We start from the raw sequence: 69,058 nt of genomic DNA on the forward strand, positions 1-69,058 counted from the left end.
GATTTCACCTGCCTGGAAAGGCTCTATGAAGGGGGCAAGACTATGGGGGGGGGGGGGGTTGAGGAGACAATGAGAGGGGAGGAAGTGTAGACAGCAAGTGTAGACTCCTCTCCAAAGACATTTGCCAACACATTATCTGAGCGCTCCGAAGCCCGCGGAAGCCAGCGGAGTGGGCGCCGCTTACGTAATAAAGCAGCACGTTGGGCCGCCTGGGTGGCTCAGTCAGTTAAGCATCGGCCTTCCGCAGGAGTCATGATCTGGGTTTCTGGGATCGAGTCCCGCCTCGGGCTCCCTGCTTGACTGGGAGTCTGCTTCTCCCTCTGTCCCTCCCCCTGCAAACTTTTGCACAAGCTCGAGCGCGCTCTCTCTAACAAAAAAATAAAATCTTAAAAAAAAAAAAAAATTAAGTAGCCCGTGGAGGACTTGACAGGCGTTTCTTGCACCGGAAGGCAATACCCAGAGCCTCTCCCGGTGTTCTGGAGCAGCCCGGACTCTGCCTAGCCTCCCGGCCACCCCTCATCCCGGGGGTAACCCCCACCCCCACCCCCCGCAGACCAGAGAGCACTCAATCAGCTTGCTCAGAGGATGCTCAGAGCAAATGGAGAAACTAACGTGAAAGAGTAAAGGAACCCATTCCAAGCTTGGCAAACCTTCACTTCCCAGAAGCTGTGTCTGAGGAGCGGGAGGAAACGTCGGGAGCAGAAACCCAAGTCTGCGGAGAGAGCTTGGCAACGCAGACCTATTTACCAGCAAGGTTTCACGGGGAGCCACTGCGCATGCTCCTCCAGCGCCTCCTCCCCCCCCCCCTTCTCCCCTCCTCTCCCCCAAATAGCCTCTCCCGTGGGCCCTTCTGCTTGACACCCTGGAGAAGAAAATGTCAAACCTCGGAACCTCTTTCTGGGTTTGTTTGGGTATTGGTGGTCTCCCCTGGTTAGGAGCTCAGGCCAACTCTTAAGAAGCCAGACTCTGAGATGATGGATGGCAGGGTGCCAAAGGCCCGGCCGTTTGTAGCTCCATTTATAATAAATAGGAAAAGCACTTGAAAGGAAATCAGATTAGGAAGTTTTACACTATTAGCTCTGTTTTAAATTTAACATTTAAATGACGTGTTATCATTCATTTTATTAACAAATAGTAGTTTCCCCAACACTTCTCTCTGGATAGGATTTCTGAGAGAAACCTCCCCGTCTCTCCCGTGGCTTCAAAATTTCCACCTTGACGTCCCAGTCCCTGCTCTGCTAGGGGAGAACAAGTGGGGGGGGGGCTCTGGGGGGAAGTGGAGTCCGCCTTTTCCTCTTCCTTCGTCCTCTCTGTGAAAGTCAGTCCTCCCTCAGGTGAACCCACCCCACTGAGATGCCCATGGAAACACCTGCCACCCGTACCAGACTTGATGGATATAGCCTAGGGTCAGCGTGATCCCTAAGCAGGGGCAGAAGGAAATGTGTTTCAGTGGAATTTCAGGCTGAAGCCCTGGGGTGATTCTTTTAGGAAGACAGCCCTGATCCTGTGATCCTGTTTATTCGTTCCGCAGTGGAAATCAGGGGCTTGAGAAGCTCAGGCCCCCCTCTTAGCCAGCTCTATCCTGGGTCTCCTCACCGGGAGGACGGAAAGAGGATGGATCGGGAGTCAGAACCTTCCATAGGTTTCAGCCCAGCTCCAGCATGGGTGGAGTGATCTTGGGAAACAAACAACTCTTCACCTCCCGCTGGCTTAATCCTAAAAGGCGGGTTGGATCAGATAACACTTTAAAGAGTCCCCTGGCTGGAAAATTCGGCTGTTTCATTTTGGGTACAGGAGAGGACTGTTTTTGAGAGAGGGCAGAAAAGCACAGCCCCTTTTCCCTCCTTGCCGGGAAGGTGGCAGGGCTGGCTCCCCTCTGTGGGACCTCCCTGGCAGCCTCCAGGTCCCCTGCTCCCAGGAGTGGGCCTCCCAACTGGAGGGCATCTTTGCTTTGGGGGCGCTGTGTTTCTTCCCAGAATGGAAAACAGACTATTGCAGGAACAGTTTGGAGGGCCTCCTGTATCTCAAGCATCTTGCCGGACACTTATTTGCCTGATTGCTTATCCTCACAACAGGCTTCTGAGGGCTGTTCCCTCTACTCTGCAGGTGAACACAGGAGACCTGCCGTCTTAGGAAAGGTTACCTGTGTCCTTCTCCGCCTCCCTCCTCAAACAAAGGTACATTGTCTAAGGTGGCACTTTTCCAAAGAAACAAAAGACAAAGTCACTGAATCTTAGAAAACTATGTCCTGGGTCTGAGCTCTCTGAATTCACAGCTTGTATGACTTCCACACCAGAGGGATTTGGGGGTGGGGGGGCAGGGGGCTGACCAAAGTTTGGAGATCTGGCCAGATGCTTCCCAGTCCTCGTTTTCTGGGATTCTAGGATTTCAATCTGATACGTAATTCCAGAAAGGACTTACTTTCTCTGCTTTATTAAACTTGTCTGCACTTAGGCAAAGTAGGCTGTTTATCCTCTATAGGGTTTTGCTTTAAAGGAGGTGGGAGAGTGAGCATGTGCAGAAATACATCACCTTGCTTTCCAGTTTCCAGGCAACTGTGCAGGATTACAACAAGTCACATGATAGCACTGCTGCCAGGGAGAAGGGGAAAAATGGAAAACTGTGCTATCTTGAGAAAGGGGCTGGGTATAAGCAAAGGGCTTTGGATTCTCTTCCAGAAATATTATCAACAAGTAGTCAAAGACCCGGAGCCTTGAGAGGGCTCCCGGCTTCTCCACACTTGGCTCAGCCTCCTGCTGGATGGGAAATGTGCCACCAGATCTGAAATCAAGGGGGAAGGGGAAAGGGCAGGGGTGAGATGGAGGGGGAGCCGTTGGGTCAAGGTGACCAAGCACGTGTTCTGGAAATCAGTCTCTTAGAGGGGTCATTAATGAGAAGATGCGAACCAAACCAGGCCTTGTGTCTGCGTCTCCATCTCCCTTCCCTTCTTCCCGCTGCTGCAGCCCTGGGATAATGAGGGAGCAGGAGGGTCTTTGGTTCAAGCCAAGCCTGTGATGATTAGGGCTGGCTGGGGGGGGGGGGGCAATGAAGGGTCAGTGGGGACAGCTGGGAGGGAAGGAAAACCACCCATGAAGACCAAGTTTCCACTTCCTTTTTTAAAGCCTCCTCTTTCTGATCATTGTTTATTTGATTTTGGATGTTTTGATTTTTCTATCTCCCCTCCCCCACATTGTGTGTGTGTGTGTGTGTGTGTGTGTGTGTGTGTGTACACACACACAGACATGGACGCTGCTGCTGTTTATATCGTAGACACTTCTGTGGCAATCTATTCCTCCTCAGTATACACTTCTGTTCCTGTAATAACACCCTCTGTGGCCTTTAAAGGAGGGGAGAGAGTGAGCATGTGCAGAAATACATCACAGGGACAGCTTGGCTCCTGGCTCTCGAGGGGTCCCAGAAGGGGGTGGGTGTGTCCTTGGCCATGGGTCCCACATACCAGCATTCCGGAAGGCCAGGCTCTTAGATGGAGCCGACCTGAAGTGGACTGGCTTCCAGTTTCCTCACACCCAGCAGTTGTCCCAAGGCAAAGATGAGTCACCCTGCCACACTCTTGCTCCGGCCCTCCCAATTTGCCCTGAGGTGGCCATATTTCATAGCCTGGACTGTGGGCTTGCAGCCAGCCTGGCTGCCTGGGGAGGTGAGCCCAGAGGGGCAGAACGTGGACACAGACAGGCAGGTATTGGGAAGTGAGATGCCACCCACCTCGCCACTCAGGAGCTCCAAAGTCTGAGCTGGAAGGTACTCACTCCCCTTGTCCCAGCCCCATAGACAAGGGATGTTGGAGCACAGTCCCTGCTGCCTGCCCTTTTCCAGCAGATTGTGGGTGTTGCATGAGCTTTCTCTTTTCGTATGGAATCCTAAATAGACGCATCTCTTGCGTGTTTCCAAGTTCTGAAGGCATCATGACAGGTTAGGGGCACCTCTGCATTGGAAAGCTTTTCATCCACTAAGTTCAACAAGCAAGTAAAAAAAGAAAAAGTGAGTAGAGCCAGATACCCCAAGCCTCACTCATCACCTTCAGTGCTGAGTTCCCCTTTTCTTTTATGGAAACGATCTGATTGACACGTTTACATTTCTCAGGAAGAGGAAAATTTAATAGCTTATCATATGAGGGATCAACCCTATATATAGCCAGAGATAGTCCAGGTCTGTGGCATATTTTCTTGTTACCTTATGTGAGAAGAAAAGGTTATGCCTCATAAACATTACTGGCGGCCTGTGGGGAGGTGACATTCAAAGGAGACAGTGGGTGAAGAGTTTTCAATCCATTAAAACTGCAGATCAAGGAGAAAAAAGACATTCCGTGTCTGTTTAATATGGAACATATGGGAGGCTGGGCGATGCCTGCCATAGCGTGTTGGGAATGCAGTTGTTACAGAAAGATGTTCTGTATGTGCACAAAAAGGGTTCTGGAGGCCAGGTTGGGAATTTGTAGTTAAATCTTCAGGGAACTGAGGCATGCTTCTTAACAAGGCATCAGAGCCCATCCGCAGCCCTCAGGCCTGTCCTGGCAGATTCACACCCCCCAACTTCACACATCCACAAAAGTGCGCGGTGGTTCTAACCCACACTTAGATACACGCGCACAGGGGCACACGCGAGCCTTCTGCGTGCAGGCCTGCGTTGGCCCTCTGACACTTGGCCAGTGAATCCCAGGGCTGGAACTCCCTTCGCAAGATCCTCTCAGCCCAAATTCCCAGGGAAACTTGAATAGAGGTGGAAGAGTGTTTGATGATAGAAAAAAAAAAAAAAATCTGCTTGCTTGCAGTTCTCGCCATGGCCAGAATGCTACAATAAACTGTTGCTTTCCAGCGCCCGGGAGGGCGAGGGCAGGCCGGGGGAGGAAGCCGGAGCAAAGAGGCCGCAGAACTTGAAAGACGGAGTTGGAACTCCGGCCGCGAGCGCGAGCGCCCCCCGGGGCGGCGGGGGCCGGGCAGGGGCGGAGGAGCACCCGGGAAGGGTTAACGCGGGAGGGGAGCGTGCGGCGGAGGCGGGCCTGGCCGGGCCGGGCCGGGCGGGCGCGGGGCGCTGTCCCTTTAAGGCGGGCGGCGCGGGCCGGCCGAGCGCGGCTGTGATTGGCGCGGCGGGATCACTGGCTCCCCGAGCCCGGCCCGGGGGAGTCGGCTGGAGCCGGCTGCGCTTTGATAAGGTCCTGGCAACTCAGTAACAACCCGAGAGCAGGGAAATAAAAATAACCCCGCGCTGCAATGGACTTCGGGGCCGCCCGGCGTCCGAGGCGCCCGTCTCCCCCGCCGAAAGCCTTGCTGTAAAAGGTGGGGGTGGAGGCGCGGCCCCAGCGGAGCCGCTTCAAAGAAAGCCCCCCTCGGACAGGGGGCGAGGTCGCGTCGAGCCGCGTCGCGGGCGCCGGGGGCAGGAGGGGGTCCGGCCGGGCCGAGCCCGGGCCCGGAGGGGCGGTGTGAGCCGGCCGGCCCCGGGGAGGGGCGGCAGGGGCACCGGGGGGGGGGGGCCGGCCCGGGGCGCGGCCGGCGCGTACCTCCCTTTCAGGACCGTGCGCTCGGCTCGCGCCTTTGAAGTGCACAGTTAAATCCACAGCGCAGTTTTTGTTGGAAGCGCCCGGAGGACATTTGGTGCGCGGAGTGACTGCTGGAAACAGGACCTGTGTTGAAAGCCGGGCCGGGCGGGGGCCGGAGGGGCCGGGGGCGGCCGCGGCGGGGGCGGAGGCCCACTCGGGTCTTTTGCATAAAAGGGGCGGCGGAGCGCGCCGCTTCACCCTCCCTCCCGGTGGAGCTCGCTCTAATCCCGGGATTGTTGTTTCCCCGCACCCCCTCCCCTGCCGCGCGACTCCCGATGTTCCCCGACGCCGGGACCGGCCCGGGGGGGCCCGGGGCTGCCGCCGCGAGCCGATCCGGGGGCCGGGGCCGGGGCCCTGCCCGGGGCGCCTGCGAGGTCTCGCCGCGGAGAGCGCCCGCGGATCAATGGTGAGTGCCGAGGCCGCGGCTGCCCGGCGGCCCGCGCGCTTTGATGTGCCGGCGGCCCTTTGAAGTTGGCAGGCCGGCTATTTCGGGGCGCTCTCCGGGCTGGCGCGGAGGGGAGCGGCGGGCCCGGCGCCCGGCGCTCCGGGGGGCTTGGCCGGGCCGCCCCGCGCGCTTTGCGCCCGGGGCCCCCTCCCCAGCGGGGTGGCGGGGGCCCCGGGCGGAGAGACTTCTGCAAGTGGCGGCTGCGGCGGGGGCGGGGAGGGGGCAGATTCCCCCTCCTCCCCACGCCCGGGGGTCGCGTCGCTGTCGTTGTTATGGATGTGAGTCGGGGTGTGAGTGTGCGCGGGAGTGCCTTTGGAAGGTGGGATGAAAGGGTGGCGGCGCCCCCCGCTTGCCCTCCCCCCGCCCCCTCCCACTCCCTCCCTCCGCCCCCTCCTCGCCTCCCGCCTCTCTGCCCCCCTCCCCTCCTCCCCTCCCGGCCGCTGGTCCGCGCTTAGGGGCCCCGAGCACTGGCCCAGGCTCAGTCTGCGCGCAGGAGCGGCCCGAGCCCGGGGCGCCCGCGTCCCCCGCGTCCCTCGCGTCCCTCGCGTCCCTCCTCCCAGCCCGGGCCCCGCGCCCCCGGCCACCCCGGCCCCTTGTGCGGAGAGGCAGAGACTCCGCGCGTCGCCATTTCTGGACTAGGCTGCTGCTTTCCGTGCCTCTTCGCGAGCGGCGGCGCCGGGGACCGACCCGCGCCCGGGCTCCGGGTGCCGCGAGCGCCTCCCGGGGCTCCGGCCCCGCGCTCGGCGGCCCGCTCGCCGGGGCTCTGGACGCGTTCGGTTGGATTTGGGCCGGGGGGGGCGGGCCGGTGGGGCTCGGCGGAGATGAGAGCCCGGCCTTGGGCCGCCTTCGTCTTCCAGGTAACGGGGCCGCCCCACCTTCCCTCTGCCGGGGCAGCGCGGCACTCCCGGAGGCCCCGCCACTCCGCCGGCCGAGCTGCCCAGCCCGGCCCCCCGCGAGGCCTCTCGTTCGGGGTCGCGCCCCATCCCCCCCGGCCCGCCCCTACCCTCCTTAGTTTGATCCTTCCCGTGCTGGGGAAAGCGGCGTGTTTATTGGTTAGATAAGACTTTTCTTTCGGAAAAAAGACAGGATTGAGGTCAGTAGAGTTTGGGATTCTTGGCACAGGCAGTGGTAGCGAGAGACGGTTTCTGATCCGGTTTTGTAGGGTTTGTGGCTCGGGGAGGTGAGCTGGGGGCGGGAGTGGGGGCGAAGGGGGGCGGCGGGTCCTGAGGCTTCTCTGCCTCTCTCGCAAAGTTTGAAGATCAAAGTCTTGTCTGAGTGAGTTGATTTCTGGTTTGGGGGAACGGGGAACCCAGAGGTGTAGACTGAGCCGGATTCTTGGCGGGAGGCGGGGGCGCCGCGCACATTTACATCTGGGTGGAGGGGGGCGTTTTCCAGCTGGGAGCCCATTCCGCCCCTCGCTGGGCGGGCTTCTTTCTCGGTCGCGGATCTTCTGAATTTTTAAGGAGTGGGAAGGGGGAGCGCCGAGGGAAGGGGTGGGTGGGGGGAATGGGAACCAGATGCCGGGGAAGGGCACGTTTGGAGCTCGAGTTATCTGTGCCGAGAGCCGAGTGGGGAAATTTACCGAAATTGGTTTCACCTGCACACAGCCCGGCGGCTCCGTGTGCGCGTCTTTGGAGTTGATGCTATCGGGGGAGGGGGGACGGGGGGACGGGGGGGAGCAGAGGGGAGGGGAAGAAAGCGCAGCGGAGCCCGTGCGGAGCTGAGGCTGCCCTGCGTGCATCCCGGCCCAGGGCCTTTTTGGAAGATTCAGTCTTACACCTTCCAGGCCCCTCCGCCCCCACCTCCCACCCTCCGCGCTCCCAGCGCACCTTCCCCGCCCCTCCCCCCCAATTGTGCAGGGAGCTCAGATTTCGCCTTTGAAAAAGCAGCGTCTGATACTTTAGATGAGCACCTCGCAGATAGCTGGGTTGCTTGATTTGAATTTGAGGAGTTGAAAAGCCTGTTTACTTTCTTGCTTTGATGTTGGGTAGATCTGGTTTTGATTAGATCAATACCCCTTTCTCTCTCCCTACCTCCCCCCTTCCTTTTCTTTCCAGAAAGGAGGCTCAGATGAGCCCCTGCTGACTTGAGAGAGAAAGAGAGACCACGCTGATTGCTGAGAAGAGCTGGGAGAAGAGGACAAACTCGGGAGGAAGTACTCCCTCACCATGAGCAGTGCTGTCCTGGTGACTCGCCTCCCAGACCCCAGCAGCAGCTTCCACGAGGATGCCCCCCGGCCCCCGGTCCCCGGGGAAGAAGGGGAGACCCCGCCGTGCCAGCCCGGGGTAGGAAAGGGCCAGGTCACCAAACCCATGCCTGTCTCCTCCAACGCCAGGCGCAACGAGGATGGGTTGGGGGAGCCCGAGGGACGGGCATCCCCGGATTCCCCTCTGACCAGGTGGACCAAGTCCTTGCACTCCTTGTTGGGCGATCAAGATGGTGCTTATCTCTTCCGCACTTTCCTGGAGAGGGACAAATGCGTGGATACCTTAGACTTCTGGTTTGCCTGCAACGGCTTCAGGCAGATGAACCTGAAGGATACCAAAACCTTACGAGTAGCCAAAGCGATCTACAAGAGGTACATTGAGAACAACAGCATCGTCTCCAAGCAGCTGAAACCGGCCACCAAAACCTACATAAGAGATGGCATCAAGAAGCAACAGATTGATTCCATCATGTTTGACCAGGCGCAGACCGAGATCCAGTCGGTGATGGAGGAAAATGCCTACCAGATGTTTTTGACTTCTGATATATACCTCGAATATGTGAGGAGTGGGGGAGAAAACACGGCTTATATGAGTAACGGGGGACTGGGGAGCCTCAAGGTCGTGTGTGGCTATCTCCCCACCTTGAACGAGGAAGAGGAGTGGGCCTGTGCTGACTTCAAGTGCAAACTGTCACCCACTGTGGTTGGCTTGTCCAGCAAAACCCTGAGGGCCACAGCGAACGTGAGGTCCGCCGAGGTTGTTGAGAATGGATACAGGTAGGACTTTGTCCGGGGAGTGGGGAGGGGTGTCTCTCCAGGGAGGGGGCCGTGGGGGGCTGGCGGCAGCGGGGGGAGTGGCAGGGGCTGGTGTGGGCTTTGCAGATGTTTTGAGTTACGTGGGATGGATGGTGGGATGGATAGGCCGCTGAGGCTGAAGAAGGTCTGTTGAGAGCTAGAACCGCTGGCCACGAACCCTTTGATCTTGGCTTGTCGTTGTTAAAAGTGGGGAGAAGTACCGCACACAGCTGAATCTCAGCCTGCAGTCTTCCAGGACCGACTTCAAACAGTGGCAAGCAGTATTCATTAATGCGGGTTACTTATTATCCTGGACCAGTCTTAGAAGGCTGAGAGAGAGAGATGGGGGGAGAGAGAGAGCGAGAGCAAGAGTGAGAGCGAGAGAGAGAGAGAGAGAGAAGACAGCAGCTTTTGATGCCTCTGAGTCACTGAGTACACTAAGCGCCGGTTTTGGAAGGGGTCACTCACCACTCATCAGTAGTGAGAGGAATGGATGTGGCCAGGGAGGCAGCTGGGTTGTGGAGGCCCAGGGAGCAGCTTGCGCACCCACTGGACGTGGGGGTAAGTGGGGTCTTTCGAACTCTCCGTGCAGACGATAGTCAGCAGTTGGCTTCACAACTGAGGCTGTGGTTCTCTTTGTACATTGGGTATCCACCCGGCAAGAAACCCTCCTAACTAGGGAAGGTCCAATGACTTTCCCGAATAAAGGACTCTTGGCTTTAGAGCGCGCTGGTAGGTGAATCTAGATTTTAAATGCTGGCGGCCTGAGGCTCAGACCTCCGTGGACGGTTGTGTTGCTTAGTGCTGGCGGACAAGAGTCCTGGATGGAGAGGACAGGGCCCTGGGGTACTTTCCCTTTTTGAGGCTTCAAAGATCAGCAGGCCTTTACAGAATGGCCAAGTCTTAAGATTCTTGACCTTTGACAGCAAGTTCAGACCTCCTGTTAGAAAGGAGTTTTTCCGTGTCTCTCCCTCCCTCCCCCTCCAGATACCCCAAATGAGCCTCTCGCTTCTAGATCCGCTGCTTGAGGCATGGCAGCAGAGCATTTGATCCCTCTCTGCCTCCGGTATTCTTCATGTGTTTGGGACCGGGGATGCAGTCTGGTGGCTGCAGTCTGGTGGCTGCCTCTGTGGAGTCTGCCCTATTCCTGGCGGGTCCCTCCTCCGGGGTCCCACAGGAGCACCAGGGGCAGGGGAGCCGAGTCTGAGCCTAGAAGCAGTGATTTAGGGGTGGCCCAGAGAGCTCCCCCCGCCCAATGGGGAGTGACGAGCTCGTTCTCCAGCCACCAGAGGGCGCTCCTACAGTCTCGCGCTGGGGTTCACCCACATTCAGACATCTGGTCTACACCCAGGTGGAACTCTATTGGCTTTTGAAAGGAAGTGGAAGATCACGTGGAAAGGAGTTGTTTCAACATCTTTAAGCTTCTGGTGTCAGGTGGTTTTGCAGAAGATCCTGGGTCCGGCCTCTGGCCAGGCAGTCACCAGGCACCTGCAGCTACGGCCATTAGGGGAACGTTCTGGTAAATGGGTGCTGGTCTCACTGCTGCTGTAGGGGCTTTCCAACCGTGGAGCTTCTGTGTCTCCCAGTGTCAGGACCCCGAGTGGCCCATTTGGGAACAGTGGCCCTTTTGTCAGCAGCACCGTGCGTGGTTTGCGTGTGGTTTGGGATGTCACCGAAGAGAAAGTGCTCCCAGGCAGGACCCTGCTGCGACCCCTCCTCTTTGTGGGTGGGCAGTAGAGAGCCAGCCTGGGTGGGCCCCTCCCCCTTCCAGAGGCCTCCCCTGGGATCAGACCAGGATTAAACTTTCCCCGAGATGACTCTGGTGAACTTTTTGAGATTCTCGGGGCAGGCGTCCGAGATCCTTGGTGGTTCCAAGGTGTGGACTGTGGGCCTTGTTGATCCGTAGATGACACCTTCTCACCCACCCCTGCGGTCATCACACTCTTATTTGTGGGCGCCTTTGCGCCCTGTTGGATTAAAATGCAGTGTTTTTTTCTGTACCACACGGAGCCCGCCACGTCTTGACTGGGCATCCTCACAGACAACCTAGGACCTGTCCGGTTTCACTGGAACCTTCAGGAGCTTCAGGTGGACACAGGGTATATTGGGAGGTGTCCCACATTTTTCCAGGGCCTGGCTTCCAGCCCTGTCCACTCATCACTCCGTGGTTGAAGGCTTCCTAGCCCCACACCTCCTTCTCTATGATGACGGGGCACCCTCCCTCCTGCTTCTGTCAGGCTCGCTCTTAGGATCCAAACACGGGACGAGACAGCCCTGGTTATGGAGGGAAGAGTTCTGAACTCTCGCAAAGCCGTAGAATTCGTATCATTTAAGTGTGATAAGGAGTGGGTGCGGGGAAAGGGGTGGCCCGGTTCGGATGCCTCTTGGCTTCCCGCCGGCGCTCCCTGGAAGCCCACCTTCCTGGGCCTCCGCTTCTCTGCGAGCTGAACTTCAGCCTGGGTCTCCTCAGCCAGCTCCCGGGATGTGGGGCCGACCCCCCCGCCCCCCCGAGTCCCGCCAAGGGGTCCGCTGTCCGCAGCCGCCAGGAGCCGCCTTGGCCGCTGGGGGCCGGGAGCGCCAGCCCAGTTTCCAGGCCCGGTGTGTACCTTGGGCGCTCAGGGGAGGCCGCCTTTTTAATGATTTGTTTGTGTCCTCCCTGGTTTGGTGTCAGGTTGGATATAAATAGTTGGAACCGAAGAGCGAGCATTCTCCTCGGAGGGGAGGACTCTGGTTTGGGAGCGCTGGAGTGGGCTGCCTGGGCTTCTGACCGGCTCCGCAAATAACTCGGAGCCGGAGGGACCCGGTGGTAGGAGCACGTGCCAGAGCCCGGCACGCAGACGCGGGGTGTCGCGCGGGGTGTGTGTGGAGGGGTGGTGGGATGAGGAGCTCGGCCTGGCGTGTATTTTGGGAAGGAGACCGTGCTGGGCTCCCAGAGTGCTCCCTTGTGTCCTCCCCTGTCTGCTCCGGGCCCTGGTGCCCTCCTGTGCCAGGCGGGTCTCCTGAGCCTGCCGTCGGACCTCGCCTCTGGCCTCCCTTCCGATGAGTCGGGCCTAGCAGATGGCCCTCTGCTGGCTCCAAGTGCTTCCTGTTCTCTGAAAGAGCTCGCTCAGGAGGCGGGTTTTTGTGCGAAGCCACTGGAATCAAGCTCGGCCCCTGTTATCAAAGAAGATGATGCCACAGGATAGATAGGCCGGCAGCAGTGGCCCCCAGTGAGAGGCTGGGCTCTCTGAGGGAGGCAGTTTGCCAAAACCCACTTGGGAGAGCTGGCCTGTTTCTAGTGGCTCAGCCGCCCAAGGCCAACTGAGTGTCAGGCCCCTTACTGAATGCGCCCCCGCCCCCGCCGCCATCTTGCCTTAGAAGATGCTTCTTGAAGAGGTGGTTGCCTTTGGGGCAGTGACTTAGGAGTACATTGTCAGAGGGCTTTTGGCAAGCCGGAAACGTGGAAATACTTGTTAAGTTGTACTGTTTTGAGAGAGGAGGCCCCAAACGTCAGGTCTCTGGTGCTCTCTGGGTGGCTTGGCCCTGGCATGTGGGGGAGGGGGCCGGGGCCACAGCCCAGGCATCAAGATAAGAGATAAGAACTAGCTGGGGAAGAAAAAAAAGGAAGAGCCAGGAAACAATTTCCCTTCCCTGAAGGTCCCAGGAACCCCTGCTGCCTGACAGCCCAAAGCCCTTTGCCCATGGGCGTTGTAAACCAACAGGTCCGCCCCCTGCGGAATCGGTACTGTAGGCCTCTGCTCTTTGTAGGAATTTAAAATCTTTACAGCAGGGGTGCCTGGGTGGCTCAGTGGGTTAAGCCTCTGCCTTCAGCTCGGGTCCTGGTCTCAGGGTCCTGGGATCGAGCCCCACATCGGGCTCTCTGCTCAACAGGGAGCCTGTTTCCTCCTCTCTCTCTGTCTGCCTCTCAGCCTACTTGTGATTTTTTCTGTGTCAAATAAATAAATAAAATATTAAAAAAAAAATCCTTGCAGCAACCATGGGAGCATAACAGTCCTGAAGAAATAAAGCATCTGGGTACAATTACTGTAGCATGGTCAAGTTTCTTCCCATTTGGTTTCTCTCTCTCTTTTTTTTTTTTTTTTAAAGATACATGAAAAGGGGCTCTAATCCATTTTCTCAAAACCGTGTGGCGATTCTGACAATGTTCTGGGTTCTTAAAAATTGAGTTTCTATCTCCACGACCCTGCCTCCTTCCTCTGCTCTGCCCGCCCTCCTCTGTTACAATTGTAGGAAAACCCAAATACTTTCTTGCAGTCAAGCGAGCTAATAAGGGCAATATATTCCGTTTTTAAGGATGGTCACGAAGGCAGCCCTCTATTCGGGAAGCGGAGGAGGACGAGTTTATTTTGGGACCCATGTGTTTTGTGATCCACTCCAATGAGTGCAAAGCTGTGAACACACACGGATTTGAGTTCTGTGTCTTTCTGGCTGGGGACGGAGAAGGGATTTGTTCAGAGTCGTTTGCTTCCCAAAGAGGTTGACTTCAGGACGTTGTCTGAGGGAATGCCACAGAGACAGCAGCCAGTGTCTGAAGGCTCTTCAAGGCCCCCTGGGCTCTTTTGATCTCGTACTAATGCCTCTTAGACCAATACACTTTACAGCCACCCATCAGATGGCCCCATGTCTGTTAAGGAACTTGAGCAAAGCCTAGAGCTCCTGCCTCGCCCCACCAGCAGGGGGAGCCGCTGGCACCGGGGACCGACCTGAGCCTTGCCCTCATGGAGCTTCCGGTCTGGCTTCCGGCCCGTCAGGCATCGGAGGCCTAGACACCAGTGCCGCGTGACCATACGTCCTGATAAGTACTGCAGAGGAAGGAGGAGCCAAACCCCCGACAGCTCTGTTTTCCTCAGCATTTGGTTTTTTGGAGGATTACCAACATCTCCCCAAATTACAGTGCCCTCGAGTCTCGGGATTGTAGGAATTTCCTGCCGACGGGCATGTTGGAGGCGGGTGTTTTTTAGGTGGAGAGCCCATGTCCATGGAGCTGGTGACTTGACCGTGGCCACCTGCTGGCCCGGAGCTAAGCCAGCACCAGCGCTCGGCCTCCCCCTACGCCTGGTCCCTGTCGGGAAGGGCTTGGAGCACTTTCCTACCCCTGGGCTTCTGAAAGCTAGAAGGGGACCCAGGAGAACTTTCCTCGTCAGAGCACCCCAGAGAGCAGGGAGCTTTGGGCTTTTTTAAAAGACTTGGGTGACTCCATAATCCTGTCCCCTCCATGGTCCGTTCGGACTGGTAGGAAGTGCTTTCTTCTTTCTGACTTAAAAGCCCATTTCCTCTCTCCTCTTGACCTGCCTTTATTTTGTTTATTTACTTAATTTTTTTAATAAATTTTTTTTTAAGATTTTATTTATTTATTTGACAGACAGAGATCACAAGCAGGCAGAGAGGCAGGCGGGGGGCGGGGGGAGCAGTCTCCCCGCTGAGCAGAGAGCCCAATGCGGGACTTGATCCCAGGACCCTGGGATCACGACCTGAGCCAAAGGCAGAGGCTTTAACCCACTGAGCCACCCAGGCGCCCCGCTTATCCTGCCTTTAGAGGCAGCTCCAGACACGGCCGTCCTCTCCTTCCTTCTGACTTCCTTTATAGGAGCCATTTCTACTCCGTCATCTCTCCTCCTGTCTCCTCTCAAAAAAAGTTCACTGTCCTTCCTCTGCTCCGACCACTCCTCTCTCTCCTGCCTTGCTGTCTGGAGATCCCATATCGAGGGCATGGGACCAGGGCCAAGGCACGGATGGGCCTTACTGTCCTTGGGTAATCATCACAACATATTCTGGGAAGTGGGGAGACTTCTTGCTCTCTACACTGAGGATGGGGCCAGTGTCTCAAGGACACTTTAAGGTCACTTGGTCCAAGGTATTCAGCGGGTTCAAGTGGGACCTTCCTCATTTGCACTTGCTGGTTGATCTGTACCAGCATCTGGCTGTATGTTCCAGTCTGGCTCAGGAGAACGGAATCATGGTCCCTGCTGACGTTGAGCTCCTAGTGGAGCCTAGATCTGGGCTCCCTGTGGCCACGTCTCCAGCCAGGTGGCCTCTGGCAAGGCCTTTGGCCTCCACCTGGGGCTCTGCGCCTCCTGCCACGGTTGTGAGGCTGCAGGGTGACTGTGGAGTAGAACACCTGCTGTGTGCGGGGGTGCACCCGCGCCCAGAACGGAGATCCTGCCTCTCCCGAGTGCCCTGTCTATGGCGACGCTTGACTGTTACTCACTGATCTCTAGCGAGGAGATTGGCTTCATTCTGGCTCTAAACGTTCCTGCTCTGGATATAACATTTCTCTTTTGAGTGCTCACTCTGGCTGGAGTGCAAGCTTTCCTGTCCCAGCTGTCCCCACGGAGGCCCTCACCCCACACTGTGGCTGCGACCCCTGCCCACAGCCGACCCTCCTTGGGTCCGGTCTGCTGGCACGGCCCGGGTCCCATGTGCTGCTGGAACTTCTTGGACCCCTGAGGCTGGTCTCTGTCAGGAGGCAGAAGGAGTTTGGGTGAGGGCCAAAGAAATCTGCGTCTTGCCAGCGACTCCCGGCTCTGCCCTGGGTGGCTGCTGTCCTTGCGGGGCCAGCCCGAGGGGCTGTGATGTGTGTGAACGTGTGCCACTCTCCATGACCTGCACCTCCCCAAGGGTGCCCCTCTGTTACAGAGGCCAGCCCACTGGTACCTAGAGACCAGAGACCCAGACTGGGTCAGGCCAGACCTGACCGTGCTGCACACGGAGGAGATGATAGGCGCTGGACGATGGCATGTCGAGGCTGCTTTGACCTTTCGTGAGTCCCTTTCATCTGCCGCCCCCACGGCCATCTTTAGAAACCTGTGCAGTGGTCTGAGGGAATGGGTTCGTTCTTCTGGGCCTTCCCCTCTCCCCGAGTTGATTTCTTTGCTGTTGGCTTAGACTCGGTGGGCCCAGTGGAGTATGCCAGGGTCTTTGTCAAGGGGGCCATTTGTGACTTCGGGCTTGACAGGCCACTTGCTGGAGCCTGTGACAACAGTGGCCCTAACTCCTCCTCCCTCCTCCCCGCCCACTTAATGTCCTTCTCGCGTGACACAGGACGAGTGCACCCTAGCAGGGGACAGGCACACTGGTGGTCCTGGGAGGCAGTCAGGAGGGCAGAATGGACAGGCAGAGGCCACTGAATCAAAGGGCAGGAGACCCCAGAGGAGGGGCCTGGACCTTCCTCTGAAACAGCTGTGCTGCTCGTTCGAATCCTGCCCGTCTTGATCGTAGCCCAGTTGCCTGGGAAAGGCAGGCCTGGTGGGGGGAGTGGGGCAGGGCCCAGCGGAGGCCCAGCTCCAGGTGGGGTGCAAGTTCTGAACCTTGTCTGGAGCTTTTCTGTCCCATCTGTCCAGTGTCCCAGACCCAGGGTGGAAGTGAGAAGGTAATGCCAGGCCTTGGGTTGCGTGAATCTTGGAACTATGCTAACAGACCCCGGATGGGGAGTTTGGGTGCCTAAGACCCCTGAGGGCCCTAAAACCTTATTCTAGGGCAGGCTTGGTCGTGGTGGTGGGGAGAAGGCCCTTCACCTCTACGCGCTTGCTCTCCTCTGTGGTTTGACAGCCTCCCCTCCTAGAGATGCGTGCTGTGCCTTCCTCTGTCTGAGTGTGCGCTTAGCCCTTTGTAGAATCCCCTGGGCTGCTTATGGCTTCCTCTGTCCCCTGGCAGCCCTGCCCTTGGCAGCAGGGGAACCCAGCCTGCTTTCTTCCTGGGGTGAACCGGTGGCTCAGCTGCCCTCCCTTAAGTAGCCCCAGACTTCTGCCCAGGTGAGCGGCTGGGCCTGGGCCGCAGGTTGGCCCTGGCACGTGGCAGGATCGTGCCCTCGCTTGTCCCCGAGTTGCCTGGTCGCCTGGGTGTCTGGTGCGAAGCCGTGATGTGCCACTCTTGTGCTTCTCCCCCAGGTCCTTCAAGAGGAGCGATCCCGTTAATCCGTACCATGTAGGCTCTGGCTATGTCTTTGCGCCGGCTACCAGCGCCAACGATAGTGAGATATCGAGCGACGCACTGACGGATGACTCCATGTCCATGACGGACAGCAGCGTGTAAGTATCCCGGTAGCCCTGTCGTGTCCACGGCGGGCAGGGTGACCTGCCAGGCCAGCTGGCTGTAGTCTCCAGCCCCTCGAGGCTGGCCTTGCAAAGGCCATCTGGGCGTGTGCGGACATTTGCTTGGGGGTGGGGGTGGGGGAGTGTGCTGGGGCTGTGGCACACGGGTGGGGTGTGGGGGGTGATGAGGTCATCCAGGCGGTGGCGAGCTTAGGGCCTTGGAAGGAAAGTTGGCCGGTGGAAACCTAAAGTAAGGTAGAAGGTTGAGATGACCATCCGTGGAGTTACGAGTTCAGAAAGCCGTCTTCTGGTTGTCCGTTGCCTTTCTTCCGTGGCGCACGTGCACGGCTGGTCTTGAAGCCCAAGGTGTCCAGTCTGCAGAACTAGGAGGTGGGAGACGGGGTGGCGTAGGGACGATTCGTGTGTACGTGTGTTGGTTGTTTCCGAAGGACAAGGCGTTGATGGTGAGGGTCAGAAAGCCAGAGCTCTCTGAAGGCCCCCGGTGCGTGAGGTTCCCTCATGGACGTGTTCTGGTGGACATCAGCTCACTACGTGCTGGCGGAGGGCCTGCTCTGTGTCCGCTTCTGCCGCCGAGTAGGGCTTCTCTCCAAAGTTGTCTGACCTGGGATCTCTGGAAGTCGAACGCAACTGGCATACTAAGGGTTTTCTCCTTTCTTTAAAAAAAAAAAAAAATTTTTTTTTATTGTTGAAGTATGGTTGACACCACGTTGTAGTAGTTCCAGATACACAACATCGTGATCCCATCATTCTGTTCATGGCTCAGTGTTCACGACAAATGTAGTCTCCACCTGCCACCAGCCCGCGTTGCTCCAGTGCTGTCGACGGAAGTCCCCATGCCGTACTCCTCTCCGTGACTGACTTACCGTGTAACTGGGGGTCTGTACCTCTTGACGCTCTTTGCCTATTTCGCCCATCCCCCCACACCCCTAGAGTTTGTTCCTTTGCTTTCCAAAAACAATCCAAGTCATCAGCCTGCAAGGTCTGAGGAGGTCAGCAGGTGGGGTCTGTCAGGTGGGGTCACGGCTTGCATTGAAAGTCAGCGGAAGTCATGCAGTGGTGTTCACTGTGTGGAACAGCCATTCTTTCTGTCTCATCACTGTGTGTGTGTAGAGTGGGGTACCCCATCTCTTGTCATCCTTTGGAATTCTGATTCAGGAGAGCCAAGGGAAGTGAAGCCTGGGGTTGGGCAAAAGTCCCCCAAGAGCCCACCCAGCGTCCAGTTGAGAACCGCCATTCCAGAAAGGGTCTTTGAAGACGTTCCACAGGTGTGTTTGCAGTGGGAATCTCCTTTGCCAAGGGGACAGTTTGGAAAGGCAAACCCACTGAGCCATGTATCATGGCATATGTAGAATTTGTTCCTTTTAGCAGCCTCACTGGACCATCTCTTCTTCTAGTTTGTTGGAAATGATCTGGTTTCCGTTGGCCAGGGTCCTGTGTTTCGGCCTGTGGCATGGGGCCGCTTGGAAGGGAAGTCGATATGGTTGGCTTGGGATTCCACGGTTGGTCTTCCCAGTGGCTTTCCTTGTGTTATCTCAGATCCCCTGTCAGTCAAGGGAGGGAGAGCCACAAGGTGACAGGTTCCATTTTACTCCAAGAAGAGCATTTTGGCGTTAAAGAGAACAGAATAAGGGTACACCTCTTTCATCCAACGTGGAGAAATGAAGGGTTCTGTGGAAGTTAGTTTCCTGTCCAAACTTGAGAAAAGTTACCCTTTGATGGTCACAGTCCTTAAAACAATAACTTCTTTCCTATGTTAATTGAAAAGGATGAGGCATTATTTATTGTTTGATTTCAATCATTAATATCTGATCTGTTTTCATGCTATATTGTAGTGTTCCCTCCCAGCGCACAAGGCCACGGAAGGCTGTCTGCCCCTGCATAGGCATACGGGCAGCACCCCCACTTTTGGAAAAATGGTTTTCCGTTTTTCTCTCGGTCATTCTGCCTACCGCCATATTTTGCCATATTCTGTCTGTGTGCTTGCTTCTAGAAACACTACTCCTTTAGCTTTCATTTGTGGATTCTTGGGGCAGGGATGGTCTTAGCGTCTTGAGTGAAAGAGTTAGTTGGGTTGGAATGAGGGTGCTAAGACTATAAGGCTTCTGTTTGGTTTTCTTAGAAGCTGTTCTTGGCTGGCTTTCTGGCCCTGTCAGCCCCCACCGTGCAGGCACTGTTCTGGGTTCATGATGCGCTAACTTGGGTGTAGTCCCCATGCCTGTCTGAGCCCCACAAGAGGTCAGGAGGCAGGTGGTCACTTGTGACTCTCACAGCTGGGACAGTCGGGCCTTTTGCTAGTGCAGCAGGGCCCATGCCTTTTGCCTGTCACTTCCCTCGCCGCAAACACGACCATTTCCAACACAGGGTGTTGGGAGGACCCATTGGGAATGAGACCTTTAAGCCACTTTGAGTTCCTTTTATTTGTTAGGGATCCACACTGCTTTCTTTTTTGAATGGTTACAGGGAGGGATAGGAGGGAACAAGTTCTAACTTCTCCCTGGCACTGGCCCCACCCCTCCCCCACCCCCCTTCATCAGCCCCTTCCCGGAAGAACTTTCTCAGTTTGTCATTTTAGAGATGACTTGAAAGTTCTCGCCCTTTACATGTCAGCGGAGACACCTGTGGACATGAAGCCCCGGCTAGCCCCTGACCGGGATCTGGGAGGGAACCTTGGCTGGTCGGCTGTTCTAGGTCACTGGGATAGGGCGTGGGCTAGGGCCAGGAAAGGGCAAGCCCCTCGAAGCATCACTTTCTCTTTGGGGCATGCTAGGTACCCCTGGGTCCCGAGTGGTAGGACATCAGGGCCAAAGGCAAGTGCCTGGAAGGCTTGGGGCCCCAGGACCTCAGTATTGGGGCTGACCTTCTTGACATCAGTGTTACGCACCTCGAGGCCTTCTCCCAGCCAGATGGGCAGGTCATCCCTGAGCCACCAGCGCAGCTCTACCCGTTGGGCAGGGTCATGCCAACTTGGGGCAAATACCTCATCAGTGTGGGGTCCTCCTCTCTCTCTGGAGCTGTTTGTCCAGGGCCACTTATCTCATGCAGACCACAGCGGTGGCAAAGAGTTCTCTGGAATAAGAACCCGTCCTCTGGATGGTGGGTGGGGGTGGGGTTCCTCTGGGTCTCGGGCTGCCAGGCGCTGGGCGTCCCTGGGCCGTCCTGCTCCTGAAGGCTTGGCGCGCATGGAGAGTGCGGGCTGTGCGAGCCACTTTCTGGCCGGCTGGCCCAGGGTGGGTGTGATCTGCCCGGTGGCGGGCGGGTCACCCGGGATTCCCAGGGCTGGGATTAGACCCCTCTTCAGAGCGCTGCCAATTGTGGGCCTCGCACAGATGAGAGCAGGGAGCAGGCGAGAAATAAAGTGTGTGGGGGATGAAAAGCTGCACTGAACCGCTTTCAGCCCATTGTTCTTCTGGGGAGGCTTAGCGGGGATAAGAGGGTAGCAGGCCCCTTTGAAATTTCCTTGAACAAGTGAATAGGAACGCCCCATAAAGCATGAAGAGAGCCCTGGCTGTTTCTCCCTGTCACAATGGGCGGCTCGGGCTGCCAGGGGCTGGGGAGTGGGGCTGGCCGCCCTGCTGGGGGGTGGGGAGGGGACCCGGCCGGGGAGGGGGAGAGGGGGTCACAGGCGGCCTTCAATAGACTCCAGAAGGTTGGAGTTCATTAGACACAAGCCCGGGAAGCAATTGTCTCATTTGCGACAGGACCAATTAAGTCCCGGGGGCCTTTGCCAGAGGGCCCGAGTGGAAGCTGGGCAGGGCTGGCCTGCCCTCGGTTGTTCCAGGGAGCCCTGGGCTGGGGGCCCTGGAGGTACAGAGCTGCCGGGGGCTCCAGAGAAATCCCTGCCTCCCCCCCCCCCCCCAAAGCCCACTGCTGACTTCTGTTTTCCTGCTAACGAAAAAGCCTGTTAAAGATGGCTGGGGGTTTGGGCCTTCCTGGTAGGCCTCGGAGAAGGTGGTGTTATGAGCCTGTTACTCTGAAACCACCGTTCTCAGAAGAAATCGCTTTCTGGTTTTTTTGGTGTGTGTGCGGGGGCAGTTAGCTGCCAGTCTCCCCGAAGTCCTAAAGCCCCGTCCCTTGGGGTTCCAGGCACAGAGGCCCGGGGGCCCATCCCGGAGCGCACCGGGCCTGGGAGGATGCCACCGGGGCCAGGCGCCGCCCAAGTGGGGCTCCTGTATCCAGGGCGCAGCCAGGAAGCGTGGAAGCGACGCCTGCGACACGGGCCATCTCTGGGGTGTCTTTGTCTTTGTGCAGAGCTGCTCTTGGAGTTAGGATTGGCCCGGCGTGGAGGCTGCTTCCGCTCCGGGTGTCACAGGACCAGCGCGAGAGCCCGGCGTGGCGGTTCCTGCCGAAGGGTGGAACGGGTTCTTTTCTTTATTGACTTGTATTTCCTTATATCTTATTCATGGGTTTACTCTGGGCACCAGGAAAGGCCCCCGAGTGAAGTTCAGATCTGATCTGATCTTACAAAACCAGGCTTTTGATGTCGGCTGCGATCAGAGGCTGCCTTCTGAGTGGTTGCCAGATGGGAGCGGGAGTGGACACGTGTGTGAGCGGGTCGCTTACCGCGAAGCCTCGGGAGGACGGTGCTCCGGTTAGGCTGGGCGCAGCGGAGTCCGCAGGCCAAGCTGATGGGCTTGGCTTACGTGGCAGCGGAGTGGAGTCCACGCTTCAAGACCAGTGCTCCCCAGAAATGGCTGGGCCCAGCAGTGGGCTCGTTAGCTAAAATGCTTATAATTAGCGGAGGATGGTGTAGGGACCAGAACTCCGGCACTTGGCAGCTCACCGTGCTGAGGGTCCAGGAGACGATGGATCGTGAAGGTCTAGAGCCTGAGTCCGAGGCCGAGCGGCCCTCTTCTGGAGTTCATGGCTGTTGGGAAGAAGATTCTTGGCTGGTTCGGGGATAAAGCCCCGGTCCTTGAAGGCACCTGTTCATAAGCCTCCCCGAGCCTCTCTAAGTCGCGCTCTCTCTTCTCAGCCTCGGTCACAGGTTTCCTGTCCTGAGTTTTGCTCCTTCAGCTGCCCTGGGGGCGGTGCTGAAATCATTTGCTCTTTTGCCTTCAGTTGGCCAGGCACCTGCTCCTCCCCGCCTCCCCCTTTCTATATGTACTTACCCCAGTTCTCTTCTTTCTTCTGCTTTGTACGGAAAAAGCAAGAGGTATCAAAAGCCTTACCTTGGATCCATCTGGGTGGAAAGGGGAAGAGCAGAGGCTCTAGGGGACACTTGAGGACAGTCTTGGGGGGAGACGAGTGGGGACCTCCTCTCAGGCTCTTGAAGTCTTCCCCATGTCATAGGGAAGTCTGTGGGGTGCTTGACTCCTGTCCCCACCACAAAACTGTCAGGAAGAGGCTTGGAGCAGAGGCCAGCCACCCTTTGGAAGCCTGTAGAGGTGTTGCTGGTCAGGAGAGAGTCATGGGCGATATTTGTGGGACAGCCCTGGCTTAATAGAAGTGGTTTAGATCCGTGGGAGACCCAACCTGGAGGACCCCCATGGTCACCCTTACCCCTCAAGGAACATTAGGCAGGAGACAAGGGGATCCTCACTGTGCCTTGGAAACTACCTGGCATGCCCCATAGCCAGGGAGTACCAAGTGGTGGGGTACTGTGTTCCAGAATGTTCCCCAAGTTTTCCGTTCACTCCTTTAGAGTGTCATGTGACTTCGCGGGGCTTAGGAAACGAACCATCAGGAAGCTTGGCTCCTCCAGGTGAGGTGGGGTGGGAGGGTAGGTGGCTGAGTTAAGGACCCTGTTCGGGAGTCTGGCTGTGGCTCAGATTTGGGATTCTGGGACTCATTGCTACTGACTGACACCACAAGAGCTACAGAGGGTCTCTGACCGTCTGTAAAACTGGGTGAATTCGGGATGAAGTTGGAGTATACGTACCTCACGGCAGGCCGCCTCACGTAGGACTCAGCCTCTTGGGTGGCATCTGGTTCCTGGTCAAGCCAGGCATGCTCGTGGTGCCCAGTTTTCTCCTGTCTTGTAGGTGATCCCAAAGTGAAAACATTGAGGTTTGGTAAATATATACCCGGGGGTTCAGTAAGTTTCAGAACTTAGACCCTTTTATCCCACCTGGCCTTCGAGGGCCTGGTCAAGTGCGTGGGGGGCTGTCTTGGACACGGAGTCTGCGCTAGTCGCCTGGTGCGCTGTCTCTGGCCCTCTTGCCCTTTCTCTGGGACAGGACTCATTCCTGCTTTTTTAATATATTTTTTAAAAGATTTGTAGAGAGAGGCAGCGCGCACAAGTGGGGGAGGGGGAGGGATGGAGGGAGAGAATCTGAAGCAGACTCCTGCTGGGCAAGCTGCCCCATGCGGAGCTGGGTCCCCAAACCCCCCGAGATCAGGACCTGAGCCGAAATCAAGACTCAGGCGCTCAACCGACTGAGCCCCCCAGGTGCCCCCCTGCTTTAGATAACTGACACCTTTTCTCCCACTATACCTTCAGTAAAACGATCCTTTCTGTGCTAATTCCTAGCCAAGCTTGGGTAACTGACCTCAGGGATGTATGGACCGGTCATGATCCGTGTCATCCCCTGTGATCTGGCTTAGGTCAACAGACTTCTGGAAAAGGCAGCTGCTTGGAATTCTAGGGCATTACAGATGAGGAGCTGGAGGTCAACCGGTTCCCCCCGGCTGCTCCTGGGTATTTTTAGGCATTGCTGATTTTCACTCCCGGCCGGTGAGCCAGAGATGTTTTTCTTCTTTCCACCCAGTGATGAACAAAATGCCAGGAAAAGGGAAATAACCAAATACCTAATTTCAGTATTTACAGCCTCCAAGCATGATTCACTATGAGAATGTTGGAATGAGGCTTTGTCGATAGTGGCCACTGGAAGGGCCGACAGTGGGGGAAAGGGTCACACCTTGACCATGGATTGCTTTCAAGCATGAAATTTGAAAAAAAAAAAAAAATCATAGCCTCTCCAGGTCATGTGTTAGTGAAGACGGGCTGGGGCGGAGGCTTTTCTTTACTTTTCTTACCTCTTCCACTTGGGTTTTTTGGGGGGGGGGGAATATAATGATGAGAGACATAGGGGCTCCTCCTGCCTGCAGGCCTTTACTCAGAGGCCACCTTCACAGTGAGGACTTGGTTGGCAACCCCCTCCCCAGCCCCCCGCATATAACTGGAACTCCCTCACTGCCCCTCCCCCATCCTTTCTTTCTGTTCTCTCCCTGTATGTTGGCCCAGTTCTTAACACTTTCTAACATGCTGTAGATTTTGCTTTGATATTTTCCACCTCCTGCGTACCACCTGTTAGAATGTAAGCTCTGTGAGAGCAGTCGTCTGCATCTTCATCCCCTTCTGTCCCCGCTGGGTCGCCCGGCGCCTGGAGTAAGGTCTCACGTAGTAGGTGCTCACATACTTGAAATTGCCCGGGGTGCCACATAGTAGGTGCTTTTTCTTTATGCCCACATTGGTCACATGTCCGTGGGAATTCCTTCGTTTGGAGGGGGGCAGTTAGCAGGGTTTGGAGCTGAGGGATGGGAGGATCCCAGAGATACTCTTGTGGGTGATTTATGAAAGGAAGACATTTAACTGTCGGAGAAGGACGCACCGCTTCACTAGGGCCTGGCTCAGCTTTCTGCAGGCCTGGTCCCTCTTCCTGCAGTGTTTTGCCCTGGTGTGCTCCAAAGGGGCCTGAGTTTCTCCCACGTGTACTGCCTGTGAGATGAAATGGAGAGCCGTCACTCTGGGCTGGCTGGAGGGTAACCACTTCCCAGGCAGAGCTTGTAGGAGGAGCTCACCGAGCTCTTTCCAAGTTGTTGGTCCCGAATCTGAGAGGGAGCCAAGTTGCCAGAGGTGGCTGATGGGCAGGGGGCTTGGCAGCTGGAGCTGGGATTGGTCTTTCCCCTTGGGGGTAGTAGCCGTGGGGCCCAGGACGGAGGCACAAGTGTGTGGAGGCGTGCAAGGGCCCTCTCCACCCCTGGGTCTCGGGAGGGCTTGGGACTTAGCCCACGTGCTGAGAGCATCCTTGTGAGCCTGTGGGTTCTGTCTTTTCCCTTCCCTTAGAGATGGAATCCCTCCTTACCGTGTGGGGAGTAAGAAACAGCTCCAGAGAGAAATGCATCGCAGTGTGAAGGCCAATGGCCAAGTGTCTCTACCTCATTTCCCGGTGAGTACTGTCTGGAAGGGGAAGGCAGGTGTTCTTGGTCATGTTGAGTCTTGCAGAAGAGGGATGGGAGGTGGAGGGGGGCAGGTGTAGGGTCAGAGGAGCAGCAGTGCCTGGGGTCTGCTAGGGGAAAGGGAAGGAAAGGGGGAACCAGGCAAGAGGTGGTGTTACCTGGTTCCTCGGGCTGTGATGCTGAGCAGAGGGAAGCTTGAGACGACCTCCTTGAAATCCTTGAACTCCTCCCTGAACCTCCTTGAACATTTTCTCAATTCAACAAAGAAGATTCTTTCCAAAGAAGAAACCACAGCAGTTCTCTCGCAGAAACCAAGCAATGGTGGGAGTTAAGGCATGCTTCCTTCCGTGGGTTCCCACTAGAATGGAGGCCCCCCGAGGGCAGGGAGTTTTGTCTGTTCCACGAAATGCCCTGTACACAGTAACTGTGGCTGGTGCATAACAGGTGCTTACTAAAACGTGCTGATTGATGCGTGCATGAGGAGACGGCAGGCATCTCTGCCTCCCACAGAAGGAAAAGTGCATCCCTGGGTTGTGTCTCCTGTTGAATTCCAAAGCCCTGGCAAGCAGCTGTCCTGTCTTGTCTGTTCCCAACCCCACAACTTGGCTTAGTACCTCCTGTTGGATCTGCACCTCATAAATGCTGAATGAATGAAGCCTTTGGAAGTTAGGATCTCGTGAGCAGCTTCTCCCTGTGATTGACAGGAGAGGCCAGCATGGCGTAAAGATCCTTTCCTTGTATCTCCTCTTCCGTTTCCAAGGCCCGGAGGGCGGCCAGCATGTGGCCCCCCTAAACCCAGCAGAGGCCCCTCGTCTGTGTTTTAGGAGCTTTGCTTTTTGCAACACGCTGAGATCCAAGGCTGCAAGAGTACTGTCCTTAGGGAGGGAAGGGGAGTGCCGAGCTCTGAGCGGCACCTCCGTTCGCGAGTCTTTCCTGCCCGCCTCTGAGAATGCCATTGGCTCATCAGTGATGTTGCGTTCAGGAAATGAACACGTCCAGTTGCTGATTCGACATTGCGGGGTGTGCGTGGGTTACTGTCGCTTAGAGCAGCTCCTCTCTGAAAGCCCCTGACCATCCAGAGGGGACTTGGTCCAAAAATTTAGCATATTAACAACGCTTTCCTGGGGCCCTTCGGCACCCCCCCCCAATAATGTTACCCCACAAACACAGTGGTATTGGGGACACAGGTTCTTTTCTGGGCAGTCTTCGGGGGTGCAGAGGAGTATGTGTGGGAATAAAAAATTCTACCGCCCACACTTGCACGTTAGGTGATTTTGTCCTGGGGTGTGCAGATCGACTTTCTCCATAATAAGGCAGAGCTTTGATCTGGGCCGAACGGAGCCAGCCTGCCTGAGAACGGCCTGTTCCTGGGGGACCTTTCTCCCTGTCCCACCCCCAGACATGGTTCCCTGGCTCTGTGGGTGCCCGTCACCGGGGTGAGCCCTGCTCAGCTGCAGGGGGATCACAGACTTTCGAAGGTCAGCTTTCTGCCCCCCCCCCCATCCTGAAGGAAAGGGCAGAGCAAGAGGGCCATTGAGGAAGGAGCAGGCCGACCGCCGAGGGGCAGCGGTGGCGGGAGGACCGGAGGACATAGAACCGGGCAGTGGGAGTCCTCTGTTTGCTGCTTTTGGCAGGCACCCTAGGTGCCTTTTTATATTCTGTACTTGATTTGGAGATGTTCCCTTTCCCCTTGATAGATCAGCTTCAGGCAGCCCAGCGCAGCGGTGCTCTGCTAGCCGGCAGCATCTTTCTTCATTTTCTGTACAAAGAGCCGGGGAGGAGGGGCGCGGAGAGCCGGGGAGATCTAGGACAGTGTTGAGACAACACCACCTCAGAGGTGCGCAGTGTGCGGCCACGAAATAAATTACCACTTCTTCTGATCCGGCTGTGTGACTCCCTTTTTTTCCTGCCCACCCACCCCCCATGGCCCCCACCTCCCTTCCAATCTTTTTTTTTTTTTTTAATTTTTTTTTGTAATTTCCAGTTCCCTTTCTGTTTAGACTCTACTTTTTATTCCTTGAGTTGGTCCCTCTCCCCTCCCTCCCACTGCAGAGGGCTGCCTTTTTTTTTTTTTTTTTTTTTTGATGTTTGACAACAGTCTTTGAAGATTTTCTACTTCAGAGTAGCTACTGATGGGCTGGTTGTACTACAGAGAGAACAAGCCGGGCCTCTCGGAGTGCGACCAACTGCTCCTGCCCAAGGCAAACGCTGGTGGGGACCATGGCTCTCCATGAGGCCGCGGCGCCGGCGCATAAAGCTCCCGAGCAGCCCGGGCGCTGCGCCCGCCGCTCTCCGCCCGCCTGCCCGTTCGCCCTTGCAGCTCTGGCCGTGGCCGTGGCTGTGGTTGTGGCTGTGGCCGTTGCCGCCAGGCCCGGGAAGCTCCGGTGCACACCGCGTGCTGGCCCCGCTGAACATGCCTCGCGTCTTGCCTCCCCTTGCCCCGTAGAGAACCCACCGCCTGCCCAAGGAGATGACCCCCGTGGAGCCTGCCACCTTCGCGGCCGAGCTCATCTCCAGGCTGGAGAAGCTGAAGCTGGAGCTGGAGAGCCGCCACAGCCTGGAGGAGCGCCTACAGCAGATCCGAGAGGTAGTGCGGGGCCCCGTCCACTCCCCGGGTAGGCCCGCACTCCGCTGTCCGCACCCCTCCGCTGTCCCCGCGAGACGTGGTGCCGCCCCTCCCCGTGACCCACTGACGACCCAGGCTGGCCCCTCCTGCTTACCGGTTCCCTCCCCTTTCTGCCGCCTGACCCTCAGGATGAAGAGAAGGAGGCCTCCGAGCTTGCGCTGAGCTCCAGGGACGGGGGGCCCGCCCCGCACCCTCTCTCCCTCCTGCCTTCCGGCAGCTACGAGGAGGACCCGCAGACCATTCTGGACGACCACCTGTCCAGGGTCCTCAAGACCCCCGGCTGCCAGTCCCCAGGCGTGGGCCGCTACAGCCCTCGCTCCCGCTCCCCCGACCACCACCACCACCATCAGCCACACCACCCCCTGCTCCCGCCCGGGGGCAAGTTGCCCCCCGTGGCTGCCTCGCAGGCCACTTGCCCCCTCCTCGCAGCCAAGGGCTTCGTGACCAAGCAGACCACCAAGCATGTCCACCACCACTACATCCACCACCACGCCCTCCCCAAGACCAAGGAGGAGATCGAGGCGGAGGCCGCCCAGAGGGTGCGCTGCTTCTGCCCCGGGGGCGCGGAGTATTACTGCTACTCCAAGTGCAGGAGTCACCCCAAGGCACTGGAGCCCGCGCAGGCGGAGCAGTTTGGGTAAGTGTCGGGCAGACCAGGGTATCCCCTTGGGGCTTTCTCTCCCACCCAGGGACCCGGCAGGTGCGAGGTGGGGGGGCTGCATCGGAGGTCATAGGCAATTAGCTTCCAGGAGGGACGCTCAGGGTGGGGGGGACAGGGGGAGCAGGTGCATGGGTCTTTCGTGTCTCCCCGCTGCTCGCCGACCTGCCCCGATTCGAGGCGCCCCAGAGATGTGACGTGGCCTCGGGGCTGGGTGTGGTTCTTGGTTCCCCGCAGCAGCAGCCGAGGCAGTACCCTGCCCAAGCGCAGCGGGAGAAGCATGGAGCCGGGCCTGGCCCCGCCCGCCAGGGAAGGAGGGGCGCCCGGCGGAGCAGGGGCCCTGCAGCTTCCAGGGGAGGAAGGAGACAGGTCGCAGGATGTCTGGCAGTGGATGCTGGAGAGTGAGCGGCAGAGCAAACCCAAGGCCCCTAGGTAAAGAGCACCGCCGCCGCGGCTGGGGTCACGGGCGTCCCTGAGCAGGTATTGTGGGGTGGCCGTTTCTGCAGTTGGCCAAAAACGTGGGACCGTGTGCTCCTGCCATTTTCATATGTAAACGTCGAACTGAGCAGATCGCAAAAATGCCCTGTTTTTGGCATCGCCCCCTGTCTGTGTGATGATAGGATCTTTTTTTTTTTTTTTCTTTTTGAAGGCAGGAGAGAGAAGTTTCTACTGAAGTCATCGTCTCCAGTTTTTCTAACCCCTTTTCTTTCCTTCTGCTCTCTCTCTCTCCTTTTGCCCAGTGCCCAAAGCACAAAGAAGGCTTACCCGCTGGAGTCCGCCCGTGCGCCCCTTGCCGAGCGAGCCGGCCGGCACCACCTGCTGGGGGCCAGCAACGGGCACCCCCGCGCCACCCCCCGAGCCCACCCGTTCACCCAGGACCCCGCAATGCCTCCCCTGACCCCGCCCAACACGTTGGCGCAGCTGGAGGAGGCCTGCCGCCGGCTGGCTGAAGTGTCCAAGCCCCCCAAGCAGCGGTGAGTAGTGGCAGCGTAGAGGTGGGGGCGGAGGTGGGGGCTGGGGCTGCGGCAGGGAAGGGCCATCTCTGCCTGCGTCTGGAGTGACGCTCAGCAAGGAGGGGTGGCTTCTGGTCACAGACCTGTCTCCCTCCCACCCTCAAGAAATTGAAGAGCCAGTCGGGCTCTGTGTTAGGCGAGGCGGCCAGGATGGGAGACAGTGAATGTCTGTCCCTCCTTACAAATGCCCCGATCCCGCAAGACTGGGTAGATGAGCGTGAGACGCCTTGACAGATGGAGGATCCAGAGCTTCGGCCCTTTGCCTGGGCGCGCATCACCCAGTCCCTGGGCTCCCAGGGGGCTTACAGCGGCTGCTCCCCGCGGATGGAAGTTGGGTCTACAGAGAGAGCCCAGAGCGCCAGGATTTTCAGCCTGCTCCCGGCGTGCCTGACTCTCACTCCTCCACTCCCACTGTGTCCTCAGGTGCTGTGCGGCCGGTCAGCAGAGGGACAGGAATCACTCCGCCGCGGGTCAGGCGGGAGCCCCGCCCTTCTCCAGCCCCAGCCTGGCTTCGGAAGAGTGAGTATCTTTACCTGACCTTGCTGAGAAGCCCCCGCGTGGTTTATATTTCGGGGCATTGACTCCCCGGCTTTGGGGTTCCTGGAAATCTCTAGTTTATAAAAGTCCCCTTGTGAACAGGAGCCACAGGGAAAGGTCAGTGCGGCTACGGCTGGGAGGCGGGTTGTGGAAACCCCGCCAGCACTGGGAGATGCCTTGGGACGCGTACACAGGTGTTCCTTCCCGAAGTTTCGGATGGCTCAGGGCTCCTGGGCACATGCTCATCAAAAGCTGGGACGGGCAGTCATTAGCAGATGGATAAGAGAGGGTCCCCGCCCCCGGATGGAAACTTTGCCCTCATTCAGTTTGCAGACTAGCAAGCTGGAAACGTCTGGTCACGTGGAGCAGGAAGGTGCTTCTCCACCATTGCAGAGCTCCAGGACCATCTTCGTCCTCTGGCTTGGGGAGAACTCTGTGTCTTCCCCGCGGTGCCATGGTTCTTCCCATCAGGTTACACTCTCGTCCAGTGGGAGAGAAACCTGGCTCCGTTGAATTCCAGGATGGTGCATTTAGAAAGAAATCGGCTATAGGGGTCTCAATAATTCAAGTTTTCTTCCTTAGCTGGTTCATCTTGAGCAGCGAGCGGCGTCTGACGGCCGCACCAGCTGCCGCCCTGGCCCTGTCGCTTCTCATCGGTTGGCCGGAAGTGCACCAGCCCTCCAGGCCTGCAGCTTTTTTGTTGTTGTTTTTTTTTAAAGCCACTCTGTGAACTCTGAATAAACGAGGGAGGTCGAAATGATCGAGCTTCCCCTCCCGGTGGGCTCTGGTGTCCATGTCGTCCCCAGAGATGCTCTGGGTTTGTCTCTACAGCATTCCCACGCCGGGCTGAGTGGACCCGAGGCTCTGTGGCAGCCTCTCCCCTGGTCTTCCTTGGCAAGCCGGAAAGAGACCCCATTTGGTGGTAGTGAGGGGAACAATAGCAGTGTGTACAGGCCAGAGGAGATTGTCCCTTTCTGGGTGCCCCAAGCAGATGACCTGGACTGTGTCCCCAGAGTGGCTGCCTGCGTGACCTGGGGGGAGGGGAGGCACACCCAGGCTCCCTTGGAGCTCACGGGTGCAGCCTCGCTTTCTCTTTGGAGAACGTGTTGGAGAGCCTCTGTGTGTGTGTGTGTGTGTGTGTGTGTGTGTGCGCGCGCGCGTGTGTTGTGTGTGCACTTGCCGCCTTCGAATGCTAAACTTGTTGCATTCCATCTTCTTTTCTCAGTCACAAAGAGCCAAAGAAGCTGGCGGGGGTCCACGCGCTCCAGGCCAGCGAGTTGGTCGTCACATACTTTTTCTGTGGAGAAGAAATTCCATACAGGAGGATGCTGAAGGCTCAGAGCCTGACCCTGGGCCACTTTAAAGAGCAGCTCAGCAAAAAGGGAAATTATAGGTAAGAGCCCTGAGGTTTCTGCTGCCCTGCATTCTGTGTGCTCAGGACCAAGAGCCAGTGTCACATCCCTGGCTTGGCCGGACCCGGGAGGGGGCTCAGGAGGTGCTCAGGGAGGCCCCCCGGGCTGCCTGGCACTTCTGTTCCTTCTCATTTCCTCTCTCCCCTCACGACCGACAGAAATACCAGCGGAGCAGCAGGGAGGGCTCTGGGGGGACCTGCACGGGCTTTTCCTCCCAGGTGAATGAGACTCTGAAGGAGAAAGGGGGCTTGGCCAGGAGAGCTGAGCTCTGGCCGTCTCGTGGAGGCCCTTCCCGAAAGGCAGCGAGCAGTGTATGTTGGGGAGAGACAGACGGACAGACCGATGAGCAGGTTTGGGTCTAGGAGAGACTGACTGTCCACACTGAAGGCCTGGGGAAGGGCAGAGGCCATTGCCTGAAAGTAGAGACCGCCTTCTCCTCCCTCGGCCTTTCTCCCTGAAGAGCTGCCTCGCCGTGTGGGTCCTGAGAAGGAGAAATGCTCTTGTGTCCATAACTGAGAGGGGACGGCCCTGTGGGTGGGGACTGGGTGGACCGGGCAGGCCGGTCTTCCTGGGAGGGGCACTCGCCCTCCTTCCAGCCCTCCCCTCTGTGTCTGTGCAGCGGAGCCGCCTGCCTGGCCTTCTAGGGCCCCAGAGAGGATCCCGGAGCGGGGACCACTTCTTGGGGTCCTCCCCGGGAACGCGGGGTGGGTGATGACTCCACCTGGGTTCCTCAAGTCCTAGCTGCTCCTACTTGATGGCCTTCATCCCAGGGACGTGCGTGGGCTCTGCTCTAGCTCCATCTTGGGTTGTGGTGCACAAGATGGGGGTGTGTGTGTGCGCATGCATGTACACACACAAGGTGTTGCACGCTCACTTTAAGGACGGGCCCAGTAGGTGCTCCGAGCCTGAGGCAGGCGTGGAGAACTGTCCCAGGATTGCGCGACCCGCCGGGTGGGCCTGGCTCCAGGGCCCCGAGACTGCGTCCCTTCCAGAGCTGGCCCTGCGCGGAGACCTGGGTGCCCGGCCGGCCGGGGGTCTGGAGTGATTCCTCCTGCAGGGAAGGGCTGGGGCTCAGGGGCGAGGACCCCTGAGTGACGAAGGCGCAGGGCGCGGAGCTGGGCAGTAGAGCTCTCCGCGCGACACCAGGCCAGAGACGATTCTGAAAATGTGTCAGGGGTTGGGGAACAGGCCTGGCTGCTCTGCTCCCTCTTTTTCTTCTTCCTCCTCCTCCTCTTCTTCTTCTTCTTCTTCTTCTTTTTTTTTTTATCTTGAACAGACACAAGGTGAAACTAATTACACAAGTGTGCCCCTCCAGGGATTCATTTTGATCTCAGCTTTGACTCGGCTGGACTTTGAGTGGACCTGCAGGTGACCTTCGGGAGAGAAGGGCGCGGGTGCGCCAAGCCGCGGCGGCAGGGGAAGCTCCGCGCTCAGCCGCTCCGGCCACATCTGGCTCTGATTGTTTTTTCTAAGGCGCACTTAATAAGCCTGGCTTTGAAGCCCCGGCCTCCCCTTTAATGCACAAAGACTTGCACAAATGGTTGACTCTCAGAATTCTTTCCTGATTGGATCAGGCTGTGGCCAGAGCCTTCCCGGCCGCCTTATCTTTCTGTACTTGCTCTCTGGCCCGAGCTGGCGCGCGGAGGCATCGGGTGCCAGGCCTGGCCCTCCCAGTGGGGGTGATGCCCCGTCCTCCCGTGCGCACTCCCCCTCACCCCCCCCCCATAAAAAGCCTGGCCAGGATGGGGCCGCGGAGTTGGGGGGGGGACCCAGGGGGCACTGAGTAATCGCAACATGGCAGGGGTTCAAAAGGAGAACAGTCTCTCCAGACGTGCCAGACACTGTTGGTGCCAGACGTCAGGAGAAAGCACGGTTGGCCACATAAAGCGTGTTGCATTGGAAAAGCCTGTTTCTTGGAGAAGATGAGGGCAGCGCGGTGCATTTGAAGTCTCGGGGCCGAGGGAATGTGGCCTCTGTCCTCTCTGGAAGAGGTTACAGTTCTGGAAAAGGTCACTGAATGTTTGTTCGGAGGGGCCGTGCATGGAAGCCCAACTAGTAGAGCGGAGGGGTCAGAGCTGGGGGACTGGGGCACGACCAAGGGTGGCCTCGTGTCAGGAAGGGCCCCCCCCCAGGCTGTCCAGGGTCCCCTATGTATCATGTCCCTCTCCTTGCCCGCTTGGGCTCCCCAAGCACCCCGACCCAATCCACTGGGTAGGAAGCGGTCACCCTGGCGCTGTGGCCTCACTGGGAACCACTAACAGGGAACCTTGACTAAACCCAGCTGGTTCACTTTATTGAGCCTTATCTCCTGCGAAAGCATTTGGCTTGCCTTCATTAAAGAGGAAAGAAGTTGAGCTCTAACCAAGGGGAATTTTTTTTTTCTTTTAAATGAAAAGACAGAAACAAAACAACAACTGTAACCCTGAGACACAATTAAATTTTTTAGAGAGCTGTCCCCCTCCCCCAAGAGGACCAGGCCCCTCCCTCCACAAGTGGCCTTTATTGGCTGAAGGTGACAGCTTGCAGGGACAGGCTTAATCCTGAGGGGTCTCCCTGGAAGGGGGGCGGGGGGAGACACACAGCAGTTGCTTCTGAATGTGGCTCTCCTGAGAGAGGCTGGTCATTTGCGTCCACACAGTTAAACAGCCTTAGAAGAAAGAAGTCGGGGGTGGGATAAAAGGAACCTTTAATCAAGGGGCATAATAGAAGGGTCTTTAGTGTTTGACCCTGGAGGGGTGGGGTGGGGTGAGGTTGGAGGGTGGGGGAGGGAAATGGGAAGAAGAGGGGAGAGGCGGCAGCCGGGGGCTGTCTGCAGCCCTGGGAGGCAAGGTGGCGCTGGCCGGCCTCCTGCAGCGGCCTGTCCCCATGGCTGGGCCAGGGTCAGGCCAGAGGAGCGGGCCTGTGGGCGCCGCGGGGTGGGGAGGACCGGAGGTGTCCGCCTTCCACAGACTTCCGCAGGCTCAGGGTGGCTGGGTCTGGGGCCTCTTGGAGGGGACACCCCCTCCCCACAACCTTGGTGGCTGCTACTGCAAATGGACCATGCGTGCCTTGCCCGTCCTGCCCTTCTCCCCACACCCCTTCCCAAATGGGGAGAAAGCCTCAGGCCGCTCTCCTCTGCAGAGTGCGCTCGCTCTGCCCAGCGCGGCGCTGCGGGTTGCGGGTTGCGGGTTGGCCTAAGCGTTCTGGAGGAAGACCGCAGGCGGGAGGCTTGCTTGGCCCCGTGCTCCCGGGCCGTGTCCTGGGTGACCCCATTGCATGCCCCCCAGGGTTCCCCGTGCACACCTGCCGCAGCAGCACCCTCACGACCCCTCCGTCCTCCAGGCTGACGTCTCGCCTGTCTCCTAAGCAAAGTAGAAAACGCACTTTTCACCAAGACGCTCTCTGGGTTTTCCTTTTAAGGTATTACTTCAAAAAAGCGAGCGACGAGTTTGCCTGCGGAGCTGTGTTCGAGGAGATCAGGGACGATGAGGCGGTGCTCCCCATGTACGAAGGCAGGATCCTGGGGAAGGTGGAGAGGATCGACTGAGCCTCCGGGCGGGGCGGGCCCTGGCGGGAGCCTGGGGCCGCCCGCCCGCCCGCACCCCCGGCCTTGGCTGTGACGGACGGCGATGAGATGTTTTGAAGGAAAACTAAACCAATGAAGAAGACAAAAATCCCGGGAAGAATTGGCCACTGGCCGCTCGGGGAGGGTGGGCAGGGTAGGGAGGTTGGTTTTCATTATTCACGAGCTGGGTACTGAGATAAGAAAAGCCTGAACTATTTATTAAAAACATGACCACTCTTGGCTATTGAAGATACGGGCTGTGTTGGAGAGACTGCCACGCGTCGGTAATCTATGACCGCCTGGGGATCTGAAACCCACAAACTGAGGACTGTGTATAGCTTCCCTGAACAGGAGCCCTTCCTGCTATTTATTGAACAATTGATTCCCCGCTCCCCCCACCCCCCAGTTAATGGATATGCTGCTTTAAACACGGACGGGGCAGAGGGGACGTTTTCATCGTCCTGTCCAAACTTGAGAGTTGAGCTAGGGGTGCATTCATGATGTCTTCATTAAAGGGGGAATTACTGTGCTTTGCCCTGCATTTCTCCAAGTGAAGATAGACTTTTTAAAATGGTGCCCTACCATTGACACACGCAGAAAATTGGTGCATTTTCTTTCTGTGCTGCTCTGTTTTGTCGTAAAGGTCTTGAGGACTGACTTCTGTTGCAACGTCACCGCCATTTGGGGATCATCGTGTGGGATGGAATCCACTGTGGGGCGGGAGGTGGGGGTGGGAGCCTCATTTTTGGGGACCCCAGATTTCCTCGGTAACTCCGAACCCCCCCACCAAGGCTCGGCACCCAACGGCCGAGGCCTGCTAGAACCTTGGAGTTCAACTCGCACTTGGAGTTTTGGTTGGTTGGGTTTTTGTTTTTTTAACAAGTCTTTGGAACCCCTCCCCCCCCCACCCTGCAAAGAAGCAAAATCGTTGTGGGAAGACCCAGCAGCACCCTTTCCTCCAGACCCCTTCATTTTGATGTTCGGGTTTTCGTGTTAAGTTAATCTGTACATTCTGTTTGCCATTGTTCCCTGTACTATACGTCTGTATATATTGTACGACAGAAGAGTGTTAATCCACTATCTCTAGTGCTTGACTTGAAATCAGTACAGTACCTGTACCTGCACGGTGTCCCGCTCCGTGTGTCGCCCTATATTGAGGGCTCCAACTTTCCCTTGTTTTTTGAAAGGGGTTTATGTATAAATATATTTTATGCCTTTTTATTACAAGTCTTGTACTCAATGACTTTTGCCATGGCATTTTGTTCTACTTATACTGTAAATTATGCATTATAAAGAGTTCATTTAAGGAAAATTACTTGGTACAATAATTATTGTAATTAAGAGATGTAGCCTTTATTAAAATTTTATATTTTTCAAAACATTGGCCTCGTCTCTGAGTCCCCTGGGGCGGGAGTAAGGCAGAGGCAGCTTTCTGTGTGTGAACCCCTGGGCCGGATTTCCCACCTTGCTAGAGCCCACCTCCGACTGATCTGGACCTCTTCTCCCCCAAGGTGGCCCCGCCCTGGCATTTTGAAGAGCCCTGTCTTCAAATCGCCAGGCTAACTTGCTGAGGATTTTCTCGTTCTCCTGCAGGCTATAGACCGCGTCCTCTGACGTTCCCCTCCCCCTGCCACCTCCTTTTAGCTCTTCCTCGAAGGCGGGTTGCATCTGGCCGGGTAGGTCCATGAGATACGGAGTGCAGATGGGGTAGTCCCAGGAATACTGGGAGAAAATGTGCAGAAAATGGCATATGGGTCCGGAAAGGCCAGTGGAGCTGATGAGCCTTGAGCTCAGGGCTAACCAGCCACCCTCTCTGTGGCCTTGACAGTGGCCTCTGCTGATGCCTTCAGCAAGGGGCCTGGCCTTATTGAAGTTCCGTGCTGTAAAGGGGGCCGGGGGGGAGAAAGGTGGCTCAGCAAGAAAACCACATGGTTCGCTGGACCACAGAGGTCCACTGACGGTCCTTCAGTCAACAGACTGGTTACCTCCTGGTGCGCCGAGCCCTGGGAAGTCGGGCTGTGTTTCTGACCTGGGGAAGCAGGTCTGTCTACCTTAAAGAGTCCTCTAATGGGCCCATTTTAGAAAGAAAGGGTCGGTCAGGCTTGGCTTCTTGGAGTTTTCCCGCGGTCCGGTCTGCTGCAAATCTGGCCGCTTTCTGTCCCCATTGGAACATGTGCAGTGGACAGGGTAGGGTAAGGCCAGGGCTCTGGCGGCGGTTGGGGGGTGGTGGGTCAGGGGCCGGCTGGAACTGGTCAGCCTCAGGGCGCCCAGGTTAGGAGGCTGGGAACGGGGCACCAGACCACAGGAGTCCTTGATCTTGGTCCTAACGATGGGGCTTGCTGCACGCTCCCCTCCCCCTCCCAGCTGCAACGGGAGTGCTCACAGCAGAGGCATCCCAAAACCAACTTCCAGACTGTAAGGTTCTTTCCAACCGGAAAGGACAAAGACATTGAACCTGGTGTGGGTGGTTTGGGTAGGATGTGAGAGGCATTTATCTTCAGGCCTTTTGATTCATCCCATGAGAGTAACGGGCTAAAACCAGGTCTGGGGCTCAGACAAACCTGGGCTCAAGTCTAGGGGATGTTGGGCATCTGTGAGAAGGCACGCCAGCCCAGAAGATGGGCCGCTCACGTCTGCAGTTCTGCTGAGAGGCCCTGCTTCTCTGCCTCTGGCTTTTTTTTTTTTTTTTTTTAAGATTTTATTTATTTATTTGACAGACAGAGATCACAAGTAGGCAGAGAGACAGGCAGAGAGAGAGGAGGAAGCAGGCTCCCCACTGAGCAGAGAGCCCGACGTGGGACTCGATCCCAGGACCCTGAGATCATGACCTGAGCCGAAGGCAGTGGCTTAACCCACTGAGCCACGCAGGCGTCCTGCCTCTTGCATTTTAACAATCAGGCCCGCTTCACCTGGCCCGGATGGGCTGCTGGGGGGAAGGGGGGCTGCTGGGTTTTCTCAACCCTGGACATGGTGAAATCAGCTGCTGCTTTCTCTGAGAAAAGGGTCCTTAGTCTTATTAGATTCTTAAAGGGATCTATGACTCAAAAGGAAAAGCTAAAACACAGTCTGGCTATCTGCTCTTTCTTCCCTGCCCCCCAAATCATTTATGACCCAACCCAGCCCTTCAGAAACGCTCTGCCCCTGCTCCAGCAGCCCTGTCCACCCCAGCCCTACTGACTGGACAGGACCTGCGCCAATCTGGCCTCTCCCAAAGGAGTTGTACTTGCTCAGGTGCTCCTGGATCTCCCCCTTCCTGAACTCCAGCTCCCAGTCCGATTCACCCACTTAGTGCTCATTCCCTGGTGCTTCCTTGTGCTCTGGCCTCATTTCTCAGATTAATTGTTAACCTGCTAATCAGAGTGGGGTGCAGACCTGGTGCGGGGCACAGTTTTTGTCTCTACTAAGTGGGGATAATCACTGTGCTCACTTCCAGTGCTGCTACGACGGCGAGTGAGGTGCGGAGCCTTAGGATCTCACTCTGGGTCTTGAGGTACTTCGGCTCCATTCTTAGGGCCTGTGTTATTATTAGCTCCTCATTTGGAAATTCTACCCCTCCTCATTCCTGCAGCATCTGGGCTCTCGTGTCCCTCTTCCCTTGCCCTTGGCACAGAACCAAGAGGGTGGTGGGCAAATGGGCTGGTAGGCGGCTTGACCCCGGAGCATCTTTAAATTTTCATTAAATCGGTGACTTTATACAATACTTGGAAATTCTGTGTGGACTCTCACCTACGGAGAGTTCATGTAGAAAGGCTTGAAATGTGGGGTTTTGGGAAAAGGATCCTGTTCTACTGTCCCCCTACCCCAACATATGATGGGATGGTAGTTGTGCTGTCAAAGAAGGAAATTAGCAATTATCCCAAAGAAAATACTCCAGTCTATTTGAAGAATTAGGTTATATTTGTTGTTGTTGTTGTTGTTGGTTTTCCTTATTGTTCGTTTTGGTAAGGAAAAGTACTCCTTTTTTTTTTTTTTTAACATTTAATAAATCATTTGGTTTTACAGGAACTCCCCAAATAACGTAGATGATTTAAAAGAGGGATTCACACCTTCCTTAGCATCATTATTTCACATCATCAACTCGGTTTTCTAAAAATCTGCTATGAGACTGAGCCTCTACTGTATTCTATGGCTTGTCCCAGGAGAGGGGTCCTTCCCCTGGATAGCACCCAGTTCTGAAAATATAAAATCCCTGTGCTTCAACCACACCAACCTTTGAGTTCTGCTCAGAGTCTTTACATATGCTGTTCCCTCTGTGGGGAACACCCCCTCCCTCAGCTCTTGCTGAGGTTGTCCGCCTTTCAGCCTTCAGGTCTTGACTTAAATGTCAGAGGTCCTGGGGTGCCCGGGTGGCTCAGTGGGGTAAGCCTCTGCCTTCGGCTCAGGTCATGATCTCAGGGTCCTGGGATTGAGCCCTGCATCGGGCTCTCTGCTCAGCAGGGAGCCTGCTTCCCCCCCCCCACTGCCCCTCTACCCCCACCCCACCCCCTCCTGCTGCTCTGCCTACTTGTGATCTCTCTCTCTCTCTCTCTGTCAAATAAATAAAATCTTTAAAAAAAAATAATATTCTTCTTTGCTCCACAACATGGCCCGAATGATGGCTGCATTTATTTAACTAATCACTTCTGGCTGGACATTTATATAGTTTACCAAATCTGCAATTATAAGTCACGTTGTAATGAAATCTTTCTAGCTAAGCACTCCCTCGGTGTTCATCACTAAATGGTCTTTAATTATTAGGAGAAAGGTTTTCCAAGTAGAATTTGCGGATCAAAGGTCCTTTTTAGGGCTTCGGCCACTTCCTGCCCAACTGTCTGAGACACTGGCTTGTCTCCGACTCTCCAGGGCCTTGCTCACGGTTGGCCTTCGAGCCACGGTTATGCCACCCACTTAAAACTCAAGCCCGGATAGCCAAGGCGCTCCTCAACCTGAGCCAAGCCTTCCTTTCTGGTATGATCTCCATTTTCAAGCCGGGTCGCCTTGAACAGTGAATGTCCCTCTACCTGGGTTTGCCTCTTTGTAAACTGAGCAGAGCCACGAGCATCCTTCCCGGGGCTGATGAAACTTGCTAAGGTGTGCGCAGTTCCTGGTCGTGAGTCTGACCTGGAGCACGTCAGCTGCTGCGCTCACCTGCGCGCTCACCTGCGGGTCCCCACCGTCCAGTCTTCATCCCTGACTCCGCCTGGTGCTTTCCCTCTTTTCTCTCACCAGTCCCTTTCCCTGTCCTCACCCCGGCCTCCCCTCCAGAATCCCGAGGGACCCTGACTTTCTCTGGTGCTCAGCCTATGGTCACTTCTATTTTTCCCTTCTTCCTCCCCTGAGTTTGAGAACAGGGTCTGTGCCTCCCACGTTGATGCACAAGAGCTTTACGGATAGGAGCGCCTGGCTGGCTCAGTTCGTGGAGCATACAACGCTTGATCTCGGGGTTGTGAGTTCAAGCCCCACAATGGGTATAGACAAGACTTAAAAATAACGTCTTTAAAAGAAAGAAAGAAAAAAAGAGCTTTACAGATGAAAAGTCACCCTGGGTGATACAGAGAGTGCCAGGTAAGACTTCTCCAGACACCCCGTGACCACTCACGACCCTTCTTCTTTTTTTTTTTTAAGATTTTATTTATTTGACAGAGAGAGAGAGAGAGATCACAAGTGGGCAGAGAGGCAGACAGAGAGAGGAGGGGAAGCAGGCTCCCTGCAGAGCAGAGAGCCCAATGCGGGGCTTGATCCCAGGAACCTGAGCTCATGACCTGGGCCAAAGGCAGAGGCTTAACCCCTGGGCCACCCAGGCGCCCCATCACATGACCCTTCTTAACCCACCATCTGATTTTGCTCCATTTCCCCAAACTCAACTTTGGACTGAACTGTGTTGTTGGGAGCCCCTGAGCCTTTCATGCTGTGTGTGTCAGACCTGGTGCACGGCGGGTATCCGCGGAGAAGCCGGTGGTCGCAGGCATCGCGGTCGGCCTGCCCTCCCACCGTCTCCAGTGATCTCAACAAGATGACGCTGGAAACCAGCCATGAACGGTGTTGTGGTTAGAGTTGCCCCCGTTAGTAAATTAAAATACAGGACGCTCCATTAAATTCAAATTTCCTATTAAATGATGAATAATTTTTCACTCTAAGTAGGTCCCATGCAGTCGTGGGGGCGTCCTTATACAAGAAATCTACCTGTTTATCTGAAATTCAGACTTTACTGGGCATCTGGTGTTTAACCTGGAGGGTCCAGCTGTGGCAGATGCTTTTGGATTGTCCCCTCCGCGTTCCTTCCTCTCCGCTTCTCCAGGGCTTGCTTCCACTCCGGAGACTGGAAAGCGAAGCCCTCATTCTCCACACTGCTTTGTGTCCAGGTTCCACCTGGCTTCCGTCCTTCAGATTTGCTCACGAGGAGAGGGGGGCGTTTTCCTTTGGTGTTGGTTCGCCCACAAGTGGAGCCACGGAGCCACGGGGTTTCGCGACAGCCCCATGGACGTCTGTTCCCGGCATCCCGGGAACTGAGAGCGGTGAAGCTGGGAGACAGACAGGTCCAGGCTCCCCTTCTTGGTGTCCCGCTGCTAGCCCCTGGATCCTGATACCGGGGCTGTGCCCCTGGCGGCATCTCCGTACACAGTCCTTGGGCGGATGAGCTCTGCGGGACGTCAGGAGGTCAAGACCAAGGGCTCAATCTATTGCATTTGTCAACTCCTTAAACAAACCTCTGAGCACCTTGTATGAACTCACTTTCTGTGAGAACGTCCTGCCCGTTTGGGGCTGCTGGAACAAAGCACGAAGAACGGGGTAGCTTCGAACCACAGAGGTTTGTTGCCTCCGTTCTGGAGGTTGGGGGTCTGAAAATAGGATATCAGCAGGGCCCTGCTCCTTCCCAATGTGTGAGGGAAGGAGCCTTTCTGGCCCCTTCTGGGTTCAGGTGGCCGCAGGCATTCCTGGGCTTGGGGAGGCGAAACTCCCACTTTAGGGGGTCTTCCCTGCGTCTTATCACACCATCCTTCCTCTACGTTGATCTGCAACTGAGCCCAAACTTCCCCTTTTTATGAGGACACTATTCATATTGGCGAAGGGCCCAGCTGATCTCATCTGGGTTAACTTACATCTGCAAAGACCTCGTTTCCCAACACGGGCAACGTTCTGAGGTCCCAGGGATTAGGATTTCTTCACCATGACTTTGTGGGAAGACACAGTTAACCCACAACAAATACTTAACGGCGGAATCTGTGTCTCCTGGCGGGTCCCATCGTGACTCCCGCATTTTGTCTGTCCTAACAAGAGAAGAGAAGCACAAATCTTTCAACGAGAGGCAGTTCCACGATCACCTCAAGGAGAAATGCACCGTGACCACGTGCAAGGTCTCCCTTGTCCCTCCGTCCACCAGTGACTTCTCCGTCCCCCCCCACCCCTGCCCCCGGACGTCACTCCATACTCCCTGCCTGCCTCCCTTCCCAGAGCGGAGCAGACTAAGCCCCTTCTCCTGGGCACACTCTACCTGCACTCCTCCACACTCTTCGGCTTCCATTTCTACTCAACCTGCGTCAAACCAGAGAAGCCAGGTTGCTGGTCTTTGTCCACCAGAAGAGAAAGCCAGAATCTGAGACTTCCCCTCCCCCGGCTGTCCCCTCCATGTCCCTGGCACAACAGCATGAAAAGCAGGAGTTGTAACCGTCTCTCCAAAAATGATCTTGGCTACCAAGATCTGAAACCCTGAAATAGGTCCCTGGGAGAATATTACAGAATTTCAACCTCCAAAGATTTCCAGGTGAAGAATATAACACGAAGACACTTTCCATGGCTTTTGGACCTCTGCTGGCCTGGAAGCTGGCATTCTTACTACATGAGCTGTCCAAATCTGTTCCTCCCGGGGAGCCTGAGGGTGGCACAGGCTTGTGATCCCAAAGGGACGGCATCAGCTCCCAGGTCGTCGTTGGGTGGTGGCGGTGATACGGATGTCATTCTAATGGTCTTGTAGCAGGGGGTGTTTGTCTTGGCAGGGATGCTCCTTGGTTAACTGACCCTCAGCTCCCATGCCCAGCCAGGCAGTGGGTGCCTGGGCGCCTGTTCGCACGAGGGTAAGTAAAATCTCTTGTGGCCATCAATTGTACAAATGATTTCTGAGTCACTGTCAAGCACTTGGCAGGCTGAAGACAGCAAGAAGCTCTTAGTCTTCTGATCAACATGGTTTGTCAGCATAAAAGGTTTGGGCGGCAGCGTCCTCCAGATGACACCCACTTCTTGGCGTGCCTGAGATGGCCACAGTCCTTTGTTGTTCATTCATCCAGCCCAAAAAAGCCCAGGGTGGGGGCGAGAGAAGGGGGAGGGGCACGCGCTGGGGGAGGGGCACAGCTGTCTTCCATCTGAGCCTGCCCTCTCTCCCTTGCCAGGCCCAGTGGGAACCAGCCCCTCTCAGCGAGAGCAGAGAACCACCCCCTCCCCAACCTCACTTCAGGGGACAGAGCTGCTTGGGCCACCTGCTTCCTAGTCAGCCAGAGGCCAATTATCCAGACGGAGGGACAGTCCTCAGGGTGAGAGACAGAGAGACAGTGAGAAAATGAATTAAATGGAAGACTGGATTATGGTAGGAAAACGTTGGCTTGTACAGTGTTTTGACATGAGCACCTCAGAGTTTTTTCCCCTTTAATTTGTATCCCACCCCCCTCCCCCGACAAAAAAAGTCTTGGTAAAAAGAATTTGAAAAATGCACAGAATTTCATAAAAGACAAAGAAGTCCGCCTGTAATCCCACTACCCAGAGATGCCACTTAATAATTATTCGGGTGTATTTCCTTCTGATACACGGCTCGTTCTCTTGCTCAGTAAAGTGTTCTGAGCGTCTCATAATATTTCAGGGTAAATGTCGGCACATGCTGTGCGCGTACTTCCATTGTTCCGAGCGAAGCTGGTGGCCGTCTCTGCCAACTTCCCTGGTCACTGGGCTGATCTGTCTCAATCCCTCCAGCTGAACCTCCTTTTCCAACAAGAGGCAGAGCACAACCTCTCCTACCTGGAGGCCAGAGGGGCAGGTGAAGCTGGAACTGGCTCCAGACTCTGTAGGAGCTGTAGGATACGTTCTGGACCCAGAAAGAACAGTGTGGAGTTCCTGCCTTCACGGCGCCTTCTCTGTTGGGAGGTCCTGCTCCTGGACCCCCCACTGCTTGATTCCTCTGCTGACTGTCCAATTCCATTGTTGCTCGCCCTTCTTTGCATGTCTGATGAGGTCTTGTTTCATGTCCCGTTTTATCTCCACCCCTTTGCCTCCAACACTCAGTGTTTTCCCCCGCCACTGCCTTCCAAGAACTGCCAAAAATGACACCAGTGAGATTTGTCCTTGCCGTGGTCATCTGTAATTTTATTTGGTCCAGCATCCATGTTTTCATCTCCGGATAATAGCACCTTGGTTTTCCTTTGGGAAGCAACACTCAGCTACAAAAATGGTACCTGATCCGGCCAATTAATATACTCCATCACGTTGGCTATCATGGGTGGCTCACCGACGTGACTTAAGTCGGTCCAATGAGACAACTTAAGTTGGGCCAATGAACCCTGGGACTTGTGCCACGCATTTGGAGAATGGGGTGCCCTCTTTTTCTGGGGCTTCTGAAATGGTAGGACAAAATCTTGGAGCTTCTGGAGGCCAAGAAGTGGAGAATGAGTATCTGCTGTTGAACCCAAGAGAGAAATCCAGAGCCACAAGATGGAGGGGTGGGGACAGAGAGAAGGATGAACCAAGTCTTGTCAACATCCCTGGGATCCCCCAGATTCAGCTGCCCAAGAGCCCAGACTTGTGAGTCAGCAAATCCTGTCATCTGTTTTTTTCTTAAGTCAACTTGACAGGTTTTTGTCATACTCAACCAAAAGAATTCTGACTAATAATGCAGCCGCTGTCCTAGAGGAGGGAAGGGTCTGTTCTCAAGGCCCGTTTGGATGTCAGAGAGCCCAAGCTCCTGGAGTTTTAGGTCTATGCATTATATGGCCTGAAATGGCAGGAAAGAGATTCAAGAGGAGAAGCTGTGGCTTTGAGAAACAGACGGAGTGGTGAAGAGATACTTCAAGTTCAAGTTCTGGAGAATGTCACGTTTAGATGCTAGCAAGCAAAGGCCATTATATAATGGCCTTTATGTCACATGACCTTTGGGACCCAAGCCCATGTTCCCTGGTCTCTGCGGAATGTCCTCATCACCAACACCCACTGGGAGGTACCATGCGCACTGCACCAGGGCAGGGGGTGGTGGGGGGTAGAGACAATGAGGACGTGGCCCCCAACCGGATTAACACCAGGTTGAGACATTAAACCTCAGTGTGAGGAGTGCCCACATGGAGCTTGTCGGGAGGCCCAGAGGAGAGCCACCTCTGCTTAGGCTGTCCAGAGCAAGGCCCCTTCCAGGCTGGGACATGCAGGGTCCTGGGGACTGATCAGGAGAATAACGGAAGGGTGGGCAGTCCTGGGAGAGGCAAGAAGGTGGGCAAGAAGTGGGGGGGCAGTGGAGGTCTCCAAGTGGAGCCGGTGGCCAGGAGAACCTGGCGTCTTCCAGGGCTGGACTGTGCCCCAGCTGAGGCGGGGGTGGGGGTTGGGGGTGGGGGCTTCGATCTGGGAGACGCTAACCCTGCCGGAGGCCCGAGAGTCCCGGAAGCAGGTGCAGCAGCAGCCTGGGCAGCAGACCTTCCGCCCCTCCTGGTCCGCTTTCCCTTCCCTCCCCTATGTTTCCCTCCCCTCCCCTCCCCTGCCCACTGCCCTCCGTTCCCCCCTCTCCACTTCCTCCTCACTTCTCCCCCTCTTGGTCCCTGTTTCTCCCCCTTCTCTTCTCCATCTGGTCCTTCCCCGTTCCAGCTCCCTTGCCTCTCCCAGTCTCTCCCTCCATCCCTCTTTCTCCTTCCTCCTCCCCCCTTCTCCTCCCGTTCCTGCCCCTCCCCCTCCTGCTCTGACCCTCCCTGGTCTGCCCCCTCCCCGCCCCCCCTACACACCCCAGCGTGATGGGGGTGAGCCCATCCCTGTCCTCCAGCAGCTACAATCTCTCACGGGCTTGTTCCAGAGATGCCCCACAGCCCTGGCCATCCCCCACCCCAAAAAGGAACTCTCCTGGCGGGGATGCCCCCCACCGCCACTCTCAGAAGGGAGGTCCTGAGACCAGAGAGCCCTGGGCGCAGAAGGGAAGTGAGCACGGAGCTGACTCTCCTGTTAGTATTTTTCTCCCCTGGGGGTCACGAGCAAAGAATTCTGGGCTCTGAATCTTTATAGATCCTCACTCCCTTGGCAACCCAGCACTCCTGTCCAACCTGGAGTGTTTAATTACCAAGGAAAAGAATGATTTTTTTTTTTTCCCTGAGAATCCATTTAATTATTTGATTGCACAGTAACCAAAGAGTGTGAGCGGCCCGTAGCCAGAAGGGACTTCAAAGCAATACCTTGATGTTGCTGAGTGGGGCATTAATGGGTTCTGAAGGGAGGAGGTTGCTAAAGAGAGGGAAAGTATTCAAAGCAATCCTGCCAGCAATCTCAAAAAATGCATAAACACTGGAATGCTCCGCCGGAGAGGGAAGGCGAGTTCAAAGGGACTGGGAGAGTTTTCATGTAAAGTTTAGAGTTTAAGGCGTGACTACTGGCAATGGAGCCTCAGCGTTTGAACTCTTGTTTATTAAAAACAGTTTCCCAGCCATTCAGCGGGTTCCCAAAGACAACAGAGAAATGCAGACTTTTTCAGTGTGGAAGATTTAAAGGCTTCATTGATTTCTACCTAGGGTTCCCCCTCCCCCCACCACCCCCAACCCCCGCTTTTGTGCTTGCTTGCTTTTCTTTTCTTTTTTTTATTTATTTTTTTGATCCAGTTCTTAAAATCCCACTATCAGAGGGTGATGGCGGCAGAAAGAGAGAGGTCTGCCCTCACCCCGTCCCATGCAGGAGATGCAGAGCTGCGGATGACCCTGATCCCCGGTCCCAAGAGTTCTCTCAGAGGCAGGGGGACGGACGGCCTAGATGCTGGGCCCAGGTCTGGCCCAGGCTGGCCCAGCAGGGCCGCTGGAAGGGGGGGTTCTCCCCCCTCTGCTCTTCCTTGTTTCCCAGAGTGAGGCAGGAAGGTTGTCACCAGCACCCGCCCTCAGAAGGGGCTCAGACTAGGCCTTCAGTTTCCCAGGCTTGATTTCCAAGCCCAGGGACTTGGACCAGTATCTTGTACTGTTCCCCGATGGGGCGGGGGCGGGGCGGGGGATCACATTTTAAAGGTGATTTAAATAAATTCTAGGAGAGCTGTCAGACCCCAGCACTCTCTGGTTCCCGCCTCCAGGCCTCAGTGTTGCTGATTCTGACCCAGCTGAGCTTGGGGTACCTGGTCCGCCTCCTTGTTCCGCGTGCCAGAGGAAAGTAAGTGAGCGTCTCTCTCGGGCCAGGCCGGCACCCAGAAAGCCAGGGGCAGCTCAGGAAAGAGCTACCACCACCAGAGATGCTGGTCCCTGGGAAATGCTTCCCTCCTTCCTCTCTGGCCTTATTGCTTCGGAAAACCAGCCCCTGAGCAAGGTGCCAGACGCCCCACAGGGTGCGTGAGCTCACCCTAGAGCACTTACTTCTGGCTTCTCATGCTCAAGGCTCAGGTTCCTTGCAGGATCCTGAACCCCTAGAAAGTGTATCCATAGGAAGCCGTGACCAGACCCTCCTTTCAGTTAGGGTTTCTCTGCCCTTCCTCTGAGGCCTAAGATCTCACTCAACTGACTACCCCCCATTCAGCTTTGTCCCCAACATAAATATTTTGTTGTGCTTAATCTGTGCTCCCTAGGCTCGATTATTATTTTCTTTCGAACCACTGTATGGGGTCACTTGGGTGGCTCAGTGCCTTCAGTGGTTAAGCTCTGACTCTTGGTTTTGGCTCAGGTCATGACCTCAGGGTCCTGGGATCAGGACCTGAACCTGGTCCTGCTCAGTTGAAGTCTGCTTCTTCCTCTCCCTCTGCCCCTACTCATGAGCTCTCTCTGTCGCTCTCTTTCTCTCAAATAAATAAACAAATCTTTAAAAATCAACCAATCCATCAATCAATCATTTGTGAAGCATGCATGGCCTGTATCCAGGCTCCGCCTCCTCCCCTCCTTGTTCTATAAGAAAATGGATCTCCAGGGCAATTGCAATTGTGTTGATGACATAAGAGGAAAAACCATAAATCCCAAACCACAAGGTCCATGTTCACACCCATGTGCATTCTCTCTTTGGTATGAATTTCTTCTCTTTCTGAGTCAGAGGTAATGGTGCACTGGCCAACAGTCCAACCACCAGTTCTCGGGGAACGAGCCCTGATTTACAGCATTTGCCAATTACCCTGGTGTAAACGCTGCCACCGCTGCTGATTTTAGATGGAAAGAGCTAGTTCAGGGACACCAGTGATAAAGGCTCCAGAATGACAGTTCATGGGATCATCACCATAGAACCTGACTTCTCTCCACGAGGCCTTTGCTCCAAAAGACGGCACCTAAGCTGAAAAGTTAAGGATTCTTTTGCTTTATGAAAACACTGACAGGTGTCAGGGCACCTGGGTGTCTCAGTGGGTTAAGCCTCTGCCTTTGGCTCAGGTCATGGTCTCAGGGTCCTGGGATCGAGCCCCGCATCGGGCTCTCTGATTAGCAGGGGGCCTGCTTCCCCCTCTCTCTCTGCCTGCCTCTCTGACTACTTGTGATCTCTTTCTCTCTCTGTCAAACAAATAAATAAAATCTTAAAACACACACACACACACACGCACTGACATGTGTAGAGATGAAAGCATAAAGAGTGTGGGGTTCGGGGTGACTGTTATTAACACTCATTATATACCTCTTTGTGTCAGGCACCTTGCAAAAGGCCTGCGTGCAGAGAAATTGCTCTAGGCATGAGTCCCCATACACACGTACGGAAGTTTGTGAAGTTATAATACTATGGACTGACCAAGGGACTTCAGGTTCTATGGTGATGATCCCATCACCATTCTTTGTTCTTGTTCCATTCCTTGTTCCATCTTTCTCACTTTTAATAAAAAAACAAAGACTCAAGGGACACCTGAGTGGCTTAGTTGGTTAAGTGGTTAAGCATCTGACTCTTGGTTTTGGCTCAGGTCATGATCTCAGGATGCTGGGATCAAGCCCTGCATTGGGCTCTGCACCCAGTGCAGAATCTGCTTGTCCCTCTTCCTGCCCATCTGTTCCTTTCCCACCCCCTACATGCTCTCTCTCTCTCTAATAAAAAAAAAATCAATATTCCCGAGGTATAGGTTCCATAAAATACACTGCTTCATTTGACCACAATCGGAATATAAATCATTTTTGTCACTTCTTTGCAGGCAACCTTTCCTCTCTCACCCCGACCCCCACCCCAGCCAGTGCCAATCGCCCATCCACATTCTGTCCTCCAACCTAAGGATTTTCAACCTTACCCCTAAGGACATTTCAGGTCAGGTCATGCTTTGTCGTGGAGCTGATGTGTAGCAACTTTTCTGGCCTCTACTCACCAGATGCCAGTAGCCAACGCCAACTTGTGACAAACCAAAACTATTTCCAGATATTTCCAAATGTCTTCTGAAGGGCAAAATCATCCATGGGTGAGAATTCCAGAATTTCACATGAGTGAATCATACCCTATGTACTCTTTCGTGTCTAGCTTCTTTCACTCAGTCCAACTGGGTGGGGGGGATTCATCTCCGTTAGTTGTGTGTCTGAATGGTTCATTCCTTTTTATTGTGGAACGTTAGTTCCTCCGCTGCGTGGAGGCACCATAACTTGTTTATCTGTTCACCTACTGATGGACATTTGGGTTGTTTTCGACGTGGGGCATCTGTGAGCAAGTCCACTAGAACATCCGTGTATAGGTCTGTGTGAATGTAAGTCGATACTCTTCTTCAGCAGGAAGTGAAATCATGGAGTTGAATGGAAGTCCATTTTGCTGATGACTAATGACACTGATCATCTTTTCGGGTGTTTTTTGGGCATGAATATATCTTCTTGGGGGAGACATAGTTGATCTCATCTTTTACCTATTTTTAAAAATTTTATCAGTTGTCTTCATATTTTTGAGTTTTAAGCATTCTCTGCATATTCTGGATACAAGTCCCGTGTCAGATGTTTGCACTTGAAATGTTTTCTACTGGTCCCTGGCTTCCTCTTTCAATTCTTTAATGGTGTTTTGGAAGAGCACATTTTTTTTTCATTTCTATGAAGTTCAGTTTATTCATTTCTTCTTTTTTGATTGTGTGTTTTATGCTTTTCCTAAAAACTTTTGTCTCCACCAAGGTCAAAAAAGTGTTTTTTTTTTTTTTTTTCCTATTTCTTGTCCAAAATTTTTTTGTGTGATTTTAGCTTCTATAAAGTTAAGCTCTGTGATTGATGTTGGGTTAATTTTTGTCTGTGATGTAAGGTAAGATTTAAGGTTCATTTTTTTCTCATGTAGATATCCAGGTTTTCTAGCATCGCCTCCCAGGCACGCCTCCAGCATTATTTTTGAAAAAGCTATTCCTTCCTTATTGAATTATTCCAGCATTCTCATTAAAAAATCCATTTTTTATTGGATCTATTTCTGGACTCTTTAGTTGTTCTATTAATAAATTTATCTTTCTCTATGTCATACCACACTGTCTTGATTACTGTAGCCTTATAATAAGTCTTGGAATCAGGTAGTGTAAGTCTTCCCAAGTTCTTCATCTTTAACAATCATTAAAAAAAATGTTTTTGGCTAGTTTAAGGCCTCTGTATTTCTATACAAATTTTACAATTAGCTTGTCAATTTCTACCAAAAAGACTTGGAATTTTTATTGGGACTGAATTGAATCCAAAGATCAATTTGGGTAAAACTAACAACTTAACCACATTGAGTCTTCCAGCCCATGAACACAGCCTATCTTATCATTTATTTAGGTCTTCCTCTTTTTCTCTCTCTCTTTTAAGATTTTATTTTATTTATATATTTATTTCTTTGAGAGAGAGAGAGTGTGAATGGTGGGGGGTGGGGGGTGGGGGTGGGGCAGAAGGAGAGTGAAAAGCAGGTTCTCAACTGAGCAGGAAGCCTGACACAGGGGACTTCATCCCAGGACCTTGAGATCATGACCTGAGCCAAAACCAAGACTCAGACACTTAACCACTTAACCGACTGAGCCACCTAAGCATCCCTGGGTCTTCTTTAATATAATTGTTTTGTCATTCTCAGTGTACATATTTTGGATCTATTTCATTAAATTTATTCCTAAGTATCTCATCTTTTTTTTTTTAATGCTATTATAAATGGCATTTTTAAATGTTATTTTCTAAGCATTCTTTGGTAGTATATAGATATATAATTGATTTTTTGTTTTGACCTTTTAGTGTACGCCTTACTGAATTCACTCTTTCTTGTCAGCTTTCAAAAAACAGTTTCATAAAGATTTCCTATGTACACAATCATTTTGGGCACAGACCTGCTACACCTGCTATAAACTGTTAAATAAAGGTCATGAGATCAGATATCCTTGCTCATTTCCAGTCTTATGTGCAGCATGTTCAGTCATTCATCATTAGGTTTGATGCTATTGGTAGGTTTGTTGTAGATGCCCTGTATCACATTGAAGATGTTTTGTTGTCTTTGTTTCCTCAGAATTCTTAGCATGAATGCAAGTTTTACTTGTCAAATGCTTTTTTTTTCACATCTGTTGCTTTGACCATCCGATTTTTTACCCCCTTTCTTGTATTAACAGGTTGATTTACATTGGTTGATTTTTATTTTTTACTTTATTTATTTATTTATTTTAATTTTAGTAATCTCTACAGGGTGGGGCATGAACTCAGATTCTGAGATCAAGAGTCACATGCTTGGCGGCACCTGGATGGCTCAGTCATTAAGCATCGCCTTTGGCTCAGATCATGATCCTGGAGTCCTGAGTTCAAGCCCTGTATCTGGCTCCCAGCTCTGTGGGGAGTCTGCTTCTCCTTCTCCCTCTCTTCCTCCCTCCACGTGTGCACTCTGCTCTCTCTCTCAAATGAATACAATCTTTGAAAAAAAAAAAAAAGAGTCACATGTTCTGCCAACTGAGCCAGCCAGGCACCCCCACACTGGCTGATTTTTAAATGTTAAAAACCGTTCTAGTGTTTCTGGGATAAATCCCAGCCAGTCATAATGTGTTATTCATTTTAATTATTGCTGGATTTGAATTGCTAATGAGTTGAGAAGTGGTCCCTTTACTATTTTCCAAAAAAAAACTCATGAAAGATGGGCATATAACTTCCTTAAGGGTTTGACTGAATTTACCAGTGCAGCCATTTGGCCCGAAGTTCTCTTTGGGGGAATTTTTTTTTTTAAATTATGAGAAATTAAATTGCTTTAATAGATTAGGGCTCCTTCTGAATGCTTATTACTTCTTGGGTCAGTTTCAGTAAATTTTTGCCCTTCAAGTAATTTGTCCATTTTATCTAAATTGTTGAATTAAACAACACAACATTGTTCATGATATTTTCTAATTATCCTTTCATTATCTAGTATTTGTGATGATATCCCTTGTTCATTCCTGATAACGATAATTTACATGTTCTTATTTCCTTTTTTTTTTTTTTTTTTTGTCCCCTTAGTTAGTCCAGCTGGAGTTTTACAATATTGTTGACATTTTCTAAGAGTGAGCTTTTGGTTTCATTGAATTATCTGATTGTAAGTCTATTTTCTGTTTCTTTTTTCCCCTATTTCCTTATTTTCCCTATTTCCTTCCTTCTGCTTCATTTGCTCTTTTTTCTCCAGTTTCTTAAGCTGGAAGCTTAAATAGTTGATTTTAGAGGTTTCTTCTCTTCTATCGCTGTATATTTGCATCCAAGCACTATTTTAGGCGTGTCTTCTGAATTTGGAATTGGGTGCATCTTCCTTATCATTCAGTTCAAAATCTTTCGTAATTTCTCCTTGGAGTTCTCTTTTGATTCATGTGCTACTTAGAAGTATATTGTTTAGTTTTTCAATATTTCAGGATTTTCCAGATATTTCTCTTTTGTTTTTTATTTAATTCTATTGTCAGAAAACAGAAGGTATGGTCTCAACCCTTTTACATGTATTCATAGCTGACTTACGATGAGCAAATGGTCTGCCATGATGAACGCTCCATGTGCATTTGAAAATAATGTGTATCCCACTGATGGCAGGTAGAGTGTTCTATTAATGTCAATTAGGTCAATGTGGTTGACAGCATTATTCAAATCTTCTTTATCGTTACTGATTTTCTATTTGCTCTACCAATTCTGAGAAAGAGGCTTAAAATCTCTAGGCAAAATGGTGGACTTCTTTTATTTCTGCTTTAATATTGTTAGTTTATGCACATTTTGATTACTATGTCTTGATGAACTGATCTTTAAATCATTAGGAAATATCCCTCTTTAGCCCTGATAATATTCTTTGTCCGAAAGTTATATTTGTCTGATATCAATGCAGCTAGCTTTCCTTATCATGTTTTATCTTTTTCCATACTTTTATCTTTCATCTATGTCTTTATATTTAAAGTGTGTTTCTTAGATGACAAATCATTGGGTCTTTTTTAAAAAAAATATCTATTTTGATGATAATCTCTGCCTCTTAACTGGAATGTTTGGACCATTTATGTTTCATGTAATTATCAACATGATTGGGTTTAAGTCTCTACCATCTTGCTATTTTTTCCTATGTACTTTTAATTCTTTTAAAAAACTGATTACATCTACCTTCAAAGAATTTTAGGGCCTCATTTGTAAGTCATGACATTTGCTGATTTACTAGGTATGAGGGTGAATGGGAGAGGAGAATGTCAAGGATGCTTCTAAGATTTGAAAATGGGTGATTGGGAGAAGATCCAGTATGTGTGTGAGGTCAGGTGTGTTGGAGCTGGCTTATAACCAGCTCACGAGTGCTGATTCTCTGTCATTTGTCCCAAATCCATGTTCAGTAATGTTATGTTAGAAGCTTGAAATCAGCCATCATGGACTATTTACACCATGGAGATTGGCAAATACTACAAATCAGGGCTTTCTTTTTAGGAAAGCTGGTTTGCCAGCATACCAATGGGCTCAGGAGATCTTGCTCCCAGTAATCCCTCATGGGAAATGGTCTGCCATTTGTTTTCATGGCACAATGTCTGATCACTCTTGTTTATTGAGTTCCACTGAATTAAATGAGAAAACAATGAATTTCTTCTGAGACTTTGAGTTTCAGGGATTAGAAATGTATGGCTTTAAATCTGAAATTTAGAGATAAGTTGGGGCTGAAGATTTAGTTTGGCATATCAACTGAACTTGCAAGAGGACATACAATTTTGGGAACAGGATGAAGAACTGGAATGAAGGAGAGAGGCCTGAAAGATGGAAGCAATCAGAATAAGCCAGGGTAAAAATTTCATGCTAAGCAATGTGGGTTTGGCCAATAACATTTTAACATTTAATGGGAGAGATGGCTAAAATCATGAGTCAGACACTTAACCAACTGAGATTAAGTCACCCCTTAAGCTTTTAGGGTCTGGCATCTGACTTTGGGTTCATACCCCATCTCTGCTCTTTACTGTGTGACATCTGACAGTGGGGGGCAATGCCAACATGAGGGTTGGGGTTGCAGGGAGAGGCTGCTGGAAAGTCCAAGGTGATGGGGATTCTGGTTGGGGAAAGCTATGCTGCAATGTTTGGCCACAGGATCCGTCTAGACAGAGAATCTTGCTAGAGGAAGGCACTGCTCTAAGGAAGGCAAGGATAACCTGGAAAATCCTTCATCCATGGGAGCAGGGAAAAGGATTATCCAAGTGAGCTAGTGGGTTTTTTGTGCCCACCTGGTCAACATCATCATTCTGACCACCGTCTTTAAAGGGACTGAAGCCAAACTCAAAAACCATGGTGTGGTAACTGGCATAACATTCCTCCTAAATTCATACCTGCCCAGAAAGTTAGAAAGTGGCCTTCTTTGGCAATAGGGTCTTTACAGACATAATTAATTAAGGATCTTGAGATGAAATCATTCTGGATTTACGGTGGTCCCTGCATCCAATGACCAGGGTCTAAATAAGGAGGAGGAGTTGGACACGCAGAGACACAGGGAAGTGCATCATGTGAAGGCAAGCACAGAGATTGGACTGATGTGGCCACAAGTCAACAAATGCCAGGAGCCACCAGAGCCTAGAAGACACAAAGATGAATCTCCATCTAGAACTTTTGGAGAAGAGGGAACACGGTCCACTGACACCCTATTATTGGACTTTTGGACACCAGAACTGTGAGAAATTAAACTCCTATTATTTCAAGCCACGAGATTTATGGGATTTTATTACAACAGCCCTTGGGAATTGACCCACATGAGAGAGGACGGCAGTCTGTCCAGGTCACGGTGACAACACGGCAGACCCCCTGTGCATCTCTGACTATGTCCGGCACCTTCCCATCACCGCTGTACCTTAGCCCTGAAGAGCTCGGGGAAGCACTGACAAGGAATGGGGCATGGGGTGATGGCCAGAGGTGGCAAAGAGGGCGGGAGCTTCAAGCTTAAGGAAGCTGATCTGCCATTGCTAGCCAGGTGGCCATGGGTACTTCTCTGTGAATCTGTTTCTTCATCTGTGACATGGGAAGGAATAGAACAGAACCTTCTTCAGGGGTTGGTGTGAGGATTATATGACATACTATGTCTTCATCCGTTCTGGCTGCTGACAAAATATCACAGACTGTGTGTCCTATAAACAACACGCAACTCTCTCTCGCAGTTCTTGAGGCTGGAAGTCCAAGATCAAGGCACTGGCAGATTCGGTGTCTGATGAGAACCTACTTTCTGGTTCAGAGATGACAGCTCCTAGCTGTCACCTCTCAGGGTGGAAGAGAGGTGGGGACTTCTTCCTGAAGTCCCCACCTCTTCATGCCATCACGTTGAGGGTTATATTTCAACATCTGAATTTTGTAGGGACACAAACGCATGATCTATAGCAGGTTCCACGTCAAGATGGGCATATAGAAAGTGCTCAGTGAATGTTAGCTACTTTACTGGTTATTTTTTTATCCTACTAGCTGGGTGACCCTTGGTAAATTATTTAATTAGTAGGGAGGCAGAAGAAAGTGAGTTTTGAGGCTCCATAGACTTGAAATTGAGCTCACCTTCCCCACTCACCTGTATAATTTTTTCATCTTCTCTGTACCTCCTTTCCTTGTTAATCAGATTTAGAAAGAAAACAAAGCAAAAACCAGGTGACTGTCAAAACTACACATGCGAAGAATATAAAGCCTGGTACACAGGAGGTACTTAATAAATGTTTATTTCCTCCCTTCCCTTAACTTTGGATGAAATTCCCTTACTCTGTGAAAGAGAGGAACCATTCCAACCTCACAGGAATGCTTTGAGGGTTACAGGAGCTTCTAAGTATAAATTCCTGGTATGAAGCCTCATACCCAGAGTGCCTGGACACAAGTGTGTCATTGTGTAAACCCTGGGTTTTCTGACCCCCATCTGGGGGGTTTTCCCTCATGTCTTCTCTGCTGCACCAGCTCGCTTAAATGCTTCCAGCACATCAGGACCTTGTGGCAGTGGCGGTGGGCGGGGTGGGGGGTGGTTGCGTGGAGCACGGGGTAGTGTTGGCATGAAAGCCACACTGAAGACATGGAGGTACACTCCAGGGAATCTATTGATTTCCTTGGAGTCTCCTCAGACACAGGGTTCCCTGGGCCCCAAGCTCCCCATCTGGGCTCCCTGTTCCCACTTTGCCCTCTGGAGGGTACTGAGCTCTGGTCTGAAAGCCTTGGCACTCTCCTCCCTTCCTGCCCTTCTGCTCCCCAGGTAGGAGGAATGGAGCTCCTGCAGCTGCCCCCTCCTCTGGGTGTGCTAGAGATCAAGCCCCACCCAGCAGTCTGGAGGTGACACGGGGTAACAATGAGGGTCAGGCTATGACTATGCCCGTCTTCTCTCCCTGCCACATTTAATTCAAAAGAGAAACAATACTAAACCACAAATTGAATATAAGGAATCAGAAAAAGAAAAACGATACTAAACTGTCAAATAAATATAATACCAAGCTATAAAATAAAAACAAGGAAGTCAGTAATTCCTGGTTATCCTTTATTTCAAAGCTTTTGAAATAAAGCTTTGAAAAAATGAAAAAATTAGTTTCTTGTACCCTGCTTTGTAGGTTGCTAAGCACCTGGTTAGACCACCATTGGGAATCCCAACACGGCAGATGGCACCCCCTTAGGGTCCCTCTGCCCAGCCCCACCTCCACCACAACTGCCACCACAGTGACCTTCCTCAGTTGCGACCATGTGGAGCTGTTTGTTTATCCAGCAGTCCCTCCCTTGGGGAACTTTCTTGCCCCACATTATGGGATTCTGGTGTGCTGCCAATCACAGGCCCTCCCTTTTCTGTCAAGGGAATGGGCCAAAGATTTAGGGGGATCCCATATAGGATCTATCCATCTGGCCAAGTATTTGGCTCAGAGATGGGCATAGCTTTTCAACCTCCTTCAGCTTTTATTTCTTTCCTTTTTTTAACTAAATTTGTCTTCTAATGCATATAAAGTGTTGTTGTCTTTTTTTTTTAATTAACGTTATTTTGTGAGCATTTCTGTATGTGCATAAATATTCTTAGAAAATATTATTTTTAGTGGCTGTATATTCTATCCAGTATTTTTATGTCAAACTATATTAAACCAATTCCCTATCTACAAATACCTAGGTTTTTCTTAATTTTAAAATATCACGTCACGAAGAACTTTGTGACTAATATATTGATATGCAAATCTTCACGTACAATTCTAATTTTTCTCTTAGGAGACATTCCTAAAATTAAGTTAAAGGATATAAAGGGTTTAACTGATATTAATAAACTGCCACCAGAAATGTTGTATTACTGTGCACGTTCACTAGCTTTGAATCAGTTTCTGTTTTCCATACTCTTAGCAACATTATTTATTTTTAAGAATTGACAGTAAACTAAGTGGGGAAAAAGTGAAATTTCACTGTTATTTTTGTTTGTACTTATTTTATTACTTGATAGGATATACTTTTTACATGTATATGTCTTCATTTGTAAATTACATATTTATGTTCACTGAACTTTTTTTTAAACTGGGATTTTCTGGGGGTTTTTTCCTTATTGATTTATAAGAGCTCTTTATATATTAAGGATAATCAACTTTGTCACATATGTTAATTTTTTTTTTTTTTTTAGAGAATGAGAAAGAGTATGTGTGCATGTGTACCAGTGGGGGTGGGAGGTGTGGTGGGGGAGAGGGAGAGAGAGGATCTCAAGTAGTTCCACATAGCGCAGAGTCCAATGTGGGGCTCTATCTCACAAACCCTGAGGTCATGACCTGACCTGAAATCAAGAGTCAGATGCTTAACCAACTGAGCCATCCAGGCACCCCTAAAATATTTTGTTTTTTTAACCTATGTAGTTGTATTCATTTTTCTTTCTCCCCATGTTGTTGGTTTTTTTTTTAATGTAGAGAAATTTTACATTAAGAATTGTTCAAATTTATTAAGGACATTATATGTTCTTAATATGTGTATGCTTAGAAATGTTTCCATAGCTGACCTCATAACTATTCACTAATATCTTTTCTGTTTCTCTTACTAAATTTTTAAAAAATAGGAATTAAGCCATTTGTTATCTTTCCTTTGTCTGACTTTTTTAGGTGTTTTGCTCTCCTACCTGGTGTTTTCTTCCAGGGCTGTCCATCCTTTCAACTGAAAAACCAGGCTACGGGCTCCCTTGCAAAGTAACCCCAGATCTCCAAAGGATACAGAAAAGGAAAAGTTGCCTCTTTATCAAAGCAGTCCCTGGGAAGATTGGGACATGATAAGTCACGTCTATCTCAAGACCTACCCATCCTGACTTCTGCTGGTACTGCCTCTATGGAGAGACGAAGAAAGGACAATCTCACTGTCTCTTTCCACCCCAAGGAGGGTGGTGTTTAGAGAGGGCAGCCCTGGGAGGTCAGGGATGCTACTTCCATCCGGCCTCACCCCGACGCCTAGAAGCTGATTTGTCCTCCCTGGCATCTTCCTCCCTCCGTAGTCCTCTCTGGCCGCTGCTGAACCACCCAGCACCAGGCTCCCAGGCATGCGCAACACCATCAACCCTCAAGACGGGTAGCAGAACGGGGGGAAGAGAGTGAACATGTTTGAGCCCTGTGTGCCAGACCTACGAGCTTACATGCAACTTCTTAACCCTGCGGCCACAGCTACAGTGTGTGGAGGCAAAATCCAGAGGAGTGGAAATGTCCATGGGACCTGGCTCTGGGAAGTCATCGGCTGGAACTGCCAGTGGAAGGACGGAGGCATGAGCAGAAGGTAAGGGTCCTGAAAGAGTACGTGAGGTGGGAGAAGACGTAGGGTCCAGCCAGGTAGACCCCAACGAGAAATGGGCAGGCAGAGAGGCCAATGCTGGGGACCCAGTTAAGAGTCGGCCATTAAAACTCCAGGAATGAGAAGGATGATTAGCAGTGTCCCAGACTAAGGCTTGGAGGGGTCAGTGTTCTCTGGACTGCTACTCAGTCTTTCCTGCCACCAAGGCTGGAGAGAGTGGAAAAGGTGGAGTGAAATGCCCGCTTCCCCCTTCACCCCATTGCCATGGCCCAAGTCCAGTGCAAACACCCACTTCCTATCCTCCCAACCCCTCAACACAAGGGGCTTCAGGATGACTTCAGAGAAGCTAGGTTTATGCCTGTTTGAATGAGCATCCCCAGGGAGCAAACTTGGGGAGGGGCAGGAGACTTGAGAGACCTTGGCATTGACAAACAGAGGTATTCCCACTGACCAGGGCCATTCAAGCAGGTTTCTCTCCAGTGGAGGAAGGGATCGCGGTGGGGTCTATGACTCACTTCCTGCGGGGTGAGCTGCTGGCTGTTACCTTCTGGAGCATCCTTCTTGCCGGGCGCTCTCTCTAGGGTCCAAACAAGGTGACTGGAGGCAGCAGAGAGGCGGCCTTTGGAGGCTTCTAGTCCGACAGCCCTGCCCCGAGGCTCCGAGTCTCGCTGTGTTCTGGTTGGGACAGACTGGACTCTCGCTCTAGATCTTAGCAACCCAGGGGCCAGGGAGCTGTGAAGCCTCTTCTTAAACCCCAAAGAATTCTTTGTTCTATAGATGAGAACTGAAAATTCAGGACAGCATCTCTTGGCTGGTTGCTTGGAGGTTGCTGGGAGAATCCCTCAGCGAGAGAAAAAGAGGTTTGGACCAAGATCACAAAGAGAAGCCAGTCCTTTCCTGCTTTGTGTTCCTCGCCTGGAGAGAGGCTCTGGCCGCTTCCATTTCTTTCTTTTTTTTTCTTTCTTTCTTTCTTTCTTCCTTCCTTTCTTTCTTTCTTTTCCTAATGAAGGAACAGAGCTTCCAGCTTGCCTTTCATGCCCACCAGCGCAGCAGCCCAGGGGAACTCCAACACCTGTTGCCCGGGGGCCACCCCAGACATTCGGACTTCACTGGGGTGAGGTCGGTCTCCCCAGGGGGGTCTCCTGTGCCACCCAGGCCGAGGACCACTGGCTCAGAACGACTTTTCCACGCTTGCCGTTAGTGACGACCATGAAAAGAGGGGCGAACCCCTCTTTCCACCTTGGCAGAGTGGAAACGGAGGTCCACACCTCACCTGGAGATGGAGGACAGTCTCCGGGAGAGACCCTTCACAGCCGTCTCTCTCCACCTCCTCCGGCCCAGAAGCAACGCCCTGCAATCATGAGGACCGGCTCGTGCAGGGATGACGGTGGCAGGTGCAGCTGTAGCAACGCCCTGCAATCATGAGGACCGGCTCGTGCAGGGATGACGGTGGCAGGTGCAGCTGTAGCAACGCCCTGCAATCATGAGGACCGGCTCGTGCAGGGATGACGGTGGCAGGTGCAGCTGTAGCCCAAGCATCTTTGCCTCTCCCCGCACCTAATAGCAACCCCGATGGAAACGTTTCAGGTGGGGAGTGGGGGACTGGAGGGCACCGTCGGTTATGCGTAAGACTGTGGATCTTGGCTCAGGTCATGATCCCAGGGTCGTGAGATGGAGCTCAATGCTGGGCTCCGTGCTCAGTGAGGAGTCTCCTTGATGATTCTCTCCCTCTGCCCCTGCCCCTATTCTCTTTCTCTCTCCATCTCTCAAATAAATAAAATTAATTAATTAATTAATTAATTAAATTTAATTAATAATTAATTAAAAAGTTAAAAAACACCTGTTGAGGCCAGGCCCACCCGCAAAGCTTTCCCTGCTAGGTCTAAATCCTCTCCTTTCCTACCTCCCTTCCCTCGAGGCTTTCTCTGTCCTTGGGAATTGATGAGAAAGCCTTTATTGCCATGTGCATTCCAGCCCCACTAGGAACAGCACCATGTTCCGGGCAAGGGAGGGCCGTTAGCCAGCCCTGAATTCCCCGGTGCCTCTCCCCGGAGAGGTGAATGCCGCTGACTCCCAGATGCTCAGAGTCTTTGCGTCCGCTGTTTGGAGGCCTGGGCCCCAGTGCCTTGGTCTGTCTAGTGAAGACGATCATATCCACTTTGAAGACGTGATGTGATGAGGACGTAGAAGGGATGGAACTCTTTCCAAGTGCTCACAAAACCCCGAGGCCCAGGGCCCGTTAACACAAGGCTGGGGCCTGAGGTGGGGGGCACTCTCTGGATTCAAGGGCAGACATTGCTCCAGAAACAGGGCAATCCACAGTCCCCTTCACTGGCCCCTTTGGGGAGGGGGTTCCTTTTCTTCTCTTCGGCTTCCCTCCCATCTGCCATATCTGAGGCCTCTGCCTCATTCCTGCCTTTCTGGGTGAGGCCCCAGCGGTCTCGCTTCTCCCTCTTCCCAGGAAGCCTATCACCAAGGGCTTTCTTGGACATCTCGCCTCCAGGACGGATCATGCCCCCACCTGGAGACTCAGCCCGCTGCGGGCAGTGTTGACTTTGGAAACCGCGGTCTTCTTTCTAGGAAGCCTGGAAGGTTCTCGATGCAGAAGTGACACTCCATAAATGCTCCTTTCCTTCCCGAGGACCCGTTCCCGGAGGAGGTCCAAATCCTGCCTCTCCCTTCCCGTCCTCCCCTCTCTCCCTGCTTGCTTTCCATCTGCTTGCGGGGGAGAAACTTGGATCTGTGAGACCCAGGAACAGCCCCGGGAGGGCTCCGACCTGGTCCCCGCAGGATGGCCATGCCTGGCGTGATCCGCGGAGCACGGAGGAGCTCGCCAACAGCAGGTGGCACAAAGCTTTCATAGAGGCGGTCCCAAGTGTAGGGAAAAATCAGCAGACGGGCTGCACGGGGACTTTGGGCAAAGCCCAGAGGTGTAGAAAAACAAGGGGCGTTCAGCAACCACCTGGGCTTTGCGGAGCATGGGACCTTGGCCCCCGAGTGATGAGGAGACGTGCTGCAGACCAGGCCAGGGCCTCGTCTGAAGGACCTGCTGTGTCCATCCATCGGCAGCCAGGTTTTCAAAATACAGCCGTCATGGAGTGCTGAGAGTAATGCAGAAGGCTGCAACCAGCTTAAAGTAAAAAAGAAAGAGAGAGAGAAGAAACACAGAGTAGAAAATCCGAATGCATGGCCCGTCACGGGGGTAAGGACCCTCGCGTGAGATGTGAGTTTTATCTGTACAGACAGATGCGGGAGCGGGCTGGATCAACACAGAAAATGCATCTCCTGCTGGGGGTCATTGCAGTTGGAGGCATGCTGCTGCGGGGGTGGGGAGGTTGCGGCCCCGCCGTGGACCGTCCCGGGAATGTTCTCGCAGCTTCTGGGCCCTGTCTTGTGAGCCTCCTGCCCGGGTGCGGGGTTGCGGGAGGGGCCCCGCCGCGCCCCGCACCTGTGGGCGGCTGGCATTTCCTGAGGCTGCTGCTTGTTTGAAGGCTTAACTGCAGCCCGCCGGGGAAGCAGCTCTTGCTGAGTGCAAAGCATTTTTGAGGGAGAGGGAAGAGGGTGTGTGGACTGGCTGTTTAATTAAAACAGGGAGAGGTTGACATGAGGGACCTTTAGTGGCGTTTGATCTCTTTCTCTCTCTGCCTGCTTTCCAACTTGAGTGGGGGAGGGAGTAAACCTTTTCCCGACTCTTTTTTCTTCTGCCTCTTCCGACTTTTCACAGAGCTGGGGGAGCCACGGGGCGTCTGTGCCCCCTGCAGCCTCTCCTCCTCGGTCTGGAAAGGTCTGGATTCTGGATGCGGTTTAGACACAGAGTGTGTGTTTTTTTGGGAGGGGGCGGGGAGGGTTAACCGTTCACCATGCTGAATGTCTGTACTCTTGGCCTTCTAAAGGGCTTTAGAAATATATCTGGCTTCCCTACAGAACAACGTAGAAACATCTATTGCAAATCCAGAAAATTTCTGCGTTCCCCGGCCAAAGAAGGAGTAATACAGGTGTGGAGGCAAGCAGGGCTCCCCAAGTTCAAGTCCTGGCCCGCCATTCATGAAGTGTGGCCATGGGAAGGTCAGCTCTCAGAGCCTGTCTCGCCTCATCCGTAGATAAGGTTGTTGTGGGGACGTAGTCGCAGAAGTAGAGGGGAGTATGGGGCTGGCCATGGTGACTCACCGTGGTGACTCGTCCCTGTGCTGGGACGGTGGTGTTGTGGATGTCACGGTCTGTGTCTCTCAATACCTTGTGTCTATTAGTAGCCATGGAGTCAGGGCCAAGAAGCAGACCACCCCCCCCCGCCCCCACCACCCCATGCAACCCCTTTAGTTTATACGTGGAGAAGCTGAGGTCTGGAGGCATGAAGGGACTCGCCATCATCATGGGATGATGAGATCAAGTGGATTATACCTGTGTTGAGATCTCTTGGCTGCGCTTATTCCTAGTCTCTCTGGAGAATGGATTTTGAACTAGCAGAAGGATGTCTTCTGTCCCCGCCCTTAATCCCGCCCTTAATGTACCTGTGAGCACATCCATTGTGTGGGATCTGTGGACCATCTGGTTGTGATGGGCTAGTTTGCAGCAGAACACAAGTATTCACAAAACCCTCCCATTTCTACACCTCTTGTCTCACTCCAGGAAACCAGCTGTAGGCAGGACAGCTGACGTCAGCCTCATACATAGTTTCAGAAAAGGAAACAGACTCAGAAGATGAACTGTCGTAAGTGATAGTTACATGGATCTTCAAATGACTAAAGAGGTCATAAGGAAGACAGGAGCCATCATTTAAACAAAGGAGACAGTAGCCATCAGTTAAATTGTGGAGTTGAGGATGGACCTATTAATGCAGGCTGACACGTCTGAGGACCCAGAGTGGATCCTGCGGGACCAGCCAAAGGGTCCTTGGCTTCCGCAGGATGGAAATCAAATGAGAGCGGAGAGGAAGTGAGAGCAGAGCTCATGGAAGGGGTAGAGAGAGTGCAGATGCAGAGTGTCTGGGAGACTCGGAGAGGAAAGGAAGGTGAGTCTCATCTTTGCTTGGGGTCTGGGGGTTTTAGTGAGGACTGTGGTCCAGCGTACGTGTCTTCTCAGGCATCCAGGAACCAAGACAAGTGTTTAGGTATTCCCGGTAAGTCACTTATGCCCTGGAGCCAGGGGTCTCGGTGAGTCAAGGTCTTGGAAAATGCTCGTAATGAACTTGCCCCGTCACTCCTTAGATGTTATCTGTTGTGCAGGATGACTCTGAAGAAATCATTAACTCCTTAACCTTTACAAGGAGAACATACATTATCTGTTGTACAAGGCGTGTGGAAGGCGGGGGTGCAGGTCCTAGCAAGAACGGAAGCAGGAAAAGGAGCAAAAGCAATAGTTTTCCATGAAATCCCTTTAGTGCCCCTGTCTCGATATCAGCAGGGGTTCGAACTAGGAACCAGCGGGCTGGTGGGAAGTCTCTGAACCGTCCCGGAAGAATGAGTCGTTGGTGATACGGACCTTCCATAGATCCCCACGCAAGTCAGCTGAGCAAGCGATCCCCATGAGACACTTTCTTGGATGGAGTGCCACTGGGAAATGCACCTGCCATCTTGTCACATCTCTTTAGGTGACAACGAAGATGCATTCCGTTAAGTGCATTAATCACACCTGTTGAGGAAAAACAGAGCTAGGCCCTCAGCAGTTCCCTCCGTCTGTGGGTGTGTGCTCAGGGTTCAAAGCTGCCCGGAGCCAAGCTCGCTCCCTTTCTCCGAGCCTGAAGGCAGTAAACAGACCGAGTCATTCCTTGGTGTTTGTGTGATTGTAAGAACCATTAAGGACCTAAAGAGGCAGATCCTAGTGTGCCCTGGACAAAAGAAGCCTGTCCTTCCTCGGACCTCTAGGTCTGGTTTCCGTTGTAACTTGTAATTTGCCACATGCTCACCTTGGTTTCCCAAAGTCTTCCATTCACCAATGCCTAATATCTGCTGAGAATTTCTGCAGAGCCAGGCGCCCCAGTATGGGCAATCCTGATGGTCCCTCATCTAGTTCTCCCAAGAACCCCACCACCTTGTTTTGCAGATGGGGACCTGGGACTCAGAGAGGTTCAGTCACTTGACCAAGGTTTACACAGTCGACAGGTGACATAGCACGGAGGTAGGGAAGAAGTGACTCTGGCAATAGCAAGATGGGAGGTAAAAAGGCATTCTCTCTTTGACTGGCAGCTAGGGGACTCAGGGTAAGGATAAGAGAGAGGATGTGAGGTTTGTGGGGAGGGTTGGCAAGGCCAAGGGAGGCATCTGAAGCCGCTAGCTCCTTATAAAGTCACAGTCCTGAATTCTAGGTTCACTGTTAAAGTCCCATGACCATCAGTGCTAGATGCAAGTCAGCCCACGGAGGCCGGAAGGTAGGGAAGGACGGGTGGTGAAGTAGAGCAGGGAGGCTCATGGAAATCCTGTGCCCTTTGTAGCTGGGAGGGTCTGAGTTCCGATCCCAACTTGGTTTCTGACAGACTGCACGCGCTTGGGCAAGTTTCTGGATCTTTCTGAATCCCCAAGCTTCTGGGACACAGTGAAGACATAGCATGAGAAGGTAGGGAGGCACGGGGCCCCTCGGGTACACGGATTGCAAAGATAAAGAGACACAGACCATGACAACAACCACAGCGAAACATTTACAGGAAGTTTTGTTCGGTTCTCCCCAGTGATAACATCCTGTGTAATTATAGTACAACGCCAAAAGGACGTCGAACACTATCAGGGTCCAATATCGGGGAGTTGACATGGGTACTTCCAGAAAGCTGTTCAGATTTCAGCAGTTTTATATGCACTCGTGTGTGGACGGGCGTAAGCACCACCAAGGTCAAGATACGAAACTCGCCTGGTTCCCCGGCTTTCTGGTGTTACCCCTCTGTAGCCACGCTCCCATCTGCTCCTCCCTGACTCCTGGAAGCTGCCGATCTGTTCTCCACCTTACCAAGAATGTTTCATGATATAGAACCAAACAGTATGTGACCTTTTTTATTTTTTTAAAGATTTTATTTATTTATTTGGCAGCCAGAGATCACAGGTAGGCAGAGAGGCAGGCAGAGAGAGAGGAGGAAGCCGGCTCCCCACTGAGCAAAGAGCCGGATGAGGGGCTCGATTCTGGGAGCCCGGGATCATGACCTGAGCTGAAGGCAGAGGCTTTAACCCACTGAGGGTTTAACCCACCCAGGCGCCCCAGTATGTGACCTTTTGAGATTGGGGTTTTACTCAGCAGAATGCCCCTGCAAACCCCCGGGGCCTCAAAACTCTGGACAGAACGGCAGAACGTAGCCTTTAATGAGATAGGAATGTCTTGTTCTTGCTCAGCACTTCTTGGGATCTCTAGAATTTCCTCTATTTTTTTTTTTTAAAGATTTTATTTATTTATTTGAGAGAGAGACGGTGAGAGAGAGCATGAGAGGGAAGGTCAGAGGGAGAAGCAGATTCCCCATGGAGCTGGGAGCCCGATGCGGGACTCGATCCTGGGACTCTGGGATCATGATCCAAGCTGAAGGCAGTGGCTTAACCAACGGCGCCACCCAGACGCCCTCTTTTTTTTTTTTTTTTTTTTTTTTTTTAAGCATTTTATTTGTATTTTGTTTAAAGATTTATTTATTTATTTATTTGAGAGAGACAGAGATAGTGAGCCAGAGCATGAGCAAGGAGGAGAGGGATACGGGGCTTGAGCCCGGGATCCTGGGATCATGACCTGAGTCAAAGGCAGGGGCTTAACCAACTGAGCCACCCAGGCGCCCCTAGAATATCCTCTTCTGTCTCTCTTGCTCAGACAGCAATAGATCCTCCCCCCCGCAACCCCCACTGGATTTTTGTTCCATTCACAATAAGTAAGCCTCATTCCTCCGTCCTCCTGATAATGGGCACAACAGTCTTGCGTCACTAAGTACCAGGGACGGTGAAGGGCAAATCATTCCAAAGCTCGTGGGTGAGGCTCGAGCTGGGCATCTGGGCTCTTTCCTATTCCAACGCTGGCTAAACAGTTGTGTGGCCCAGGGCCGCGCCCCTAGCCTGCAGTCCCCGCCCCCCCCACCCCCGTGTATAACGAGGTACTTTGCTTAGGTGGTATTTATGAACCGTCCACATGCATCTTGTTTCTCGCCATCAAACATGTTGGATGCCTGCTGGGTACACGAGCACCGTGCTCATTTTGGGTGGGGAATGGGAAGACGTGAGTAAGGTGTGGTTCTCGCCCCAGAAAAGAGAGAAAGATGGGCAAGGGAAGGAGGTGCGCTGTAGCAGGAAGCATACGAGGGACTCGAAGACCAGATCAGGAGGTGGGGAATGCCGTGATCTGGTGGTGGAGACTCCCCCTCTCTATGGGGACCCCGTCTTATCTTCCCAACCATAAGCTAAGCCCCCAGGGGGAGAGACTCTTACTCTCCTATTTTCCGTCCCTCATGGCGGCTAGTGTAGCGCGGCTCCATAAAGAACAGCGGCTAACGTCAAGTCTGTGCTCCGTGCTAAGGCCTTGACATTCGCTCTTGACCTTCACGATGACCCAGTGAGGAAAGGACTATCGTTAAAACCCATTTTTATTTATTTTTAAAGACGATCTTACAGCTTTATTTTTTTCTTTCTATTTCTTTTCTTTTTTTAAAAAATATAATTTAAACTTCAGTTAGTTAAGGTATAGTGCAATATTGGTTTCTGGGGTAGAATTCAGTGACGCATCACTTACTGATGACACCCAGGGCTCATCACAAGTGTCCTCCTTAATGCCCATCCCTCACCTGGACCCCCAACCTCTCTCTGTCAACCCTCAGTTGGTTCTCTGTTGTTAAGAGTCTTTTTTTTTAAATTTAATTTTTAAGGACTTTATTTATTTATTTGACCTAGAGAGAGAGAGAGCAGGTGCACAATCGGGGGAGTGAGAGAGGGAGAAGCAGGCTCCCCACTGAGCAGGGAGCCCGATGCCATGTGGGGCTCGATCCCAGGACCCTGGGATCATGACCCGAGCTGAAGGCAGACGCTTAACCGACTGAGCCACCCTGTCGTTAAGAGTCTCTTACGACTTGTTTCCCTCTCTCTCTTTTTTTTCTTTTCCCCCTTCCCAGACGTTCATCTGCTTTTTTTTCCTTAAATTCCATATATGAGTGAGATCATATGATATTTGTCTTTCTCTGACTGACTTTTTTCACTCAGCACAAGACCCTCCCGTTCCATCCATGTTGTGGCAAATTAAAACCCATTTTTAGATGAAAAAGCTGAGGCCTGGCATCGTCAACCAACATAACCATAACCAACATAACCATCAGTCCTGGGGGAGAACCAAGTTCCCCCCCCCCCAGGACTGATGGGCAGTTGGGGTTTAAGCCTCTTGAGTTTTTGACTCACACTCAAGCCTGCTGGTTGTTTGGAATCATTTCAAGGGAGCCAGGTGACCGGGCTCCTGTTTGAACCACTGCTTCTTCCCGGTGAAGCTCGGGGCGTCTCCGCCCCCACTGAACCCCCAGAAGGTGAACAGCCCCGATGGTGCTTTCTCAGCAGCTCTGTATGGCTGAGAACATGAGTCCCTGCTCGGGGAGAGGCCAGTATTTACGGCTTTCCCAGGATAAATCAACAGTCGGTTATTCGCCACGCGGCTGAGAGTGTCCATCCAAAGAGGCCCAAAGGCGGTGACTCCGGAGGGAAGTGAGGTGAAGAGGTGTTTTGATGCCCACACGGGAGTCCTGAAGCCAGGGGGACAAAGCCCCTGCGTGCTCCGTGTGGGTCCCATCGCCTTGCCGGCTTTGCGGACGCCTGGCTGCGGATAACTGAGAGCAGCTGGCCTTTCCAAGGCAGTAAGCGATGGGCAAACTAAACCAGTAGTTACACAGTGTGTTAGAAAGTGCAAAGGGCCCTGGAAAGCAGAATGAGTGGAGCAGAACGGAGGAGCGGACG

The 69,058-nt window shown here is 53.2% G+C and overlaps 2 protein-coding genes and 1 long non-coding RNA gene across 7 annotated transcripts in view; 2 read left to right on the forward strand and 1 right to left on the reverse strand.

Moving 5' to 3' along the window:
- Nucleotides 1-756, reverse strand: part of LOC116578252 — a 2,918-nt gene extending 2,162 nt beyond the window's left edge. The window contains exon 1 of the long non-coding RNA XR_004280792.1: nt 651-756. This is a non-coding gene — a long non-coding RNA (uncharacterized LOC116578252). The remainder of the gene's footprint in view (nt 1-650) is intronic.
- A 2,436-nt stretch (nt 757-3,192) lies between these two features.
- On the forward strand, nt 3,193-23,278 carry LOC116577467. The gene is made up of 2 exons (XM_032320703.1): nt 3,193-3,220; nt 18,162-23,278. Exon 2 carries the CDS (start codon nt 19,502-19,504, stop codon nt 20,432-20,434), a length of 933 nt encoding a protein of 310 aa, XP_032176594.1. The 5' UTR covers nt 3,193-3,220; nt 18,162-19,501; the 3' UTR covers nt 20,435-23,278.
- AXIN2 (axin 2) lies at nt 5,177-36,333 on the forward strand. Of its 5 annotated transcripts, none has more exons than XM_032320700.1 (11): nt 5,177-5,294; nt 8,057-8,982; nt 16,887-17,027; nt 25,057-25,159; nt 27,616-27,756; nt 27,924-28,432; nt 28,691-28,885; nt 29,194-29,427; nt 29,890-29,985; nt 31,229-31,396; nt 34,815-36,333. In XM_032320700.1, exons 2-11 carry the CDS (start codon nt 8,168-8,170, stop codon nt 34,939-34,941), a joined length of 2,529 nt encoding a protein of 842 aa, XP_032176591.1. In that variant the 5' UTR covers nt 5,177-5,294; nt 8,057-8,167; the 3' UTR covers nt 34,942-36,333. The 5 variants fall into 5 exon arrangements, with proteins under 5 accessions (XP_032176591.1, XP_032176592.1, XP_032176588.1 ...); XM_032320701.1 differs by lacking the exon at nt 5,177-5,294 and adding an exon at nt 5,509-5,960 and having other exon boundaries at nt 28,694-28,885; XM_032320697.1 differs by lacking the exon at nt 5,177-5,294 and adding an exon at nt 5,510-5,960.
- The last annotated feature ends 32,725 nt before the right edge of the window (nt 36,334-69,058 follow it).

The sequence above is a fragment of the Mustela erminea genome, chromosome 18 (assembly GCF_009829155.1).
Source record: "Mustela erminea isolate mMusErm1 chromosome 18, mMusErm1.Pri, whole genome shotgun sequence".
Lineage (NCBI taxonomy): Eukaryota > Metazoa > Chordata > Mammalia > Carnivora > Mustelidae > Mustela > Mustela erminea.

Coding starts and splice junctions, on each gene's coding strand:
- AXIN2 (XM_032320700.1), top strand. CDS start 8,168: ATGAGCAGTGCTGTCCTGGTGACTCGCCTCCCAGACCCCAGCAGCAGC. Junction 25,160..27,615: donor TGTCTCTACCTCATTTCCCG/GTGAGTACTGTC, acceptor CTTGCCCCGTAG/AGAACCCACCGCCTGCCCAA. Junction 29,428..29,889: donor TCCAAGCCCCCCAAGCAGCG/GTGAGTAGTGGC, acceptor CTGTGTCCTCAG/GTGCTGTGCGGCCGGTCAGC.
- LOC116577467 (XM_032320703.1), top strand. CDS start 19,502: ATGGTTACAGGGAGGGATAGGAGGGAACAAGTTCTAACTTCTCCCTGG.